The sequence below is a fragment of the Protopterus annectens genome, chromosome 3.part0 (assembly GCF_019279795.1).
Source record: "Protopterus annectens isolate FY-2018-M chromosome 3.part0, PAN1.0, whole genome shotgun sequence".
Lineage (NCBI taxonomy): Eukaryota > Metazoa > Chordata > Ceratodontiformes > Protopteridae > Protopterus > Protopterus annectens.
Genome location: NC_056731.1, coordinates 153,801,863 through 153,873,951, shown reverse-complemented (window position 1 = coordinate 153,873,951; position 72,089 = coordinate 153,801,863).

Here is a 72,089-nt window from a genome sequence, read left to right as displayed (position 1 = left end):
CAATTATGTTGTATAATGTGTCTAACCTCTGTAAATTGCTGGTTGTATCTAAAAATTCCGGCTTTATTGAAAGCTTTCGGTACTGTACCCCCCCCCCACTTAGTTGATCAACTGCAGTACCATTACCTAATAATGGAAAAAAATAACCATTATTTCTCTTAAGAATTACTTCCTGCAGTATATTTTCTACAAACCCCAAAGGGTAACCTCTTTTAACTAGCATATCAGTAAGGATGTTAATTTGATCCAAAAATTCACAATTATTTGATATCATCCTAGCCAGTCTTACCCCTTGTTCTTTTATTAATGCTTTCTTTTGATGTAAAGGATGAAAGCTTTCAAAATGCAACAAAGTATTAGAGTAAGTAGGTTTTCTATATATGGTCGTCTCAAAACATTTATCCAAATTATTTTTGCTAATGGAAATATCTAAATAATGTATTATGTCAGATGAAGTAGTACATGAAAATTCTAAAAAAATCAGTGCTTTCCTTAATAAACACCAAAAATTGTGTAAGCATATCTTCACTATTATTCCATAAAATAATAATATCATCTAGGTAACGACCGTAATAGGTCCAATAATTTACAAAGGGACTCTTAAATATATATTCCTCTTCCCAAAATGCTAAAACAATATTAGCAAAAATAGGGGCACATATGGCCCCCATAGCTACTCCCTTACACTGTTTGAAAAACTGTTCTTCAAATACTATTACATTAGTTTCCAAAATTAACTCCATCAAGCTTCTAATAGTTAGGATACGATCATGTGAAAACCTAGTATGATGGCACAAAAATGTATAAAACCATTCAATGCCAATGTTGTGTGGAATTACTGAAAACAAATCCTTCACATCTATTGTCACAAAAATCAGTGTTTCATCATACATGTTCCTGTTAATTTTTCTTAATATGTCCCAAGAGTCTTTCACAATCCAATTACAATCTAAAAGAGTATTTTTGAGTTGTGTATCTATGAATTTGGCAATAAAATATGTCGTTGATGCTTTAGCATCGACAATGGGTCTAAGAGGGGGATTTTCTAAGTCTTTATGAATTTTTGGAATTCCAAAAATTGTAGGTATTTTCGGATGTTTCACATCCATAAATGAATACTCCTCTAAGGATATTTGTCTATTCATAAGAAGTTCTTCCAGTAAAATATCTACTTTTCTATATAGAATATTTTTCTCATTAATACTAATTTGACGGTATGTCTCAGAATGTAAAATACCTAATATTTTGTCAATGTATGAGTTCTTATTCATAATGACCAACCCACCCTCTTTATCTGGTTTTAAAATTCTTAAACCATGATTGTTACACAACTTATCTATTAACTCTCTCTCCTTTATATTCAAGTTTTTTATTGCTTTATCATGAGCATATATATACATTTTGCCTTGTGAGTTTAAATATCTCCCTAATGTCGTATTCACATAGTTTTTCAAAAATCTGTATAATAGGACAAAGGAGAGGGTTAAATACACTTGGCCTTTTATTAAGGTGTATGTTACTACTTTCTAATGGACTGTCTTTAAAGCAGAATTGAAAATTCAATTTTCTTGTATAAAGCTTTAAATCAATTAAAATATCATCCAAGGAAGCTCTATTATTTGGAACAAAAGATAAACCTTTGTCAAACACATCTGCAACATCATTGTGAAGTATAGTATCACTATAATTGTATATTTTAAAGTCATTGCTTTTGTTACATACAATTTGCACTGAACTGTTTTCAAAATTAAAGTCATTTAACACATCAAACTCATCAAATACATCCATTAATATATTCTCCCCCTCCCCCTGTAATTGTTGTTGTAATAATTCATACCCCCTCTCTGGTTCCTTAGTCACTCTGACCTCCTCAGAGGGGGGAATTCTAAAGGGTCAGGGTTAATCTGCCCATCATCATTAAATTCAAAATCATTATTTTCACTGTTATCATAATAGTATTTGCCCTTAAATTGACTTCTAGGTGGGGGCGGGTACGCTCTGTGTTGTGCATACTCCTTTTCATCTCTTTTTAGTTTACCTTCTTTCTTATGTTTTAAATCAGCAATATAAGAATCAATACTTTTGAAAATGTTATCAAACTGCAACTTTTTAACATCAAACAATAAGTCTGCTTTAATACTGTTGTTAATACTTTTAATTTTGTCAAATAAAGTTGCCATTTTCCTGTCATTATCTTTGATAAGCCATTCCAAAAATTCACAACCATGGCGATTAAACATTTGAATAAGTTCCAAAAAAAGGTCAGAGTCCTTGTCAATTCCTGTGGGATAACGCCATAATCGAAGCCCTTTAGCTAAAGATACAGTATACTTCACTTGCATTCTGATCTACAGAAATCTTATCCCTCCCCTCCAAAATACTTGAAACATTTTTATTTATTTATTTATTTATTTATTTATTTATTTTATTCTAAAACCAATTGTTAAACTGTCTCTTGCTGGAAGATCTCCTAACCTTTACACAACACGGCTTCCATCCTTCTCATAGTACTAACACTGCACTTCTTACCTTTATAGATACTTTCAATAAAGCTAGAGATAAGGGCAAACTAGGCTCCTTATTGTAGACTTGTCTAAAGCCTTCAACACAGCTTTGTCTCAGCAAACCTCTACATCAAATGTGCTCATTAGGTCTAGCTCAGCCCACTCTTCTAGAGTTCAAAAGCTACTTACCAAATAGGTATTAGTCAGTAAAATGGCATTTCACCCTATCTCCAAACCTCCCAGTCATCACAGGTGTACCACAAGGCTGTATACTTGGTCCCCTCCTCTTTAATATTCAAACCAACACCCTCCACACATCCACACAAAAGGCCTCCCTTAATACAATATGCAGATGATGCCACGCATGTGCATTTCAGACAACCTGACTAATCTCAAAAAAAGTATTCAGAAAGCTTTAACAGTCACTGAAATGTGGCTTTGTAATTCACAACTCATGTTCAACCAAAAAAACTACTTTTTTTCTCCCCAAAATCCCTCTCTCATGAAAAAAAATTTAAAACATTCTCTCTTAATAGCAAAACCACTGAAGTCACTTCACAAAGCAAATTACTAGAGATAACAGTGGATAATCTTAAATATACCCTGCATACACAAAATTACATAGAAAGAACAAAACAAAACTAGGGATGCTTTATAGAGCCAAAAATTGTCACACCAGCACAACTAAAACTATACTTTCTATTATTTACCTCCTCCCATTGCTACTTTATGGTGCTTCCATTCTTATTAAACTTTAGGCATCACAAAAAAGTGAAACTTGAACAATACTATAATAAAGTGGCTAAATTTGCAGTAAATAACACTTTCAAATCAGAACCCACTACTGTATAGAACTAAAAGTTTAAATTATTTAGAACTACCCCAAAAACTAACATATACACAGCTTATTACTACATATAAAATTATTCAGCATCCATCTGCTTGTCTAGCATGAAATATCATTCTATACAACTATGTTCTTACTAATTCAGCAACCAAAAGTGTCCCTCTGTCCACAAACCTATCAAATCTGCTGTTCAAGGTTTGTACTCATACCATTGCTAAGGCCTCCTTATCTGTTGCCACCATCCAGTCATTAACACTACTCTGAAAGACTTCCTAGTTAAAATCTGTCTCTGGTTTTGCTTATCCCCAGAATAAACTATAATCCTAAATATAAACAAATACCTATTCACACCTTATATCTCCTTAATCCTCCTCCTTCACTCATTTCACTTCAATCAGTTTCTCTCCCCTCACTCTTTATTTAAACATACCACAACCCTGTTTTTTCTCTCACCTCACACTTCATATTGCAATTCATATTCATATTATACTAACCTACCTTTAATTTCTCTTCATGGGCTAAAATGTATTAAATCATTGTCATACAACTTGCATCTGTTTTTAACCAGTGCTGCCACATTACATCTAATTTAACATAATTAAGTAAACTGTAGATGTTTTTGTATTATTTTTAAAGACTATAAAATTATTATTCTTAAAATGTTTTTGTAATACTTGAGCTTTTCTACCTGAGCCTCTACTGAAAATAGGCACCTACCCAGTTATACTTTCCTAGTAATACAATGTCAGTAAATAAATAAATGTGCACTACCTTCCATCTTTTCCCTTGTGTCTCAGTTGCCATACAGTTACCTTTGCAAATTACCTCTTTACTGTAACCATTCACATTCATTATTGACTATTTCTGTATTTTTACTATCTGTAGAGACATGCTTTTTTTTTCCCACAATGCAGATTTTCTGAAGAGGAATGTTTTCAAATCTGAACTTTATAGTGTCTAACTTACAACTCACCTTTCTTAATTATGACTTGCATTTAATATAAACTCTATGTCCTGTTATCTAAGCAGTGCTTCTCTGGGGCATACATGCAAAACCCAGATTAAGTTTAATTAACTGATTTATCATTCTTAATTTGTCATTCTGCAAAATGCCTATGCTATGATCTTGGTGGGCCACACCCACAGTCCCATCCCAAATTTCTTATCATTTTGCTGTCCTGCTATGAATCAATACTATATTTGTATATTTACTATGCCAATCTGTTTACTTAGTAGTTATTTCTGTTAGCATTGATCCCATGAAATTCCCCCTCCTTTCAAACTAAAATGGTAATTTCATTCTTTTTCCATATTCTTGCTTTCATAAATTGGGATCACAGCTGTCCTTTTGCAACTTATAAGTACTAGGTGATTGTGTGGTTAAGGTTCCCACATCAAAGATTCAATATACAGAGTTCAAGTCTTGATTTATCACTACTGTCATTGTGAAGCTTGCATGTTGTCCTTGTAAGCGCATGGTATATATTCAATATCCTCTTATATATAGGGCAATTACACAGTCCACTGATGCTTTCTCATGTATAACAACAGTTCTGCTATACATATTACCTGTTCTGTACCTTCAATTCCACACATACAGAATTGTATTGTGTTTTGATGTCAGACCATGATTAGTGTAGTTTAACTTAAATAATGTTATTGTATATGTGGAAAGCTGCTTAGATGTATAAAAACATGCAAAGCAATTTTTTTATTTGTTCAGCAAAATGATTTTCAAAAAACATTCATTTGTTCATTTATGTATTTATTTATTATTTGATTGATTGATTTTTCATTTGTTAACTGTGTGTGTGCAAAATAGTCTTAGGCAAGTTTCAGATACTATTCTTAAAATAGCAGGAAGGTGGGTAATATTCTTCGGAGCCAACAGTTGTAACTCTACTGTGCAGCTTATTGGAGTAAATCTTATTTGGGTGAGGCACATGTTGGCTGTTACATAAGATAGCAGTCGACATCGTTTACAGTATGCTATTAAGGTCAACCACCAGCTGCATCTTATTTGACAGTGATGATGTGGCTAATAAGGCCAGAGGCCCTACACATTATATATAATTTGATGTTAGCAATGTGGACTTACAGCCTGTATCATAACACTGACCATTGCAGCATCCTGCTGATGACTTTTGTTGTTTTGTGAATTTGCTCACTTATATTTATTATTGTCATTTTTACATAGAGATTGCTGGGGATATATGACAGAACATGTATGTACTGATTCTGTGTTGTTTAAGCTTGTTTATGCTTATTGTTTGTGGGATGGAATTAAATGATTTGGTAAAATTCAGGTAAGTACTATTTACTGAAAAATCCTTTGTCTATAGCAGGTGTGACTTCCTTAAAGAAGGTGATCAGGTTTTGTTGACATGATCTAACCTTAATAAACTAATGGTGATACATCACAGTAAATTACTAATATTTTTCTGAATTAGTGGGTCTATAGTACAACAAAGAAATCTCAATGTACTAAGCCTTGAAAGGTTACACATTTTTTCTGCAGTATACAGACTTAATGTTCCCTTTCCAATTTTTATATGTTGACTTTTTTAGATTCCTGTTAACATTAGGGAAGACCCATAAATGCACTTTTAACCCTGACGTAGAAATATCTTCTCTGCAGTAGCAAGGTTAAAAGCTACTGAAAGAAACACACATCAGTGCTTTATTAGCAATAAATATACTATTCAAAAGTTTGTACTTAAACATTATTATTACTATTATTATTATTATTATTATTAGTGTATTATAACTGCACTTTAACCAGTAATATATTATTTGTATAGCCTCAATTTACAGTAACACAAATGTCTAGCTATCAAATCAAGAGTGAACTGTACTGGAAATCTCATTTAGGCATACTTGCAGAACTGGTTTAAGACAGCTGAAAATAAAATCACATTGGGGATATTTGTCGGCATGTGTTGCATTGCTTCATAACTAGTCACCAGTTGGCTTTGGATATAAGATATAACCTAAACAGAGGACAGATATGCATTGACTGGTGATATGCTCATTAAGTAGTTTACCACTAGTGCTCTCACATGATATGATGCTTACAGTCTGTCGACACTGTTGTATTTTTTTCAGACTTCCTTCTATATAACCACCAAAGTGCAGCTGTGCCATCTTGTTACGTTTGTCTCACTAAATAGTATGTGATCAGTAATAACTAATGTCTCTAGTATAATCATAGCATCCTGATGAACAGCCCTTAGTGCATGTGTAAAAGTTCTTTTTTTTCTTTTTTTTTTTTTTTTTTTAATTTTGTGTACCAGTCTTCAAATATAATACTATGAATCCCGAAAACCCAGGGAATATTAGCATACACTTTTCACCCCGTCAGCATAATATTATTAGACATAGCTGCCTAGGTACACTATTAAACAATTGAAGCCATTCTGCTAATAGAACAGGAAGTGTCCAGCAGAGAGTGAGTGCTCCGTATGTACAAGGAAATCAATGAGCGCTTCTCATGCACATGAATACAAATGCTTTAGCAGTGATGTAGAACAGCAGGCCTTGAACCAGTAATATTAAAGCAGACTAATGAGAAAAGACAGTGGTAGTAAATTGAGGCAATATGCAAAGACAGGCTGGATAGACATACAATTCCCAGTGCTCAAAGCTAGGCTGACCTTATTAGAAAAAGTTTGAGCTGCAATATTAGTAATCTAAAGTCATGCCCAGCTATGTTAATTAAAGGAAAGGCCATTAAACAATGAAAGACATTAAGCAGGACTAGGAAATTCTCACAGTAAAGGGGAGCTTGGTCTGATTTGTTGAATGTGAGAGATTTTCTGTCATCTAATCAATGTCTCAGAAGAATTCTAATTGATGTTAGACAATAGTACACTTTGTATTTTCTGCAGTCTAATTTGGTTTCTGTGAAGATCTGTGTAACTTGAACCCATTCATTTGTTGTTCATTAGTTTGCACTGCTAAAATACTTAAATGAGCCATTCCCTAATATGCAGTGATCTTCTTAGCTTCTACGTGACAAGATAACCTACCATTACAGTCAGCAGACCAACATTTGCAGTCATTGACAATAGTAATGCATGCCGCATAGCATGGCAACATTTTCACATTTTTCATTCATTTAAGAAGAGTCCTACTAAGAAACAGTGATGCATGATTGCAATCAAATGTATCACTATTTAGTTTTATTCATTATTAGCCCTTTAAGGTTCTCTCTGAGCACAAATGCTTGTCCCAGGCCCACTCACTGTTGTTTGATTAAGTGACTTCCTCAGTCATGCAGTTTGCAAGTGGAGAGTAAAGGAATCGAACATGGGATTTCAGGTCATTGTCAATTTAGTACTACAAACCTGTTTGTTTGAAACTACCCTTCAATAACTATGCAGGTAACTAGTCATTATTATACAACGGCCCTCCATTAATATTCCAAAACGTGCACGCTGATTGGTCAGTGTGCACGTTGTAAATCAGAGTTATAGTAATGGAAAAAGGTCCGGTCGCTCAGACTATTTCCATTAGTATAACTCTTTTTTTTTTTTTTAAAGCAACGGAGAACGCAAGATCTCCGTTGCTTTTTACAACCTGTTTTGCTATGTTAAATGAGTTTAACATGAGAGACAGCTTTAAAAAAAGCAACGGAGCATCTCTGTTGTTTTTTTAAAGCTGCCTCACTATGTTAAACCCATTTAACATAGCAAGACATTTTAAAAAGCAATGGAGATCTTGCTTTCTCTGTTCCTTTTTTTCAAAACTATCTCGCTATGTTGAATGGGTTTAACATAGAGAGACAGCTTTAAAAAAAGCAATGGAGATTCACTGTTGCTTTTTTTTAAAGCTGTCTCACTATTTTAAACTCCTTTAACATAGCGAGACAGCTTGTAAGAAGCAACAGAGATCTTGCTTTTTCCGTTGCTTTTGCCCACAGCTCTGATGTACTGCATAAGTATACGCATGCGCAGTACATCAGAACTGCCGCAGAATACCAGACAGCTGCGGAAGGGCAGCAAGGAATCATTATACAATGCCCTTATTTAAGAAAAGTAATACTTTTTTTTCTTAAATAATGTTATTATATAATAGCAATTACCCACTTCTGGGTGTGGGTAATGCTGGATTTACCCACGGTTGTCTTTGTTTGGCCACTCGGGCTTTGACCTTGTGACCAAACCACACCAACCGTGGGTAAATCCAGCATTACCCACGCCTGGGTGTGGCTTATTGTTATAATATGCTACAGCTTGCAGTGTGTAATCAATTGTTCTGCAGCAGTCATAAATCAGAAGCGTGTCTAGCAAAATCTTACATGCCTATAAGAATCATCATCATCATCTCATATAATACCTCTTATATCCCAGCATGCTATTGATGGAAGAGGCCAAATGTTTGACTCACAAACAAAATAGCAATGTTACTATTGTTTATAGTTATTTTTTTATCAGTCATTTTAAACATATATATATATATATATATATATATATACTAACAGATGTCTTGAATGAATCAAAACTGAAACTTGATAAACTACTGTATATGAACTGGGAAGAGGTGTGTGTGTGTGTGTGTGTGTGTGTGTGTGTGTGTGTGTGTGTGTGTGTGTGTGTGTGTGTGTGTGTGTGTGTGTGTGTGTGTGTGTGTGTGTGTGTGTGTGTGTGTGTGTGTGTGTGTGTGTGTGTGTGTGTGTGTGTGTGTGTGTGTGTACATGATGCTTATACACTGAAGAGTGTGAATACTTGGAGAGAGGTTATTATAAAAGCATAACAGGGATCAGTCTATTAAGAGATTTGAAGCTAAGTAAACACTTTGGTTTCAAATACCACACAAATTAAAAGCTATTTTTAACAGAAAGCATGCTTCCATCCTATAGTATTAAGTTGAAAAGAAAGGATCACTACTGTTTTCTAAAAAAATGAGAGTATATTGTACAACAGTGAAAAATAAATTTTTAATTTTGTCAGTTGCTCACACAGAAAATGTTCATAGATCCCCACTGTCCTTTCTGTTTCTTCAGGGGAGACATGACATTATTTTCTGTTTTCCTAGCATAGAAAAGTAAAATGGACTTTAAGGGAGACAGGGTGTATAATACATTTCTTTTAGTTGTCTTTCTATCTATAATTTACCTCCAGTTAGCAGTGCTGTATACCTTTAGCCACTACTTTCTGTAGGACAACCAGCTCTGTTTTTCATCATTTTGTAAGGGAAGCAGCATAAAGCAGGAGCTGAAAGAAATAAGAGCCAGCATGTGGCATAGGAGAGAGAGTGTTTACATGGGGGGCTTATTTGTCAAGGGGGTAATGGAGAAAAGACAGAACAGCTCAGAAAAGCTAATATTGGGGTTCAATGTAGTAAGATATGAGAGGAGGTGACCTAGCTAATCATCAAGAGGCATGGGTGAACATACGCTGTGGTCATGTGGGTACTAAAGACTTGTCAGAGAAAAGTGCTATGGTGTCAACATGCATGACAAGGAGATAGATGTAAATGTGAAGATACAGGTTTAAAGGGGGAGGTCATGGCAGAGACACCAGCATTATAGCAAGGAGAGGCCCCACCTTAGCACATCAGGGACAGTGGTGCATAGAGACGACTTGGAAAGGTGCGGCATGGCTGGCTATATTACTTTGCAATGTAAGGAGTATGTGTAGGTAGGAAGAAGGTTGTGCCACAAGTGGGGACATAGGAGGTAAGGATAGCTAATGCTGTTATCAGAAAAGCTCTGACCAGGTGACAAGACAGGTTCAGACATGTAGGTGTTTGAATATTGATTCTTCAGGACTGACAAAAAAGGACTAACAGTGGTGAAGTAGCAGTCTACATAAAGGAGGATGTGAAATGTGAGGGCAAACAGGAGGAGCAGAGCTACATTAGAAAACAGAGAAAGGAGCAGGCAGGGTCAGAACCAAGGTTAGGAGCTCTGGCAATCAAGAAAGAGGAAGAAGGGATGGTGGGCAGATTGATTCAGTGTATCTTCCCTCAGACACTTCATGGGAGGAGTATGGGAGAATGAAGAAAAACATAAAAAACAGTCAGATGGAAGAAGGTAATACTAATGGGTGATCTGAAACTTCCAAGGGCACATGGAGAGACTCAGAGCTGCAGACTAGGGAAGAATTAAAAGCTGACTGTGGTGTTTAGTTAAATGGTGCAGAACAATACCAGTATAGATACAATTCTTGATGTGCCCTAACTGACATATACCTTAAGCCATTCGATTGATAAATATTTATTTTATTTATTTTACATTTATTTTATTTATTTTATATTTGTTGACCGGGCTAGTCTAACTGGATACATGTCCATTTTCAGTAGAGGCCCAGGGAGAAAAGCTCCAAGCATAAGAATAACAATATAACAAAAGCAAATAAGTAAAATAGAGTAATAAAGCAACAGTACCATAGTAACATAGGTAAAATGAGAAAAGCAAATGGGACTAACAAACAGTGACTAGAAAACATTTAGGCAAAAGCTAGACCAGACATAAACAAGCAAATGCACTAGACGGCACCAGGGCAATTGCAGAAAGAACAAAGTTCCCAAATCCTATCAAATTACTAAGAATAAAACAAGAGGAGAGAAATAAGTTTTGGAGGCAAGAGGGAGGGGTAGGGTTGAAATAGGAGTGAAATACAAGTTTCAGTCTGGGTTAGCACAAGGACAGAGCCACTTAGTTTTTAGATGTTCTTTTATTTGCTTTTTGAATTGAGAAGCAGATGCTAGGGTAGATAGTTCAGGAGGGAGCTGATTCCATTTTTTTCCTATAGTGTTTGAGAAAAGAAAGTCACCAGCTTTGTTGTTTGATTTAGTTAAGGAGACAAGTAGTTTATTTGCAGAACGTAGTGTAGCCAGGTTTTTATATGGGGAGATCAGATTAGAGAGGATGGGGGTATTGTTAGGGTGGTATAGGATCTTATGTGTCATAAGTAACTATTGACAGAGTATATGGTTCTGTAATTTTAACCATCCTAGTTGTTTAAGGTTAAGGCAGTGGTGGGTTTTAAAGGGAGAGCATGTGATGAATCTAGCAATACTATTGTAGCAGGTAGATAGTTTGGAGATGTTGTTTTTTGAAAGGTTGGTATATATAGCAGAGGCATAGAAAAGGGTAGAAATGAGGTGAGTTTGTGCGATAGTTTGCCTGGCTGAGGGTGTAAGGAAGGATTTGATTCTGTAGAGGGTACCAAGTTTTTTGTTAACAGTCTTTATGGTGGAGTTAATATGGTCATCAAGGTTAAGATGATTGTCGATTGTGACACCTAGTAGGCGGGTGGTAGTATCTGGTGCTATATTAGTAGCATTATTGGAGGTTATAGAGAAGAATGGAGTGGGTGACATGAGTTGGTGTAAAAAGTAGTAGTTTTGTTTTCTTTGGATTCAGGAGAAGACGATGTTGCATGAACCAGTTTTCTACTTTTTGGAATACAGTTTGGGTTAGGGATTGGAGTGAGGGTATATTATTGGTAGTACAGATTAAGGTAGAGTCATCTGCATATTGGATGCAAGTGGCGTGGGGTATGTTCAAGTGGAGATCGTTAATAAATATGGAAAAAGAAGTGGACCTAAGATCGAGCCTTGAGGGACTCCAATATTAACAGGAAGTAAGGAAGACAAATTGTTATCCCAGAGTACAGCTTGCTGTCTATTTTGAAGATAACATCTGAACCATTGTAATGCTTGTAGGTCGAGAGAAAGGTGCTTTAGTTTTTCAAGAAGTAGGGTATGATTAACCATATCAAAGGCTTTTGACAGGTCTAAAAATAGTGCAGAGGAAAAGGAGTTATTATTGCGGTTTTTGTTTATAGTGTCAGTGAAGGAGAGAAGAGCAGTAGTAGTACTATGAAATGGTCTAAAGCCATGTTGGCAGTTGGCTAGTAGGTTGTTTTGTAGAAGGTGGTTAAGTGAAATTTTGTTTGTGAATACATTTTTCCATTATTTTGGCTAATGGGGAGAGTAAGGCAATAGGTCGGTAGTTAGAGAGGTCAATTGAAGTTCCACCTTTGTGTAGAGGGATAATATGTGATATTTTCCATAAGGTAGGGATTTTGCCTTCAGTGATGGTTCTGTTAATCAAGATAGATATGGGGTAGTCAATGGCTTGTGCAGCAATTTGTAGGTGTTCAGATGGGAGATGGTCAGCGGATGGGGTACAAGGTTTTAGTTTAGTAAGAAGTTTGTAAATAAGAGATGTTGGAACAGGGTGTATATGAAAGGTTGGGGAAGAAGTATTAGAGGTATTCAATTGTGAAGCAGGTAAAGGTGGTAGAGAGTTTGCTAGAGATTGAATGGCTTCTGTAAAGTATTTATTAAAGGCATCAGGGATTAGGTTGGAATTATTTTGGTTGAAACCTACCAGGGTGGGAGTAGTAGTGTTTCCTGGCTGAAGAAGTTTATTAATTCCTGACCAAAATTTTTTTGGTGTATGTTGTGAAGTTTGTTGGAGGTTTAGGTAGAAGTCTTTTTTATCCCTAAGGGTATCTCTCTTGGTAGCATTTCTTAATTGTTTGAAGAGAATGTGATCAGATGGGCATTTGGTAGTTCTCCATTTAGCCCAAATTTTGTTTCTAAGTAGCATTTTCTGCCTAGTTTGTTTAGTTAGCCAAGGGGCAGATTTGGTTCTTATTCTAATGGAGCGGTATGGAGAATGGTGATTTAGTATTTGAATAAAGTTAGTATTAAAGTAGGTTACAGCCTCATTAAGTTCCAGATATGTTAGTAGTGACCAATTACATGCTTTTAGTTCGTTTATAAAACTGTCAGGATTAAAGTGTTTTTTTGAGCGTGAGGTTATAAGATTAGGAGTATTTGGAATGTGAACCTTTTGTCTGATAATGTAAGTAAGCATATGGTCACTGATATTATCAGGAAGGATTCCTGGAGTATAGTTGTTAGGATGGCTATTGATAAGGATCCAATCAAGGGTAGATTCTTTACTGTTAGGTTTGTGAATTCTAGTAGGAGTAGTTATTAATTGAGAGAAGCCAAAAAGATTTAAGTGGTTAATTGGGGTCAGAGAATTACAGGTGAGCCAGTCAATGTTAAAATCTCCTAGTACAATGGTCTCTTGGGGAAGTTGTGTAGATAGGTAACTAAGTAGGTGTTCAAGAGTACTAGTGTTGTTTCCAGGGGGAAGATATATACAAAATAGGTAGATAGATTTGGAGTTGTTTAATTGGAGAGTGACAGATAATATTTCGGCTTTGGTGTCAAGTAATGGGATAGTGTTAGACAGGGAAATCTGGAGATAAGTTTTATAAATAATAGCAATTCCTCCACCTTTTTTGGTTATGCGGTCATGTCTAAGGATGTTGTAACCTGGAGGGGTAATTTCTTGGTCTAGGGTGGATGGTTTTAGCCATGTTTCTGTGAGACATAAGATGTCAAAAGAGTGCAGGTGTACGAGAGCATGAAGGTGTGAGATTTTATTATTGATACTTCTAATGTTGAGATGAGCTATTAGGAGGGAGTTATGTGCTTTAGATAATGTGGAGTGCACAGGTAAAGTTATATTATCTAGGATATTGGAATTATGACCATTGGGGCCTGGGTTTGGATGAATATCACAATCTGAGAGGAGATGACAATGGTGAAGTAGTTTTATATTCAAGATTTTATTGATAAATAAATAAAATTCATCCACTGCCTTTCCCTCCAGCATTGTAGGTTGATTTATGTTTGGAGGGATGAAATGCACTCTTTGCACAAATGTGCTTTTTTGCACAATTATCTATTTATTTAGATTTGTATTTCATATTATTGATTATTGTTGTTCGTAGTTACTTCCTTGTTTGTGTTAATTGTTGATGTTTTCATGTTGATGGAGGATTTTCAGGATAAGAATTTCATTATACTGTATGATGTTGAATCTAGTACATATGACAATAAAGCTGAAATGAATTGAATTGAATTAAAGCAGGTCATGAGTGTCCAGACAAAGCTAACACTGACCAGCTATGATCATTTAAGATTTTTTCCTGTAAAACCACAATTGAAATTTCTCTAATATCTAGTTGCACACAGAACAATTAGTTTGCAATGACAAGCACTGTCTACATAGTTGCAAACCAGATACTCCTGACAGTGACTGATATTCTCACTCCAACAGTCTAATCAATAAAAAATGGTCTGCTGCCATGCATATGAACTGTCATACTGTCTCCGTTACCAGCTTGGTGGATATGGGCATCCTGAGGCAATGTAGAAATTGCCTCATGTTTACTGACAACCAGTGTATTCTCAAACAAACTGATATGGTATGTGAGAGATGTATTTACACAATGTTACTGGAGGCAAAGCTTTCATATAAAAGTACTCCTAATTGCAATAAGGTTGTCAGTAGTACACATACTGCACCTATCATGCACAATTCAAAGCAGACATATAGACCCACATATACTGAGGCACTTACATGTAACCTTTCTAAACCACAAGGACCCCCTAGACAAAGTACACATAAGAAACACCCTCAGCAGCCCCAAACACACTCTTTCAGAACAACACCCACATCAACATATAGAGCTACATCTCATGGAGCCTCTGCCTCTAAGCCCATAAGGCAAGTCACCGCACAATCCAACATTCTAGTCACTGGATACTCCATTGTCAGACAAACTGATGTCCCTCTCACCAGGCTGAGTAAGGAGAAAGTTACGGTCAGTTGCTTATCAGGGGCTAGGACCCACCATATGCATGTACTCAGGTCATTGGATCACAATTACCAGTATGACTCAGTCATAGTGCATGTGAGAGTAAATGACCTGAGATGTACCTCCTTAGACTTTATGAAGAGAGACATCATAGAGCTTTCAGAATATGTGTCTCAGGCTGGTATGAGCCTAGCATTGGGCAGCATTTTACCTTCTCCAAGGATGATGACACAATACGAACAAAAGATGATCGACACTAATAATTGGCTTAGTTTCTGGTGTAAGGGGATGCGATATTTGTCAGCATGGAAGGAGATGGTCAACAGACCATGCTGCTTTACCAGGGATGGTCTGCACCTCTACCCTCTAGGCTTTCAAATATTCGCTAAAACATTGTCTTCCCCCTTAGTGTCTTATTTAGGCAATGCCAAACTGAAAGTACTTCTGACATAGCAAATCAAAACCAGGAAAATTGAAAGGGATTACTGCTCAATGCTAGGAGCCTAAACAAAAAACTCCACTCCCAGGAAGCTCTCTTTACCCTAAAGAGTGCTGATGTTTGCGTGGTCTCAGAGACGTGGTTTAAAGCATCGGACAGCACACCAGCAGTGCAAGGTTATAATGCCTTCCAAACATTTAGACCAGACTTCACAGGCAGGGACTAAAGGTGGAGGTATCTCTATTTACATCAAAAATAAATATACTTCAAGGCTGGTCAAACAGGACAATGCACTTGAGCTGCTCCATGTTCAAATCACCACAGGTAAAATCCAATACCACCTCCTTACAAGCTATAGGTCCCCCAATGATCCAGGAAACCCATACCATGTATTTAAACTTATTAGAAACACTAACCATCCAACCTAATACCATATTTATGGGTGATTTTAATTACCCCACTATTAACTGGGAATCCTGTACAACTTCAAAGATGCATGCACAGAGATTCCTGGCTTTTGTATACAAAATGGTCTCCTTTGAAGTAAAAATAAAACATGGACCCCCAGTTAAGCCAGGAATATTCAGGAACTATACTAAGGCTAACCTCCTGCTATTAAGTGAGAACCTGGCAAAATTTCAAGCCCCTATAAATCCTGAGAACACTTTTGCCTATGCAGAACTGTTCACAATAACCCTGTACAAGCATGTTAATAGCTGTATAGAGGCAGCTGTACCCACCAGGAAGAAGTACAGAAATAACTAAAAAAAAGTCACCCTGGTGGAATCACAAAATCAATAATGGGAGTAAGGAAATCATGGCAAAAATTAGGAGGTGCAGCACCCAGCAGAATAAAAGCACTCTCATTAAACTAAACAAATAACTCAGGGGACAAATAAAGTCTACCAAAGCCAAATTTGAGGTAAGTATGGCCTCCCAGGCCAAGATCAACCACAAAGCATTCTATAGCTCTGTCCACAACCTCAAAGGCAATACACAATTGTGTGCAGAGCTCATTGTAAATGGAGCCACCTATACTGAGCCAGAAGATATAGCAAACCTCCTGGCTGATAAATTCAGCTCCAACTTTTCTCCTTCCTCCCCCTCAACCTTCCCTCAGGAAATATCATTAAATATAACTCCCCCTACTATCACTTGGGAACAGGTCCTTAATGCTTACTCTAAGACCAAGAACACTGCATAAATGGGCCCAGACAATATCCCAGGGTGCCTTCTAAATAGCATAAAACATGAGCTATCAAGGCATCTGGAATTGCTGTTTAGCTATATTCTCCAAACAGGCTTCATGCCTCATGAATGGAGAAAGGCAACAGTCATCCCTCTGCATAAAGGTGGGCCATCTGCAGACTCTGGAAACTACAGAGCAATAAGTCTCACTAGTCTTATATGTAAAGCCATGGAAAGAATTATCATGGAGATGATCAATAGAGGTATAGTAAACCTCCAGACACTGGACCCAACCCAGTTTGGTTTCGTAAAGGGCAGATCATTCCTACTTAACCTGGTGGGCTTCTTTGAGAAGGTCATTAAAGCAATGAATGAGGGCAAAATCATTCACACTGCGTACCTTAACCTGGCCAAGGCATTTGACACAATACCCCACTCAGGCATTGTTGACAAACTCAAGAGGTTAGGTACAAACCTGTATGTCACCCAGTGGATAGCCAAATGGCTCACAGACAGGACCCAGGAAGTTAGAACTGGGGAGACCATCTCTACAAAGAGGACAGTTACAAGTGTAGTCCCTCAGGGATCAGTTCTTGGACTGCTCCTTTTTGGCATTTAGTTCTCAGAAGTTAAGGCCAAAGTCAGTGGTCTCTGGCTGACTAAATTTGCAGTTGATTGCAAATTAGGAGCTGTCATTGAATCTCGCACTGACATAAATATTCTCCAGGAGGGGCTGACACAGGCAAACAACTGGTGTCAGAGTCATGGACAAAATCTAAATGCCAACAAATGCATAATAGTATCCTTTGAGAAGTCATCCATCCCTGGTAACCATCATATTGACAACACACCCCTTAGAGTTGCCCCAGTAGTTAGGGACTTAGGGACACACATAGATAGTAATCAAGCCTTTGATCATCACGTGTCTACAGTGGTGAGGAAATCATTCTATGCTCCGCAACTTATAAACAAAGGTATGGCATCTAAGTCCAAGGAAGTCATTGTTCCACTGTATATGGCATTCATCAGACCAATCATTGAGTACAATGCCCCTTTGGTATGTACCTAACCCGGCTTATCCAACAACTGGAATATCCACAGAGGTTCCACACTAAAAGAATACAGGGCATAAGTAATATGTCCTATGCAGACCACATCAAGGCCCTATCCCTGTATTCTGTTTCTTACAGGCTTTTGAGGGGAGATCTATGCCTGGCATACAGATCGTTATCAGACCCCACTCTGATGGACCTCCTGCATATCCACAAAACAAACAGTACCAGAATTATCCATTCTAAAGACATAAACCTTGCCTGTGATATAAATAAGACCTGCTGGAGAGATAGGTATGTATCACAGAGACTACCCAGTCTATTGAACAGGCTCCCCATCCACGTAAAGCAGAGTTCCTCCCTAATCCAATTCAAGTGCAACTTGGACAACTGGATGGGAAACTGGAAATTAATCCCTGGTTTGGCACCTACGTCTCTGATGCAAACAGGTAACCTGTAAATGGTTCATCTCTCAGGCCCATGCTTACACTTATCAAGGATTTCAAAAGTTGTCAAAGATTTGGGATGCATGGCTAGGCTTAAAAAGGCTCTTGTGTTCGTTAGCCTAGTAAACACCTATGAACCTATGAAACTATGAACCTATAGGATGTAGTAGGGATAAAATACAATTGCAAAGATTGTGGTGCAGGATTTTGTAGGAGTGGATTCTGATGAGGTATGGAAGAGGGTCAAAGATGAGCTTGGAAGCTGTGACAAAATAATCAAGGCTATAAATAAAGGCTCAAGAAACAGGAAAAAGGAAAATATGACTACATAAGAATGAGAAGATTGCAGTTAAGGTAAAATATGGGAAACAGAATATGTAAAAGGTAGAAGAAGCACAGTTCAAGAACTTTGACAGAAAGACTACAACATTGCTAAGGATAGCAAAGGAGCAAACTGAAAGAGAGTTTCCAAAAGGGACTGGAAAGGAAAACTTTTTAAAGGTATATAGCAGAAATGAGTAAAGGAGACAGGGTACAGACCTAGACAGAAAAAACAAAGGTGGGAGGGTAAAATTAGAAAAAAAATACAGAGGTACTGCATAAATACAGTTTGTGGGCAAACATATTTGTTCAAAGGCTCCTTGAGTTGCTGTAGAAGGGAGAAGGGGGTAAGAAGGGGATGGAATGTGGGGGGAGTGTGGGGAGTTTAGCTGAGCTCTGATGAGTAGCTGAGGATAGGGTTAAGCGTTTAGAGGAGGTTGGGGTGGATCTTAGGAAGTGATGTAGACATAAAGGGGTTAGGGGGTTGAGATATATATTCTTTGGAGGGCTAGGTCAGGCTTGTTTTTGTGGGGTTTGAAACATTCCTCACTCCCTCCCTCTCTTTGAGGTAAGAGACATTTTAGTAGTGCTGTGAGGTAGGTGACACAAGAGGGGTTCGCTTGAACACTTCTTCTGTCCCCCATCTCTTTTCTAGGTAATTAGACATTCAGATGTGAGCGATGTACATGGCTTCTGAGAATGGTGGTGTGTACAGAGTGAGTGGTAGGAATTAATGCTGCTGTTTTGACATAGAAGGTGAGTGGATTTATTCAGCTAACAATTATTTGTTTTGGATTGCTCTTTGCTAGGACATATTATGTATGCTGATGCATTGTTGGAATTTATTAATAAATGGTTGCTATGCAATTATGGTGTGTTTATTGAAGGAGTCTATTGACAAATAGTTTGTTTTGGCCTTCCCAAAGGCCAACAAAGGAAATGTGATCTGCTGGAAGAAGTAGGATGAGTACAGGAAGCAGTTGGTAGTAGCCAGAGAGATAGAACTAACTGCCCTTAGTAGGGAGAAACACATGGCTCTCAGATGGTAGTAGACAGAGAGACAGAACTAACTGCCCTTAGTAGGGAGAAATGCACGGATCTCAGTTGGCAGTAGACAGAAATACAGAACTAACTCCCCTTAGTAGAGAGAAATGCACGGATCACAGCTGGTAGCAGAGAAACAGAGAGAAATAACTGCCCTTAGTAGGGAGAAATGCACGGATTTCAGTTGGTAGTAGAGAGATTGACAGAACTAACTCCCTTTAGTAGGTAGAAATGCACGGCTCGCAGTTGGTAGTAGACAGAGAGAGAGAAAGAGAAAACTAACAGCCCTTAGTAAAGAGAAACACATGGATCAGATAAGCTAGCTGTCTTGCAGAGTCTTCAGAAATACTGTCAGTGTGTTAGCAAATCCTGTGAAAAAGATCTTCAACACATTATCGACCAGTGAAGAAGTGGCTGATAACTAAAGGACAGTAATTGTAAAAGCCTTTTGATATGTGGGGAAATGTTAGCTGCCCCACAAAACAGTTTTTTTTCATGCTTAGCACTGATAATGTTCACTGTGTTAAACCACTGTCTGATCAGTATGCTGCAGGCATAAAAAATGGAATAATCTATTCATACAATGAAAACTGGAAATATTTTGAATCAGAATTATTGCTACAACAAGTTATTTTTTTAAGTTATGCATGAGGCATTAACTTGCTAACAGCAAAGAGTTTAAATATTTTCATAAATGTCATTTAGTTTATTAATGATGGTGGGAACACAGTTATGGGGTAATAAAACAAGAATGAAAGGAGAGAGAGAGAGAGAGACAGAGGAAAAGACAAGCACGTGGAATTCAAATGATCCTCTAAGAAATGAGTTGAGACTCTCTTGTTTTGTGTGACTTGATACTTCTCGGTCTGTCTGTGTAAGTGTGTGCGTGTGTGCATGTGTGCGTGTGTGCGTGTGTGATATGGCTGCACATTTAACATCAGTGAATACAGCAATGTGTTTAACTGCCTTGTTTCACTGCTTTATTTTGAGGTGCTGTCTCCAGCTAAAACCTCTCAGATACCAATTCACTTCGCATGGAATTTAAGACAAACAAAAAAAAAATCACGTTTACCATCCAGACAATAGTTTCATATGTAAAAGGTATACTAACTATATAATAGAGAGCATTTTGCCCAATCATACTGACATTTTACTGGGTGAAAGCATTCAGAATCGCAAAAAAGTGCAAACACATTTACACTGCATTGTAAAAGGCTGCTGTTTGTCGTACAACTAAAGCATGTTTCTAGGAGAAAATTTCTAGCCACAGGAATCAATGCATTATATAGTGCTAACGTCTTCTATTACATCAAATATCAGGCTATTTAAGGAGTTCACTTCTTTTGTCTACGGTCAACCAAAATTAAGAGTTATGAAGCAAACATTTTATTTTAATGTGCAGAAATATGAAAAAGGAAGATTAATCTGCGCATGTGGTAATATTTTAGGGGATAAAGTACAGTGGTATTTTATGGTCTTAATCATTTTTTTTCCTTTTTTTTGTGGGCTTCAGAGGCAAAGTTATTATTTTACTTGGTTTAAACTCCAACAAATCTTCGAAGTATAAAAGCTTCTAGGTTTCTCTGAACCAGAAATATTGACTACCAAATGTTTTTTCCTTATCATTTTTTAACCTATAGCAGCAATCTATATAACAAGAACTGGCAGGTAAATATGACTGCAATGAGATAGTTAAGTTGGTAACAAGGAGTATAATTATGCCATGTAATATTCTGGTACATATTAACCATACAATATATCTCATCTATATGGTGCACACTTTAATCTGAAATCAAGTCAATCTGCCAAATTCATTTACTCTGAATGCCACTTGGTTGAAAACTAATTATTGAAAACCACTTTCAGTGATAAAGAAATACTTTTTTTTATATGCAGAGGCAAGCAACCCTTTACCACCATTTGAGGTGAGACCAGCGCATCCACTCAATATATATATATATATATATATATATATATATATATATATATATATATATATATATAATAACAACTCCATGGTCTCACAACAATGATGAAATGTGCAACTTCAATAATCACCAAAGGTGATTTTCGGCAATTAGTATTCAACCAAATGTCATTCAGAATAAATGTGTTCAGCAGACAAACTGACTGTCCCATAATCTTATGTAAGTACTTGTGAATAACATTAACTACAGGCAACTAAACATCACTGACTCAGTTAAAACCTGTTTAAAATACTTAAAGTATATAATTTCTCACCCTATCTAATTGCATTAATTTCTAAGTCATACAATAACTATTGTGCTTATGTTAAAATGGCTTCATTTCTTTCTAATTCCTTTAAATTACAAAAAGGCACAAAACAAGGCTGTCCATTATCACCTTTACATTTTGCATTAGCTATATAACCCTTTGCTAATAGTATAAGATCCCACAAGAACATTAATGGTATCAGAATAAAAGAAGATTTTGAACAAAAGATTCAACTCTTTGCTGATGATATTTTACTAACAATAAAAAATACAGAAAATTCATTAAAACATATAATTAGTTCTATGAGTCAGTTTGAACAAATCTCAAATAAGATTTAATCATAATAAAACAAGTACATTATTAATTAATAAAAAAAATAAAAAAATAATACAAAAAAATAACTTCAATTGGAATAGCAATCAAATGAAATACCTTGATATAACAATTATGTCTACTAGTAAAGAAATGATACAAACTTTCAATAGGTTGTGGATAAAATTTTAAGCTTAGTCACAAATTAGAAAAAATAATCTTTACCATGGATGAATGATTAATTCATATTAAGATGGTAATTCTCCCTAAAATATTGTTTGTCTTACAATCTTTAGTACCATCTTGGGCAAAAAATTTTGATGAAGAAAATAAATAATATTCACCTTTAATTTTTTGTCATCCTAATAAACCAATAATTCCCTTTAATTGGCACAGAAAAGGTTGGGATAATGGTGGAACAGGATTCCCTGATATTAAATTGTATGCTACTTCAACATTTGTAAAAGTTATAGCACTGTGGATAAATTCATCTTATGATTCAAAATGGAAAGAAATACATCAAGAAATATTTTAGCAAATAATAAAAATATCATAACCAGTCATAAAAACAGTACCTTATAGTTTTATCTGGTTATTAAAAGATTTTATGTAAAGTGTATTATTACACCCTCTTCTCAATTTCCCTATTTAAATAACATAATTTCCTCTTTCTAAACATTCACATATTCTGACCATTGTATTAAAGACTTAATATTTTCTATGTTTCCAATTCATATACAAATGACTGCTTAGAAACTCATAACTTCAACAAAATGCTAGTATTGAAACAACAAAGTATTTCAATTTATTGGCATCAATTCTTAAATTGTACTGATATATATATATATATATATATATATATATACTGTTGAAAATTTAAGGTTCAAATACAATCAAGATTCTGAGAATTGGTTAATATTACAAATATTTAGATACTTTGTGAACACAGATGTAAATAAAATATTTAACCTAGATAAGAAATTTTACCCCAAATTATTGGAATTCTTAATAAAGATCAATAATAATGCAATAAAACATATTTGTCACAAATGTATAAAAATCTTGTTAGATTTCACATATTTAAATAATTCCTATTGGAACTACTACTCAAAAATTAATAATGAAGACTTCTATGAAGAATACAAGAAATGAATATTAAAATGTACAGATAAAACTACTTCATTATATTTGAAATTTTTCACTTGGAACTTTTTGCACAGAGCTTTTGCCACTCCTAAGAAAGTTACAATAATATTTAAATCAAATAGAATTAAATGCTGGAGATGTGATTCTGAAATAATAGCTGATTGGATGTATATGATATATGAATGTTAAGTCATCTTCCTTTTTGGAAAGAAATTAATAACGTTATTCAAGTTCTATGGTCAGACAAATGTACTATTTCTAAATCTTTCGTTTTATTTAATGCTCCAATTTCTGAGATAATTCCAAAAATCCAAGTGCCTCTTCTTTGGTCTATCCTTGCTATAGACAGAAAAGTAATTGCTAAAAATTGGAAAAGTAATGTTACCCCTCTAGTGTTGAATTTATTAGTATGGCAAAAAACTGTTTGCAGTAGTGATTTGCATACTATACATATAAGAACTTGTATTACACATTCATATAATTCTTGGGTTAAATTAAAGACTTGCTTGAAAAATATTACTTGTTGTTGAAGGATAACTTTGATGTACAGATCAGCTGTTGACCTATGTAGTTTTTTTTGTTTTATAATTGATTTGTTCACTGATTTAAACCCAAATAAAAAATATAATAAAAACAAATCACTGAATAATCTACATACCATAATAAATGTGCAGCCTTCCTATTATTCAATACAATATTCTGAAGCAAATGAAACTTTTAATAACATCTCAGTCATAAAGTTAGATAGGATTTCTTTAGAGAATAAAAACATTTAACCACCATGATATGGAGTTCAAATAAAATGGATTGCATGTCATTTATTTAGATTGCCCTGACACGTCTTTTCCATACCTGTAGAGAAATACTTTAGTATGTTTTCTATAAGTTCATGATGGTAATTCCAATACTTTGCAGTAAGTTTTGTTACTGATGAAACATGATATATTCAGAGGTTTAGTGAGGCTAAGCAAATTAACAGTTTTTATTACATCCAATGAAACAATCCAAAATTTTTAAATATACTTCAAAGGCTTATTCAGAACAGAACTAGTCTGTTTACTGAATTCTAGCAAATTTTGGTAAATTTGTACCAGCTACTGGCAAGTTCAGCATTGCAATTAGTGAATGCTGCAACTTGACTAAACTTAAGTTATGCTCTCTTTTCCAATACCCATCTTGATCAACCAGTGCCCACACTTCTCAAAGCTTCAGTGTGTACTTCAGAAAGCATAACCGAGATAGAGTCTAGCTTTTGGGGGGTTATTTTTTGCGCTTTCTAGAAAGAGTAAATGATGAACAATCTGCTCTAAAAATCTTATCTAGTGTACATCACCAAACATAAAAAATATTGCCAGCAGGAAACTTTAATGTCTGATAGCTTGGTCCTCATAGAAATGGTAAACTCATATTATGCAAGAATGGTTGTATAGCTGAGTCACTCTTATGCAGAAGAAATCATAACTGGGATGACATTATTGCACACCTGATCTGCTCTAGTTTGTATTTAATATGGCTAGTGTGGTAGTGCTGTAAATATAATCCAGTCATCCCTTCCTTCTTAATTAAAAGAATATTTACTTCAAACATTAATTCAGGCAGCTTCACAAAAGAAATAAAGAAATGTTGTGCATTAACTAAAAGAAGGGGACTAAGTCACTCACAAAAATTTGAAACAAATTAGAGCACAAAGCTATTACAGTCAGGGGGTTTATTTTTTCTAATGCAATGTTTACATTTCTGACCTGCTATAAGAAACTGGTCTATATCACTTTGTCAAAAGTTCATATCCACTAACCTTCATTTATTGAACCAAATACAGCAAATTTTCACTTCAGAGAACATTCCCTTCAATGAATGACTTACTCAGGGAAAGGAATGAGTTGGCCATCATCAGAAATCTGCCCTTTTCCCCACTGTAGTGTGATCTCAGAGTGGGTATATATAGTTGGGTGGGTGCCCCCACCTGGGTGGGTTTGAAATACTGTGCTTTGTGTGACATTCTGAGTGCTGTACAACTCATCCCTTTCCTTGGGTAACTCATTCATTGTAGTGAACATTCGTTGAAGTGAACATTTGCTGTATTTACTTTAATGAATTAAGGTTTGCGGTAATGAATCTTTGACAAAGTGATATAGACCCATAAGAAACAGTGAACGAAATCCTGATTTTCAACTTTTAGGATGTCTGCCTAGGCCAGTCATTAACCAAATCTCGATTATCAATCATTTTGGCACTCTAAATAGTGTGAAAATAATTAAAGAATGAGATAATTATAAAATTCGGACTGTTTGCAAGTTTACCTAATTCAGCCTTAATCTGGGTAGCATTATTGTGAAATATATTCTGCATGCATTTGGCTACGATAGTTTTCCTCATTTTTTCATGATGTAGAAAACGTTATCTTATTCTGTATCTATGCTTATACCTTCCTTTGTCCTTAGCCACTTTTTACTTCCCATCTTCTTAAATTTTCAGCTTGGTACACATTTTTCATAATTAACTTAGATGACAAACCCTTGACGGTTGTGTAATGATGGCCACCATGACTAGCTCTTGTTCTACAGAGAATGAATGTGCTGATTGATCACAGATGGCTGTTGGTCAACAGGAAGATTAGGCAGTGCAAATGCATGCAAAAAAGAAGTTTACAGAACTCTTCTACTATCTATAACTTTCAGCCGGTCAGTCAAAAAATCCTTCTTTATGATAATGAAAATGTGTAAATATGTATGCAAAATGGTATTGAATGCAACACATTCAATGTTAGTGGAAACTAGAGTCTTAGCATAACTGCCCAATGTTCTAATTCATCATTTTATATTATTTTTTTATTGTTTCCAAGAAAAAAGTGAAGTTACAAAATAAAAATAAATTAAAATTGTGCATAAAGTAGAACTCAGCAGCTATTCAAGCCTCCTCATAACCAAAACCAGAAAGAAAGTATCCGACAGTGATACCAATATGCAAACAACAAGAACAGAATATACATTTCATCTCTTCTACAACCTTGCATTTAATGGGAAAAAGTACTCTGTAAAGCAAGTTTACTATTTTTAAATTCCCCTTCAGTCTTCCCAAAAATATGATAACATTCCCTCACCTTCTCCCAATTTCTCAATACTTTCATTTTCTCTTTTCTAGTTTCTTCAGTGGACAGTGCCCTATTGTATGTTCTGCTATTATTTACTTCCATCATCTCCTCTTTCCAAGAGAGATTTCCTTTCCAGGCTTTATCTATAAAACTTCTATTCTGACCACCTAACACAAGAATTGCTACTTTTACATCAGACTCCATCCTTTTGTTATCCCTCCTAAAACAAGAATACAAAATTCCTATGACCTAGGGACAGTTTTCCCAAAACGTTTCCCCCTCAGAAATTCTGTCTTTCCAACATCCATAAATGCCTCTACAATGCCAAAACATGTAAATGTTACCTGCTGATGGCTCCTCGCATTTCCAGCACTTCATTTCCCTAATCCAGTCCTTCACTGATTCACATTGGGGTTTGGAACCATCTGTAGAGCCATCTCATTGGTGCTCCCAAACCATAGGCAGGCCCTACAACTTGGCTGCCATTCAACCAATCAGACTGAGACAGATTCTTCTACTCCTCCCATTTCCTAAGCAGACTCTCCATTTGCCTTCCATACTTATTAAATACTAAGGTGCTATACAGATTGCCACATGTTTATTTCTCTCCTTTTACATTCTATCAAGAAGTTCCAGTTAAGTCCCTTAAAGTACTTACCACTGATGTTTCTTGACCTATACCTAATATCTTAATATAACCTAAACCAGCTTTGGGGTTGTATACAGTTTTCTTTAGTTATAAGAATGTTAAACAAAAATATAAGATGCCTGATAGAGCATGGCTGCACATGCACCATCAGGCATCTTAAATTTTTGTTTAAAGTTCTTCTAACTAAAGAAAACTGTATACCTCCATTGCACTGTGGTAAAGACTCAACATATACAAGTCCTTTATATCTCCATCTACTCTTTCCAAAACACTGGCTTGTCCAAAATCATTATATTGAGATTGTTAAATAGGCTTACATAAATTAACCCAGATTGTCTGCATGATTACCTTTTAAAATGCATTTCATCCTTGGTGTAAAAAGTAAATTCTTCATCCAAAAATCCAGGTCAGGAGATTACCTTCTTTTTTAAGGATCTCAGTGGATAAACTTCATTTTGAAAATTCATTCTCATAGATGATGATCATAATATGAAAAAAGCATAAATGTTGGATCAACAGATAGCATCCAACTAACTTGAAGGTAACCCAAAATATGTTCATTTCTAATACACAATTTGTAATTATGTAAATCATTAGAATACATCTTTCCATAAGGAATTCATCAGGACTCTTATCATGCAAATAATCTGCTGAGAATTTATATATAGGCTCACAGGTTCATAGATGATTACTAGGCAAATGGTACAAGACCCTTTACAAGCCTAGCCAATAACACCCAGAGTATGGTAATATTATATCTTAATTCCCCACATAAGGGATGGGGTAGTATCAGGGTAGTGTGTCTTTGGGTGTTGGAGCCCTGAGTCATGTTACAGACTGCCTCTGTCCATAAGGGATGTAGGCAGTACCCCAGGAGTAAATTTATGGTTCCCCATCCATTTATCCAAATTCATTTTGAAGAGAGTAAGGGACGTGCTTTGTTTTATGAAGATGGGAAGTTTATTCCATAGATGAGGTAGCCTTTGAGATACAAATCTTTCTCTCCAGCAAGTTCTGTTAGGATCACAAATAAGCTTCAGATCCATGGAATGCCTTACTCTTGTATAATGTTTCTTGCAAATATGTAACATTCTCATCAGGGTTGGATCAGAGAATGCTTTGTAGGTCATACATAAGTCTCCACTCAATAAACAATATGAGATAGAGTAAAGGCATAGGGCCTTTAGTCAGTATGCATAAGACATATGTCTTACACTTTGTATTTTTCAGTGGGAAACCTTTGGGGCTGCTCCAGTTGGTGTAAGTACCTGGTTAGATACTTGCAGAAGGAAGCATTGTACTTGATTATAGGCCTGATGAGGGTTGAGTACAATGGCACTATGACTTCCTTTGACATTGAGGCCATGCCTTTACTTGTAAGTTGTGCCACTCAGAAGGATTTCCTCACTACTGTAGCTAACTGGGGTCAAAGTTTAGGGTACAACCTATCTGTGTTAGTAGTTCCCTCCCCACTGGGTCTGCATTTAGGGGTGTGCTATCAAAATTATAATTTGCATGGATATCTGAATTACCGAAGGGTATGATTATGCTTTTTTTTTTAGCATTTAGTCTCAGACAATGATTTTGGCACCAGTTGTTTGTCATTTTAAGGCCTGTTTGTAGGATGTAAACATAGTCTGGGGAATCAGTGATTGCTCCCAGCTAACAGTTGTCAGGGAACTTGGTGAGCCAGAGTCCTCCAACACTGGCATTCACTTCAGAGAAGTATATGCTAAACGGCATGGATCCCAACATTGAGCCTGTGGAACACTGCTAGTAACAGATTTCTTATCAGAATTGGACTCACCTATCCGGTCAACATGTGTCCTGTCAGTGAGCCAGGTGGCTATCCATCTGACGATGTAGGGATTTATGCCTAACTCAGTAAGAATTATGTCAAAAGCTTTGGCCAGGTATAGATAAGTGATGTGTACCATTTTATCCTCATCCATGGTCCTGGTAACTTTCTCAAAGAATTCTACCAGACTGAGCAGGCAAAGCCAAACTGGGTCTGGTCCAGTTTTTGGAGAGTTCTTGTCATTATTGATCAGGTCCATGATAATTCTCTCCATAGCCTTACAGATGAGACTGGTCAAGCTTATGGATCTATAGTTCCCTATAGTTCCCTGGTTCTGTTGTTGGGTCCCCCTTGTGCAGAGGGATGACTGCTGCAGTCCTCCATTCCTCTGGGACAAAGTTCATTCTGAGGCTGTGGTTAAAAAGGGTTTCTAGTGGCCCTGACAGATTCTGTTTTAAGCCATTTAAGAAGCATCCTGGAATGTTGTTGTAACCCATGCAGGCTGTGTTTTTGGCTTTAGTGAGTGCAGTAAGGGCCTGTTCCTTCATAATGACTGGCAGAGTGATGATTGCTGGTATTTCTTTGTGTGTAGTAAGAGGTAATGAGAGGGAGAAGTTTGACCTGAACTTAGCGGCCAGAAGATTTGCTATAGTTTCAGGCTGGGTGAAGGTGTTGCTACTCAGGATTAAGTTGGCACATTGTCGAACATTTCCGCAGAGGTTACGAACATAATTAAAAACAACCTTATGGTTATCTTTTTCCTGGGAGGCTATCTTCACCTCATAGTTTGCTTTGACAGATTTGACCAGCTCTCTAATATGATTTTTTGGACTGGTGAGTGTCTTTTTGTACTGATTTGTCTGCTCACTTTTGGCTTTGGAGAGGATTTTTTTCCTTTTCTTGAATAGCCTATTTATGCTAGGGGTCTACCAGGGTAGTTTATTTTTGCCAGTAATCATAGGTTTTATTTAGACAGGTGCTGCCTCCTTATGCAGCTATGAATGTGGTTGTATATTGCTTTTGTGTACAGTTCAGAGTAGGCCTCAGTGCCATCCAGGTTTGGAAGGGCTTGGAAGTTTAATAAACTGTCACTTAGTTTGAGGTATTTAGCCTTAGCAAAGTTCTTAACAGATTTAGCATTTGATGGGGGTTCTAGGTTAGTTTTAATACTAAAGGAGATTATTTTATGGTCAGAACTTATCAAGGAGAAGTTAATGCACTGGAGGGAGCAGCATCTCCCCATGTTCGTGAGTACTAGGCCTAAGATATTTGTTCCTCCAGTTGGGGAGCTAACTAGTTGCTCCAGGGTGTTTGCTTTGATAAAGTCCAAAAATCTCTGAGCAAGTGAATTATGGGTCATATTAGTCTCCCAGTTTATGGAGGAGTAGTTGAATTCACCCATAAGTATGGTGTTACACTGAATTCCAGGTACTTTCTATGGTTCTGAACCATGTTTCTGTGACTGCACATATACAAGTGTCCTTCAGAGTGAGGATTGCTTCAAGAGATTGCAGTTATTTTATTTAAGCTACTAGCATTGAACAGCACTACCTTTAAGCAGTTGTGAGTGATTTTTCTTATGTTGGAAGGTTTGACAATTTGCTACAGCCTGAAAAAGGTACTATGGGAATAGATAAAGTTTTTGCCAGTAACCAGAAGCCAAATGATGACAAGTGCAAACCATCTCTGGCAAAGCATGGTGGTTTGTCGATCATGTCTCCCCAGCCTAACAGATATTGGATCCCCTATTTCTGACACCAGAAACTAATCCACTTTTTGAGGTCAATCATTTTTTGCTGGTACTGTGGCATCATCATAGGTGAAGGTAAGATGTTACTCAAGGCTAGATTCATACCCACCTGGGACAGATATTCAGAGAGCGCCATCATATTTCTCTTCATATAGTCCAGTGAGGTATGTCTTAGTTCATTTATGCCCACATGGACTATGACTGTGTCATACTGGTACATGTAGTTTAAAGACCTAAGTGGATGCATAATCTGGTGGGTCCTAGCTCCAGACACACAGCTCACTGTGATCTTCTCCTAGTTTACCTGGTAAGTGGGGCATCAGTATGTCTTACAATGGAATCTCCAGTTACTAGAATGTTTGGCTGTGTGGTGTGTTGCCTTATGGGCTTGGAAGCGAGGCTACTATGATTTTCAAGGTTATGTCTTGTGTAAGGTGCTGTCTTTTTTGAATGTGCCTGGGGCCACTGAGAGATGCTTTGAGGAGAGCCCGGAGGTTTGGGTAGATTACAAGTGAGTTCCTCCACATATGTGTGTCTATGTGATTGTTCCTTAGTATTGGTAGTGAGTGTTTTGGGTGTAATGCTGACAACCTGTTTTACATTTTTCATGTGTTTATGTGAGAGCTTTGCCTCCAATGGCATGGTGTATCTACATATCTCACACACTGTTTTTGTCTGTTCTAAAATTAAATGGTTGTCAGTGAACATGAGGCAGGTACTACACTGTCTCAGGATGCCTATATACACCAGGGCAGAAACAAAGGTGACAGGAAAGCACCTGTCTATTATACCAGATCCTTAGTGGATGGGAATGAGTAGGGGAGAGTCACTTAAAGGTCAAAGTGAGAGTGTTCAATAGTATACTGTTAGATTACTTGCAGTGGTACTGTCCTCTGCACAAACTGGTAGCTCTTTCACCAGCTGTGAACAGTGAGAGACTATGGAGAATGTTTCCTATAGAGGATTTTAAACTGGGCAGGTTTGCTTATATACAAGACATAGGGAACCATGTTTGAGTGCTGCGCAAGCACAAGACTTTTTTACCAGCAGGATGAAATACTTTTATAGAGTTAAATTCTCAGGCCAATCAGATAAACACACAATAAGCTTTCTACCAGCAGTTTCCAACTTGGATGGGTAGAATTTAGCTCTCTGCTCCCACCAGAGTGCCAAAGAACCCACCTAACTGGTTTTGAGTTGAAGTGCAGCAAAAGTCAGAATTCCTTGGAAAAAAGTTCACTAACACTCAGAAATGTTCGCAAAATACAGAAAGAAAGTTTGGAACATAAGAGAACTTCAACAACACAGGAAAAACTTTGCAAAACTTAGAAATATTTTGGCAGACTCTGGAAAATTAACAGTGAACTATGTATGATAAGGTTAGAGATCATATTATAAATGTGAGATCTGCAAATAGGGGGAGAAAGAATGGACATTTCCATCTAAGAAATGTTACTCAGAAGAAGTAGCAAACAAAGCATTGGCATAGGTCTCAAAATGGGCATAGAGTGACCCCGCCACAACATAACTAGCAAGACATCTTTCAAACCTATGAATAACTCTAATGCCTCTATAAGTTGTATCAACTAGATGAGTTTAAGCACTTTTAACAATCAAAATAGCAATTTCAGAGAACTTGGTTCCATTATTGTGAACAGTAAGTTTTTATCTATTTATTCCTGTCTTTAGTGACCTTTATCTAATGGCCTTCTAAATGGGATTTCTGCAAAAAAAGAATATATTCTTTCCTTCTGATATAAGCAAAAATGTTAATCTGCTTAGAAAAAAACATACATATCATTCACTTTTAATTATGTTAAACTTGTTTACTCCATCCAACAGAGTCTGGTAGAAACATAGGTTCCAGAGCCATAGGGTATGGGGGTGAATGTCCCTTCACCCTCACTTTCAACAAAACCATCACATGTCTCTACATGTAAGACTAAGAAGGCTGAAAGGACTATAGTTCCCAGGGTTTGTGATGGGTCTGCCCTTACAGAGCGGTACTAACATAGTAGTGCACTAAGATTCAGAGACATAACCTGTAGCAAGGCTTAAGTTAGACAGTTTGAATAAGGGATCAATGGGTGCCTATTTAACACAGTTTATTACACAAGCTTGTATATTGTCAGGGCCCATGGAAGAAGTGTTCTTGGTCTTTGAGAGTACTTTAAGAGCACAATCCTTAGTGATACTTGTGCAGACTTGGGGAATATTTGTGAGGGGATGGCAGGTTCACTGGAGAAATTTGTTGCAAACATGATAGCCAGTATGTTTACAGTGTCTTTTGGGTTTGACGGGGAGGCTGCATTATGGAAAAGTATGTAGCAGTATTGAGAGTTTTTAATTAGTTTTCTGACAAAACTAAATGACTTGAAATTAAAAATTCATAGGTAAGTACTAGGATAACTGTCCTTGTGGGCCATTTCAGGTCTAGCCAATTTCCCTTTTTGTGCTCAAATTAACTTCTTCCATTTGGCTAGAGATTGACCTTACACATCCCATGGCCAAAAATTTTATTTTACCCCAATGAGAATAACTGGGATCATACAATAATAATTTGAGGGGGTCCAAGCATGGGATAAAGCATTTATAAGCTGCCTCTGTCCATTAGTTCATAGGTTTGTAGGAGGTTAGTAGGCTAATGACCCTAGGGCCTTTCCAAGCCTAGCTGTGTAATAACCCAAGTGCTCTTATTGACCATAGTTAGATGGTTGTTGTTAACAGAGCAATTATGTGATCAGCGCTGACTGTCCCTGTCCATGAGGGACATAGTTGTCACCCCCAGGGTGAATTTATGGCCATCTATCCAGTTGTTAAGGTTGTGCCTGAATAGGGCCATTGAAGAGGTCTGCTTCACGTAGAGTGGGAGCTTATTTCAGAGGTGCAGCAATCACTGGAAAATATATCTGTCTCTCCAGCATGTTCTGTTAATGTCACAGGCTGCGTTGAGATCCCTGGAGTCAGTTATTCTTGTCCCATTTTTTTTGCAAATGTGTAGCATTTCCATTACGGCAGGATCCAAGACTGCTCTGTAGGCCAGGCACAGGTTGCCTCTCAGCAGCCTGTATTGTACAGACTATAGTGACAGAGCTTTCAGTCTTTCCATCTATGTCATGTTTTGGAGGTTCTGGGTTTTCTTGGTTAGAAATGTCTGTGGTCTCTCCAGTTGCTGCAGGTGTCTGCTGAGGTACATACAGAAGGGAGCAGTGTACTCAATTAGTGATCTAATAAGGTACAGTGGAGCTATAACCTCCCTGGTCTTGGATGTGATGCCCTTATGTATGAGATGCACAATGTAGAATGCTTTTCTTACCACCACACATACATGGTGATCGAAGTTTTGACTGCTATCAACCTGTGTTCCCAAGTCTCACTTCACTGAGTTGGAGCTTAGAGAGGTGCTATCTATATCATAATTATCAGGGGCTACTTCTTTGCCAAAGAGGATAATGAGGCATTTTTTGCCTTAAATTTAGCCAGTGAGTTTGGCACCAATCAGTTGTCTCTGTCAGACCTTTCTGCAGTATGTTAAAATCATTTGAGGGGACTCTATGATTGTGCCCAGTTTACAGGCATCTGCAAACTTGGTAAGCCACAGGCCATCTACCTTCATCTGGACTTCAGACAAATAAATTCCAAACAGTGCAGGGCCCAGCACAGATCCCTGTGGTACCCCACTGGTAACTGGTCTACTAGTGGAGGTGGACTCCCCAACTCTGACAGTGTGCATTCTGTTGGGGAACCAGTTTGCTACCCATCTAGTAATGTATGGGTTAATCCCCAGCTGAGAGAGTTTCTCTGTGATACCTGAATGGGAGATTGTGTCAAAGGCCTTGGCTAAATCAAGATAGGCAGTCTGTACTATTTTGCCCTCATCCAGGGCTTTGGTGACATTCTCAAAGATTTACACTAAGTTTCATAAGCAAGACTGATCCCTTGACAAAACCAAAACTGGGTTGGGTCAAAGGTTTGAAGGTTGCCTATGTCATTGTGGTTAAGGTCCATGATGATTCTTTCCATGGCTTTGCAGATAAGGCTTTAGACTTATGGGTTGGTAGTTCCCAGATTCAGTTGATGAACCCCCTTTGAGCAAAGAGATTACTATTGCTGTTCTCCACTCTGCTGGGACAAAGTCAGTTCTCGGGGTATGTTTAAAGAGAGTGCCAGTATAAATCCCAGACATGTGCACTCCCTATTGCCATTTTGTAAGAACAGCCACAGTGAGAGCATGCATGATCGCAGTTGTTAGTTTGTATATGTTACTTAAGTTAAAGTCAGTAAACCTTTATAGTGATGTGTTTATATAGAATAAAGCTGCTTGAACAGAACCCATGAAGACTCCTCTGTTGTGTCCAAAAAAGGAGAATGACATGGTGCCAGAAGCTGGATCGAAGAGAGTAAAATCCAGAGCCATGAGGTGCAGAGATGATGGTGAAGGTAAAACCAAAAGAAATGAGCACAAAAAAGAGCCAGAAAAGAATCAAAGGTAAGGAGAAGTAGCACAAACTGTTTGATAAAAGAGATAAAATGGGGCATTACAAGGGTACAAACCACATTATTGAGCAAGTGGAGACATGAAAGTTTGTTGGCCAAAAGAATATTTAAAATAAAGGTATTTCTTGAAACCATTAACAGTAAAGCAAAATGAGTATGTTTAAAGTAAAACGGGTATGTTTAAAGTAAAACGAGTATGCTTAAAGTAAAGCGAGTATGTTTAAAGTAAAACGAGTATGTTTAAAGTAAAGCGAGTATGCTTAAAGTAAAATGAGTATGTTTAAAGTAAAGCAAGTATGTTTAAAGTAAAGCGAGTATGTTTAAAGTAAAACAAGTATGCTTAAAGTAAAGTGAGTATGTTTAAAGTAAAATGAGTATGTTTAAAGTAAAGCGAGTATGCTTAAAGTAAAATGAGTATGTTTAAAGTAAAGCAAGTATGTTTAAAGTAAAATGAGTATGTTTAAAGTAAAGCGAGTATGTTTAAAGTAAAATGAGTATGTTTAAAGTAAAGCGAGTATGTTTAAAGTAAAACAAGTATGTTTAAAGTAAAGCGAGTATGTTTAAAGTAAAGCGAGTGTGTTTAAAGTAAAGCGAGTATGTTTAAAGTAAAGCTAGTGTGTTTAAAGTAAAGCGAGTATGTTTAAAGTAAAGCGAGTATGTTTAAAGTAAAACAAGTATGTTTAAAGTAAAATGAGTATGTTTAAAGTAAAGCGAGTATGTTTAAAGTAAAATGAGTATGTTTAAAGTAAAGCGAGTGTGTTTAAAGTAAAGTGAGTATGTTTAAAGTAAAGAGACTATGTTCAAAGCAAAACATGTTTAGAGTAAAACGAGCACAAGAAAAGATAGCTGGGCATGAAAAGGGCTTAAACAAGCAAAACAAATATAATAAGGCAAAAGCAGAAATAAAGCAAGGCGACTGCATGCGTGTTGGCAAAGTGCTATGTTTTGGCATAATTATGACTTTGTATTGCATCAAGGGCATAACTAAAGTTATTCAAAGAATCTCAAAGTGTGTAAAACTGCTTACAGTGTGTGTTTATTACTGTGCACGTGTTTCAAAGAGTTTATTGTGTGCGGTGCAACTATCTCATGAGATACAGTCAAAGTATAAAAATAAAAAACACTGATGATACCAAGGTAAAACCACCAAGACTTTACTGAACTATAACATGTAACTGACTAAGCGCTTTCACCCATGTTGGGCATCTTCAAAGTCAGTTTTCTACATCTAATCACAACCTTTAAATACACATTTCAATTAACACTAAAATCAAAAGGCAATTGGTTACAATGAATCTATCCTTTGTACTTTTGAATTTTAACCCTTAACTGTCATTAGAGTAGTTTTTATATAATTTTATATGTGTACACCAAATATTCTATAAATACTAACGTGGCCAAAGTTGTTTCAATACCTAAACTCAAAACATACATTAATATATATAAAGAAATATGCAGAAAAAAATATATATGTAAAAAAACATATATATATGAAACATATGTGTGTATGTATGAATATATAAGTATATAAAAAATAATAAATACAAAAATATATCATATAAAAATATACATGTATGCATGTAAACCTCGTGCATCTGACTAAAAAGTTAAGAATACTCTTATTTCTGTCTATTAAATACAAGCTGCCTTGTGTTTCAATATACATGCTAGAGAAAGGGTGTCATTAATGCCAGGTGCACTGCTTGTGTCTAATCGTATTTGCCACAAGCATTCCCTGACTTCTAAAATGGTTTTATAGTCACCACCAAACTCCTTAGTGTATAATCTATCTATAACAAAAAATAAGAATTTCTTATAGTTAATACAATCTTTACTATGGTTGTATAATGAATTAGTTAATTTCTTGTTTTTGATATCCCTACTGTGTTCCATAATTCTTTGTCTCAACTTTCTTGTGGTCATACCAATATAGAAAGCTGGTCAAGGTAAACAAGTAGCCACATATATAACCATTTTGGTGTTACAGGTGCAATAACCAGGACTCCTCAAAGACCTCTTAAAATTGCCCACTAGAACATACGAGTAGTCATTAATGTATTTACATGCTTTACAGTTACCACATTTGGCCATCCTAGCAGGCCTTTGACTAGTAGACATAGGTGTTCTTTCCAAATGTTCTTTAGTGTTCAAACCCCTACTGTTGATAAAAAAGGGATACTTTCCTAGTGTGTCTTGCATGTCTATGGGGAGTACACTTTGCCATGTCCATTTGATGATGTTTTTAACTTCAATGGCTGTGGTGTTAGGTTGTAAAACCATACCTGTTTGAATATTCTTCAATTTATGTTTATGAATATTACTATTATCTACATCTCTTTGACTGTCTAACAGAATTGGCCTAAAATCTGTGGCCCTTCTTCCAATAATATCCTGTTTAACTGTGGTAAGTAAGTCCATAGGATAGCCCCATTGGACAAACAAGTCAATTAGTTCCTCCGGCAGCTTAGATGCAATGCCACCAACCCCCCAGGGCTTAATGAATCTATATCTATATCTAGCTATTTAAAATTAAAAGCAGAATTCCAAATGTAAATATGTATTCCAGCATGGGGAACACTGCTTATAATAGCTAAAGATGTCTTGACTTGTTTAAAGACACAAGAAGTTTAAGTGTGAGTGATGCAACACAATTTCAATAGAGTGGAATTGTGTATTTTCCTTTCTTCAGCATGCTTATTTTAATTAATGGTTGATTTTAATTGAATGTAATTAATTTAATTGATTTCAGTCACATGTAACAATGTGCGTATTTAAATATGTTTGAAATGAGTGTTCTCTGTTATTCGGAAAATCATAAGCCAACCGCTGCCAAAAGCGCTAATTGGATTTCACCCGAGTGCCGTATTGCTTTTCTTTTGGATTACTTGGTTTAATTGTGTGTCATAAGTGTCTACCTGTTATGGAAGTTGAATAAGGAGAGTAAATGGCAAGGGTGGAAACCAGCAACGGAGGTTCTTTACACGAGTTGAACAACTCTATTATGAACCTCACAGCACTTATTGAGGTGCTATTAAAACAGCAAGCTGAAGTAGCCAAGGGACCTTTTCCAGGTCCAACAACTTTTGTATCTTCCACCAATAACCTTTTTACAGCAACTAACATTTTAAGTGAGTCGCAGCAAAGTTTTTTACCTCCTGGGCAGGGAAACCTAGTAGCCACGGAGACGATGCAACCAGGGTCTACTATTGGAGCAGCCGCTGGAGGAGGCAGTTCCATTAATGTCAATCAACATAACGGGCAGCAGGGTGAATCACCCGAGTCATTTTCATTCTTGGAATGGATTCAAGAGAGCATGGACATTTTTTTCCAGACTTAATAGTGGTGAGAACTAGGGAACTTTAGATCAACAACTTGTTCATTTTGAACAAGAAATTTTGAAGTCACGTAAACTTCAAATAGAGAATGGCTACATGAAGGAATGTATACAGAGACAACAGATTCCTAAGGGCCTACATTTATGGAAGTTTCCGACAGGACTGGAGAATGGGTCTGAACTACACAAGGACTTACTTAACATGTTTAATAAACATGAACTTGAATTGCTGGATTTACTGGTGAGAGACAACAATAGAAAATTAAATGAGCTCAAAAAATATGTAGATGTTTTGAACAATAGAATTACTACTGATTTATGTTTTAACTTTAAAATTAACGAGTATAGAGCAATATTTGTGAACATTGACAAAGTGATTTTATCTATTAAAAACAAAACATAAAAAAAAACTTAATAGAGATAAAGGAGGATTATGAACGTGGTATGGCATATCCAGTACCAAGTCGCCATGAGGGCTCTAACATTAATACCATGGAAATGCTGAATATAATGAAGGTGAGATAGAAGAGGGGATGGGTAAAAATGCCACTGATGAACAAAATGCCCCTTTAGGGGAGCCCTTGAGACATTTAGAACATTTACAGAATCAGAGTCAACAAACGGAGGAGGGAGGAGAGAGACAGTGCAACTACAATATGAGGAGAATGGACCCCTACCCACGGGGGGGGGGATATCAATGGGGCAGGGGGAGGGAACAAATAAGGAGATAGGAAATACAAGCTCAGACACAAACAGAGAAGTAGACAGAGCTACTGATGACAACAAAATTATCAGTAACTCAAGGGGAGATTACAAAATTTACAACCTGAGTTCACCCTCTAGTCTATTACAAGAGAATGGGCTGATTTATTTCAAAGAGGACTGAACTTTGTTCTTATGAGAAATCCCAATGTAGAGAATGTATTACTTGAACTTAAATTATTTGTCTGAAAGCTTAATCTCAAGCTATATTTTAACAAGGACATACAATTTGGTCCTCATGAAATGTGGAAGAAGAGTAGCACATTTAACCCCCCCCCCCTACATCCAATATTACAGGTTTACGAAAAACTATACACTTTGCAGATTAGGGAAAGTATTTTAAGCAATAGCTCCATGAATAAATGTTATAACAACAACCTTACTCAGGAAGAGTGACAGCTATTAGATAATATTGTATGGGATAAAAATATCAGGCTAATGAATCCTGACAAGGGGGTGTGGTGGTTAGTAGCCATGGATCAAGAGTTTTACATACATAAGATGCTTACACACTTATATAGTGAAACTTATGAGGAAGTATCCTTGAATCAATTGAACATTGCTTATAGATACACTGATACAATACTTATTGATTTATTATTAAATAATCAAATAAGTTTAGCAGAGCATGATTACATGCAACAAGAACACCCATGTACACCAACAATTTTCAGCATACCTAAGATTCATAAATCCCATATGGACCCCCCCCCCCCTTGTGACCCATAGTCGATGCAAAAGCATCTAAGACTTATTTTTATTGATTTGAGTATTAAAATGTATTAAAACAATTTCCACATGTGTTGGTTGACTCATGGGATTGTCTCAGGAAAATTCAACATGAGTTATTTAGTGAACATCTTATATCTGCCACCATTGATGTTAACGATTTATTTTCCATAATACCACATGAAGAAGGGATTAACATGTTTTATGATTTTTTGTGTAAATATTCTGGTGTAACACATTTCAGAATATTAATGGTTCAAACATTAATGGAATTGGTACTTCAAAATAATTTCATACTTTTTGACGGGCAATATTTCAGACAGAAGTTTGGTGTAGCAATGGGGGCATCATGTGCGCCCCTATTTGCAAGCATTGTCCTTGTGGAATGGGAAACCACTGTGATTTTCAAGATGGAATTATTCAAGAAATGTCTATTTTATGGACGTTCTTTGGATGATATCCTTATCCTGTGGGATGGCACTCATGACATGCTGCAGGAATTTTTTGATTCATTAAACTCCAGTACACAATTTCTGGAGTTTATATTGGAAACAAATGATGATATGATTAATTTTTTAGATATTCCCATCTCGAAGGACAATCAGAACCACAGATTTCAATCTACTTTATACAGGAAACCAACCTACTCCAATACCCTTTTGCATTTTTCAAGTGCACATCCAGTGCACCAGAAAAGATCTTTGGTTAAGGGACAGGGAGTTAGGTTGGCTAGAATGGTAAGTGACAACGACCTTTTTCTGAAAGAAATTGAGACTTTAGAATACATGTTATTGGGACAAGGTTATCCTAAACATTTTATTGATCTCATTTTCCAGGAAATTATTACCAAGAGAAACAAAGGTCATTTTACACCATTATTGGGAAATTTATTAAGCAATGGGCGTACAAGATCTGAGGTTATGCCCATTAATAATAAAAGTGACTCGTTCCAGTATTCTATGATACTAATATTTAGTCCATTGTTTGGAAGAATTAAGGGTATATTAAGTAACAACTGGATATTGTTTGATATAGAACAACAGTTTAAAAATAAGTTAGGTGAATGCCCGACAGTGGTATACAAGAGGGACAAATCCCTAAAAAATCAAATAGAAACCAACACGCCTATTAAGAACAAAGGCAGGATGAGAAAATGTTGGCATTGTAACCAATGCCCTTATATTTTAGAGAATGAGTCCTTTTACATAAAGGGATTTGGGAAGGTACATTTGAAGCAAAGGCTCAATAGTACCAGTAAAAGCTCGGTATATATAGCTATTTGTCAATGCTGCCAAAAGTTTTATATAGGAAAGACTGTCAACAGCTTCAATAAACGCGTTTATCAACATTTATATGACATCAGAAAAAACAATGTCAGGAATGCATTATTTAAACACATCAAAGAGAACCCAGACCACTATTTTAGATTCAGTGATATTGAATAGGTTGGTAATAAAGACAGAGGGGGGGTCCATCTGAAATATATTTAGAATTTCGTGAACTTATGTGGCAGCTTAGATGCAATGCCACCAACCCCCGAGGGCTTAATGAATCTATATCTGTATCTAGCTATTTAAAATTAACAGCAGAATTCCATATGTAAATAGGTATTCCAGCATGGGGAACACTGCTTATAATAGCTAAAGATGTCTTAAATTGTTTAAAGATCCTTAGTAATGACACAAGAAGATTAAGTGTGAGTGATGCAACACAATTCCAATAGAGTGGAACTGTATATTTTCCTTGCTGCAGTGTACTTATTTTAATTAATGGTTGATTTTAATTGAAGGTGATTAATTTAATAGATTTCAGTCATGTAAACAATGTGGGTATTTAAATATGTTTGAAACGAGTGTTCTCTGTTATTCTGAAGTAGTCATAAGCCAACTGCTGACGAAAGCGCTAAATAAAGAGAATATTGGATTTCCTTCACTGGTATGTGTTAATATGGCAGATGGATTTCAAAACCCCCTACCACTTGTGTTTGATCAGAAAATTGCAGAAAACTGGATCATATTTGAGCAGGAGTGCAATATTTTTATGCAAGCAGCTTATGTAGATACAGATGCACGCACCAGGGCATTCGTTTTGTTAAACCTAGCTGGGTCAGACACCATAGAAAGAGAGCATTCATTTGTGTATGCACCTGCAGTATATGAAGGAGAAGGTGAAAATTGTCATATTGTTGTACAGGTTGAATCAAGGGAGGACCCAGAGTATTTGAAGCACAAGTTCAGAGAAATGTGAAACCCTCAAACAAATATTACATTAGAGAGGCATTTGTTTTACACAAGAGATCAGAAACCAGGGGAAACATTTGCAGCTTACATAACTGACCTGAGAAACAGAACTAAAACATGTCAGCTTGGTGACTTAAAAGATGAGCTGATAAAGGACAGGCTTGTGTGTGGTTTTAACAGTGCTGCTTTGAGGAAGATTTTACCTTGTGACAGTGATTTAACATTGAGTAAAGCCATTGAGATTTGTCAAATCCATGAGATGACAAAAAACACATGAGTATGCTTGCAAGTGAGAAGATCATGAGTACAGTTGGCACCAGAGCAAATGTATATAGTATGTAACATGTGGCAGACAAAGTAGGCCCAAGCACATGGCAGCTACGAGATTTCCAGGGAAGACACTTAGCTTTCCAGCAAGTTCTAAGAGAGGAGCACACTCCAGCTCAGTGCAGTACAAGCATGAATCAGCAAAACCCAAGTCCAGCTTTATTATTAACTGTCACAGTTGTGGTGCAAATCATGAGTCTAAAAGAGAGAAATACTTAGCATATGGTCAGCAATGCTACAAGTGTAAAAACTGGAACCACTTCCAAACATTTTGTAAATCAAGTAAGCCTCACACAGCTGTAAAGATAGGTTTCACAAAGAAGCAAGTTCAAAAGTAGAGCCGAAGCAGTCGGCTTTCTATGTGGATGGTGTATCAGTGCTTGATGAAAGAGGTGATGCACTAAATTTATTAACAAGAAGTGAGCTGTTTTATACTGTCTGGATTAATAGAAAATCCACAGTGCTCAAGGTAGACACTGGTCAAAGTGTAATGTTATATCAGCAGACACATTTGGTAAAGTGAGAACTAATGAATAACTCAACCTAACCAGTAGTGCGAGACTTGTTGCTTATGGAGGGGAAGAAATTCAAACCGAAGGTTCGATGATGTTTTCATGTTATTTGGCCAAGAAAGTCAGAAGACCAGTGCAATCTTTATTGGGTCTCAAAGACAGAATTAATCTGCTTTCTTTTGCTAAAGAAGTTCATCATATAAGTGCATTTCTGAGGTTTTTTTTCTAAAGCCATTTTCTCAGAGTATGCTGATGCTTTCGATGACAAGTTAGGCAAACTTCCAGTTGTGTATTCCATAAAGTTAGATCTAGAGGTCACTCCTGTAGTCAGACCAGCAAGAAGAGTCCAGATAACTATGCAGTATAAAGTTAAAACTCAGTTTGATAAAATGGTACAGCAAGGTGTGATTTGTCCAGTCACAGAACCAAATGAATGGGTATTGTCTATGTTAGCAGCTCACAAAAAAGGCTCAGATGAAATCAGAATATGGATTGACCCAAGAGATCTGAACAAAGCATTAAAGAGACCATATCATCCAATATGCACAATCAAAGAGATCGTAGTCTTAATACCAAATGCCACTGTTTTCTCTGTACTGGATGCAAAGAGTTCATTTTGACAAGTGATGCTTGATTGCAAATCCTCATTTCTAACTACTTTTGGTACTCTGTTTGGCAGATACAAATTCCTAAGAATGACATTTGGAATAAATTCTGCAAATGAAGTCTTTCAGAGTGCAATGGAGCAAATTGTTTCAGGTTAACCTTATGCCATAATAGTAGATGATTGATTGGCTGGAGGCAATAGTGAAGCAGAGCATGACAGAAACCTCAAGAAAGTTCTAGATAGAGCACTTGAAGTAAACTTGAAGCTCAAACCTCTGAAGTGCAAATTCAAACTTCCAGAAGTTACATAAGTAGGTCATTTGTTCACAAGTATGGGCTTGAGACCAGACCCAACCAAGCAAGCAGCTATTCTTGAGATGTCAGCACCAGATAATGTACAAGCTCTACGATGTTTTCTAGGCATGATCAGTCATCTGGTCCCATAGAGGCCATGTTTTTGGCCTTAGAGAGTGCTTGTATGACATCTTCTTTGGCGATACTCGGTAAAGGGCTGGTGTCAGGAATGCTTTGGGGTATGTCTGATGGGGACAGGGGGGTGAAGTTATTGCCAAATCTATCCGCTAGCTGGTTGATAATTTCCTGAAGTGTGAGTGGTACTATCCACTACAAGTTCGGCATACAGCTTGGCATTCCCTTTTAGGTTTCAGATGTAGCTAAAGAATGCCTTATGATTGTCTTTAGGTAGGGAATACTAACTTAGACTTGTAGCTAGCCTCAGCTGAATTAACAAGATATCTGATTTGCTTGTTCAAGCTCTGGAGAGTATTCTTTCTTTGTTGAGTAATTTACCTCCTGTTCTTAGATATCAGTTTTTCTTCTTTTGTTGTATAGCTAATTTATACTTCAAATCCACCAGAGTGGCTTGTTTTTTCCAGAAGACCTGTTTTTTTTCCTGTTGGGTACAACTGAGTCAATGCATTTGTTTCAGTGGCTGTATAGGGCATTTGTGTATTCCTCTGCATAGTAGTCATTGTTGGCTATGTTGGCATGGACTTTGAAACTTGTTATACCATTACTTGGTAGGCAATAGCTTGCTTTGGAAAAAGTTTTTTACTCCTGTAGAGGTGTCAAGGTTTTATCTTTACTTCAAATGAGACAGATTTATGGTATGACCTTAATAGGGAGGACAACACACAGGTGGTTGTGCAGTGGCCCCCATGTTGGTGAGCTCTTAGGTCCAGGACATTTGATCCCCTTGTGGGGGTGTGGACCAAATGCTCCAGGGCATTTGAACTAATGAAGTCCAGGAACCTCATAGTGATCGTGTTTGTGCTCATGCAAGTCACCCAATTGAGTTTGGCTGTATACTGAGCAACTCTAGCAAATCCAAGTGGCGGTGTACTTCTCCTGGTTCAGGGCAGGGGACTTGTAGCTAATGATGGTGTGTGTGTGTGTGGGGGGGGGGTGTATTTTGCCTATAGTTAATTAGACCTGGAAAAGCTCAAGACAGTCATACTGTTTCACCAGTCTCGAGGTGTATTTGGATTTAATGAAGATGGATACAGCTCCACTTCTGGTTCTTTTATGCTCATTTTAGGGTCAGAACATATGAAAGTCATTGTAGCCTTGTACGCCCAGGGTGCTCTCAGCAGCCTTGAACCAAGTCTCAGTGACTGCACAAACTTTAGCATCCTCCAAGGTGAAGAGTGCTTCCAGAGAGTGCAGTTTACTGTTTAAGCTTCTAGCATTAAGCAGCATGACCTTGAATTTGTCTTTAGTGGATTTCTTTACATCTGAAGTTTTGTTGTTTAGTTATTGCCTAAAAAAGGCACTATGAGGGAGGCAAGTATTTTTGTCAGTATCTGAAAGGTATCTGAAAGGCTTGAGGAGACAGATGAAGGCCATCTCTGCAAAGTAGCATGTCTGTCAACCATATCTTCCCAGGCAGACAAATACTGATCCCCCTGGAGTGACACCAGAAGCTAAGCCAATTATTAAAATCAATCATTTTTTGTTGTATTGTGGCATCGTTAAGTGAAGGTAGAATGTGGCTTAGGGCTAGGGACATACATGTCTGGGACAAATAATCTGATAGTTTAGTCAGGTCTCTCTTCATATAGTGCAGAGAGGTACATCTCATGTCTTCACAACAACATATACTATTACAGAGTCATAATGGCACTTGTTGCTGAGCGACTTGAGTGCATGTGTGATTTGATGGCTCCTGGCACCTGACAGGCAGCTGACCGTGAACCTCTCCTTGTTCAACTTGGTGAGGGGGACATCTGTCTCACTATTGAGTGACCTATGACCAGAACATTAGATTTTGAGGTGTTTTGCCTTAGTGGCTTAATAGTTGGGACACTGATATCTATGTTTTTATATGTAGTGGTGGATTCTGTTCATGTACCAGCATGTGTATGTCATTTCCACCAGATCCAGAGCCAGCACTAGGTGACATAGGCAGTTGCTTGCTGCAAAAAAGGGTTGCTCTGGGGGACACCAATCTATTACCCTGCTTAGGGCCACATTTGATCATGATCCAGCTCTGGTTTGCACTTGGGAGGTCTCTGGTCTTTTGGTAGGCTCTTGGTGAGTACCTCCACTTATGTGGGCTTATGTGTCTTGACCTTATCTTGTGTGAAAGTGGAGTTGTGTGTGCATATCTTGTAAATTGTTATGTGAGAGGATTGATTCTAATGTTATGGTATAGTTGCATCTCTCACATGCTGTTTGTTTGCTTTAGGAGCAAGTGGTTGTCAGTATACATGAGGCAAATACTAGATTGCCTCAGGATGCCCACGTCAATCAGTTTGGCTGGAGAAATAGTGGGAAACTGTCCATCTATATTGCAGGTATATATTGTAGTAACCTGTGGGGATGGGCTAGATGGACCAGGGTTTGCTTATGAGGCTAAAAAAGGCAGCTATTCTGTGGAGGGCTAGGGGCGGAAGACTGCGTCAATATCTCAGAATGCTCAACTGAGTTGCTCGCTAGGTCCCAATGTGCAACTTCATTGCACACAGGGAGGCAGTGGAATTAAGGAGGGTTCTCTAGCAGATATCAAGGGAAAATTATGTTTCTAAGGGTTTGCTTCTTTACACTGCAGTGCTAAACCCCACAGCATGGAGTGAAGATACACACAAATACGGGGCTTAAACACAAGTGAACTTAAACAGTTTGAACACAAATTAACCAATAAGAACGCCCAAAACTGAGCCTTTTTCCAGCAATCTCCGACTCATATGGGTCCAAGGCTACACACTTCCGCCACAAGAGTGCAGGAGGGCCTTCTTAATGTAGGATGGATGATTTTAGTGGTCAAGCAATGTAAAACAGACTAGATTCAGCAAATCTGAGTCTAGCCTATGCAATGAAATACAGAAGTACTAGAAATTCAAAGTGCAGAAAAAAACAGTCACAGCACAGCAAAAATGAAGTAGCAATTAAGCAAAATGCAGTTAAGTGTAATGCAAGCTTAAAATATACTTATTTTTTGTTGAACACAGTGAATGCCTTTTTTATTTTAATTCAGATTCACTCCAGTTCTCTGGCTAAAATACAAGCAGGGGCAGTCCTGAGTTAAATTGTGTTTCCTATCCATAGATCTAAGTTGTACTTGAATATGTAGAGATAAACTTTGTTTTATGCAGATAGGAAGTCTATTCCACAGCAGTGGTATCCTCTGCAAGATATGCCCTTCCCTCCAAACCATTCTGTTGATGTAGTAGAAGACGTTTAGATCCCTAGACCAAGTATCTCTGATGTAAACTCATCAGTACTGGGTTGGAGGATGCATTCTATGTCATGCACAGGTTACCTCTTAGCAGTCTGTAGGATATCAAGTATAGTGACAGGGCTTTGAGTTGGTCGATAAAGGATGTTGTTTAGACCTTGTATCCTTTTAGTAAGATACTTCTGTGGGTGTTCTATTTGTCGCATGTGTCTGGAAAGATACATGCAAAAAGTGGCATTATATTCAATGACTGGCCTAATGAGGGCTAAGTAAAGGAAGACAGTGTTGTCCCTAGATCTAGACACAATCCCTTTGTTTATAGGCTATGCAATATAGAAGGACTTTCTTACACCAATGGACACATGTTGGTCAAGAGTTGAGTCACTGTGCACATAAGTTCCCAAATCCAGAACAATTAGGTCTAATCTTAGGGATGTGCTGTCAGTGTGGTAGTTCCCTGGGGTAGATGACTTCCCAAAGGATATTTCCTAGACTTATTTGTGTGATGCTTTAGTGGTTTTCATAGTTGCCTCCAGTTTCCTAGTAAGGTTATTGGTACAATTCTGATGATGTGGAGTTCTGTTCCTACAAGGCAGTGTAAGGAATCCCTTTCTTGCCTTTAGTTTCTGAAGGAGGCTGTTAATACACATCTGCTGCTTTGATGTTCTGGCCCTACAAGGCAGTTTAATGAGTTCACTGCTTTGGTTAAACTGTTTGCTTATTTTTCAGATCACCTGAATTGTGCTAAAGAGTTTATAAGCATTGTTAGCACAACAGGTAGCACACTTGCTTTTGACGCAGAAGGCTGTAGGCTCTACTCCCACAGCATGTAGATGGATTGCTGATTCTGTGTTGCTCTTTAAGGGAGATGGGGTGCTGCAGTCCTGAGTATGTCCTCCTTTGGATGAGATCTCTAGTAACTGTGAACCTGTTGTCAGTTTGACATCCATTCTCTATGGCAATATTACCAGCTTACCAGTTTTTAATGTCACATAGGTAATTTATTCTTCAAGGGCCGCAGGCACCAAATTTATAGATGAAACACAGAAATATAAAGTTGTTTGCAGCAATCTCTTCATTAGTTACAGATCTCTAATGTGGAATTATCCAGATGATTTTTACTTCTGCAGAGATTACACATATTGATTGATATTGGTGGATTGTAATGACAGAAGTTTGAGTAGACTTTTATGGTTGAAAGGTTTCTGAAATTGGCAGTTTTGTCATTATTGATTCATACATTCTGTTTTATGGCTTACCAGAAAAATGTTCAAAACTATAAACTTAAAATACTTCTGACAAGTGGTGCTGTATGATACAAGAATATAATCTAATACAGTCAGGAAGGTGAATTAAAGAATGTATGCATGCATGTTTGCATGGTCTGAAAAATGTATACAAGGAGCACATTTACTGGGAAAGTCCGACTTGATAATACCCATTTCAGAGGAGGCCTGGGGAGAAAAGCTGTTTTTGAACAAGATTAGAAATAGTTTCTATGAAGTGTTTGTTAAATGTGTCTGGTATATTTGTGATTTCACTAGTGGAGATTGGAGCTGGGGTGGAGGGTCTGCCAGGGTGGAGTAACTTATTTATTCCTGCCCAGCATTTCTTGGGGTTGTTGTGATGCTTATTTTGTAGCTGTAGGAAATAACTATTTTTATCTAGGAGAACTGCTTTTTTTGTTTCATTTCTAAATTTTCGGAATAGTTCCTTAGCTGCTGGGGTTTTTGTGGCTCTCCAGTGATACCAGGCTTTGTTCCTTTCTGAACTTCTATTTTTAGTCTCTCTGGTAACCCAGGGGGCTGTTTTCATTTTGAGTTTAGTGATCCGGGCTGGAGCATGGGCATTTAGGATTTCTAGAAAAGTGTTATTGAAATGGATTACAGCTTCTTCTAGAGGTAGTACTTTTAGTATGCTCCAGTTATGGTGCTTTAGCTCGAGTTTGAATTTGTTCGGGTCAAAGTTTTTTGACTAGTCTAGACTTGTCTAGATCTAGACACAATCCCTTTGTTTATAGGCTATGCAATATAGAAGGACTTTCTTACACCAATGGACACATGTTGGTCAAGAGTTGAGTCACTGTGCACATAAGTTCCCAAATCCAGAACAATTAGGTCTAATCTTAGGGATGTGCTGTCAGTGTGGTAGTTCCCTGGGGTAGATGACTTCCCAAAGGATATTTCCTAGACTTATTTGTGTGATGCTTTAGTGGTTTTCATAGTTGCCTCCAGTTTCCTAGTAAGGTTATTGGTACAATTCTGATGATGTGGAGTTCTGTTCCTACAAGGCAGTGTAAGGAATCCCTTTCTTGCCTTTAGTTTCTGAAGGAGGCTGTTAATACACATCTGCTGCTTTGATGTTCTGGCCCTACAAGGCAGTTTAATGAGTTCACTGCTTTGGTTAAACTGTTTGCTTATTTTTCAGATCACCTGAATTGTGCTAAAGAGTTTATAAGCATTGTTAGCACAACAGGTAGCACACTTGCTTTTGACGCAGAAGGCTGTAGGCTCTACTCCCACAGCATGTAGATGGATTGCTGATTCTGTGTTGCTCTTTAAGGGAGATGGGGTGCTGCAGTCCTGAGTATGTCCTCCTTTGGATGAGATCTCTAGTAACTGTGAACCTGTTGTCAGTTTGACATCCATTCTCTATGGCAATATTACCAGCTTACCAGTTTTTAATGTCACATAGGTAATTTATTCTTCAAGGGCCGCAGGCACCAAATTTATAGATGAAACACAGAAATATAAAGTTGTTTGCAGCAATCTCTTCATTAGTTACAGATCTCTAATGTGGAATTATCCAGATGATTTTTACTTCTGCAGAGATTACACATATTGATTGATATTGGTGGATTGTAATGACAGAAGTTTGAGTAGACTTTTATGGTTGAAAGGTTTCTGAAATTGGCAGTTTTGTCATTATTGATTCATACATTCTGTTTTATGGCTTACCAGAAAAATGTTCAAAACTATAAACTTAAAATACTTCTGACAAGTGGTGCTGTATTATACAAGAATATAATCTAATACAGTCAGGAAGGTGAATTAAAGAATGTATGCATGCATGTTTGCATGGTCTGAAAAATGTATACAAGGAGCACATTTACTGGGAAAGTCCGACTTGATAATACCCATTTCAGAGGAGGCCTGGGGAGAAAAGCTGTTTTTGAACAAGATTAGAAATAGTTTCTATGAAGTATTTGTTAAATGTGTCTGGTATATTTGTGATTTCACTAGTGGAGATTGGAGCTGGGGTGGAGGGTCTGCCAGGGTGGAGTAACTTATTTATTCCTGCCCAGCATTTCTTGGGGTTGTTGTGATGCTTATTTTGTAGCTGTAGGAAATAACTATTTTTATCTAGGAGAACTGCTTTTTTTGTTTCATTTCTAAATTTTCGGAATAGTCCAGTGATACCAGGCTTTGTTCCTTTCTGAACTTCTATTTTTAGTCTCTCTGGTAACCCAGGGGGCTGTTTTCATTTTGAGTTTAGTGATCCGGGCTGGAGCATGGGCATTTAGGATTTCTAGAAAAGTGTTATTGAAATGGATTACAGCTTCTTCTAGAGGTAGTACTTTTAGTATGTTCCAGTTATGGTGCTTTAGCTCGAGTAGTTTGAATTTGTTCGGGTCAAAGTTTTTTGTGTTATGGGTTGTGTGTAATATGGGGGTAAGATTGGCCTGGGTTTTGAATTTTAGTAGGAAGGTGGTTTGATGGTCACTTAGGGAGTCTGGGAGGATGCCTGCTTGGTAAGAGGTGTTGGTCTTATTTATTAAGATCCAGTCTAGAAGGCTCTCTTTGATTTTTGCATTTCCTAGTTTAGTGCTTGATTGGACGACTTGTGTGAATCTCCAGAGGTTGATATGGTTTATGGGGTTAATAGCTGAACATGTGTTCCAATCTATATTAAAGTCACTGAAGACAGTTTCCTGGGGCAGGTTTTGATTTGTCCATTATAGGAAGACTTCTAGGTTAGTGATGTTGTTACCTGGGGGAATATAGCATGTGATAATGTTGATTGACTTTTTGTCTCTAAGCTTGAGTTTACCTAGGAGGAGTTCAGAGTTATTGAAGGAAGGGATTTGTGGATTAATAGTGGTGGTATTTAGGGTGTTCTTATAGAGTAATGCTACCCCTCCCCCTTTTTTAGAAAGTCTATTGTGGTGTAGTACATTGTATCCAGTAGGAAGGAACTCTTTGTCTGCTGTAGTGGGCTTTAGCCAAGATTCAGTCACACATAATTTATCAGGGGAATAAGTGGATAGTAGTGCATACCATGAGTGTACCTTATTGTTAATACTTCAAATATTTAAGCTCAGATTTAGTAGGCTGTTCTTTGGTCTAGTAGTGGGTAGATGGCTAGAGGAAAAGGTTGAATTAGCTATGGTAGTTTGCATAGGGTTAGACCCTGGATTTGGGTGTATGTCTCCTGCTAAGATTAGTTGGTAGTTTATATGGTTTAAGAATTTGGAAATTTTAGTTAGGATGGCTATATAATTGTTTGTTGTTGGTAAGCTAGAAGTGATTGGGAGTAAAATGAGCAAGTTAGATGCTATTGTAGTGTGATGATATAGGCTTGGGGATATGTGTTGGCTGTAGTGAGGAGTATGAGGAATATAAATGGAGGTATGTTTTGTTGGGATAACATAGGTAGCATTTAGTGCAGTTTGGTAGGAGGTGAGGTAGAGGCTTGGTGTTAGGATAAATAAGATAGTAAGATTGCATGAAAGGACGGTGGCTATTATATGATTATGTGATGGGTTCATTATTGTAGGTGGGGATATGGAGGAGGATGTAATTTGGTATAGGTTAATGGAGGTTAGTGAAAGGGAGTGCCTAATCTGTGATTGGTTGGAGTTTGGTGGGTGAAGATGGTTAGATATAAGGCATGGGGTAGTGGGGGCAGGTGGGAAATGGGGGCAGGGTAGGGGAACGGAGTGAACTCAAGCGTTAGCAAGGGCGGGGCAGGACCATGGTATGCAGGTAAGGATCTTCAAATAAAACTATCAGTATGCTTAACGAGAGTATGATACACTGATACAATCTCTATTTATTGAAATATGACTACTGAGAAGCCAATTGTAAGATATAACATTAGCTTAATGTGGGGACTAGCAAGGAGCAGAGGTAAGCTTTCAAATAAGGGAAGGGACTAAGACACTGTTAGGTACTAAACTTAATGTTACAGCAGTGCCAGGACACTGGCTCCTGTAGCTTATAAAAGCTAGGTTAGGCTGTAATAGGTCTTGTGGGGGAGGGGGAGGACAGAATAGACCAGAAAAAGTGGTGTATAACCAAATAACAATAGTATAATGAAAAAGGCTGGCCCTGATTAGGTTGCAATTGTTCTTGTGGGGAGGGGGAGACTAGACCAGAAAAGTGGTGGATAGCCAATAGTATGATGAAAAGGGCTGGCCCTGATTTCACAGATATGCAAGTCTACAGGAACAATAAGAAAAGGTAGTAGGTACTCCGACTGCTTGTTTTGCATACCTCTCTTACTGAAATAAAATAAACCAATTTTACCAAGGAGTTATGTCAAAATTAGGAAGTCAAGAATTTATAAGAGAAAAGGTTTAGTAGAAGTAGAAAAACAGCAGAGCAAACAAATAGTTAAAACAGCATATAAAGACAGATGGCAGTTAGAAGTACAGAATGGGGGGGGGCAGCTAATGTTCTGAAACAATCAGGAAAAATAGTAGGTGCTTTGGACTTATTTGTTTTGCATGCCTTTCTTTTGAAATAAAATAAAAAAAACTCTTGTAACCAGGAGTATGTGGGATTTAGAAAGACCACAATTTATAGGAGAAAGGGTTTACTAATACTAGAAAAACAGCAGGGTTTTCAAATAGTTGAAACATCATGCAAAGAGAGACTGCTGTTAGGAAGTACAGTATGGGGAGGGGGCAAGCTAACATCCGTTATGGAGTGCTTTACTTAAAAATAGAAATTAAATAAGGGCTAGCAATTAATTTTGTCCAGAGGATAAAATGTACTTTCTGTATATTTTGAAAATAACACGCATCCCAAGGTTGCCCGGTTCTGTTAAAGGGCACTGCAGGCCAATAGATTGAACTTGGCTTGGCAGGGATCCAGGGAAAGTAGATTAAAAGCAGAAGCTGGGAAGAAAAATAAGCAACATTAACACAAAATACTGCAATTGTTGTTAAGAAAAAATGCAAAAGGTACAAAGGTGCTAACAGAGGAGTGGAAAGAAAAAAAAAAAAACTAGGTAATCTATACACAGATAAATGCCTCAGTTTCTGATAATGTGAAAATTAAGACAAGTTTTGTCAGTTATCCCATTCAACATGTTAATGCAGTTGCAAATATATATCAGAAGGTGAAAATAGAAGATAACATTTACAGAACTAACACACATTAGTCAGTACAATACTGTACATGTTACAAGCAGAGAAGTGCAATATGGACTGCTAAGATTTTAAGAACAGATGTAGGAATACTGATACAAATTAAGTGGTATAACACATTCTAAACCAATAGGTGAGGAAATGTACACACTAATAACTAGGCAATTTTTAAAAAATGCAATAATAAAGTGAGCAGCAAAGAAATAATATTCCAACAATAAATGGTTTACACAAGTAACAAAGCTCTAACAAGTCTATACTCTAGTAAGTACAGTATTTGCGCCACACCAATACTAAGTCTAGGTAAACAATTTCAAGCACACATAGAGGTACTGAAAATACTGTCTCCCACAAAAATACATGTCTAGCTTCATTACACTTTACAAAGGTGTAAATCAACATCAATACAGTTTACAAATGAAAAGAAACAAATATGAAAAATAACCTTAGGTACGAGAAGTCCATCTGACGAGACAAGCAGCTACACAAAGAGGATTTTAAAAATGGTACCTGTATCTTAAGAAATCTAGGTTAGGCTGTAATAGGTCTTGTGGAGGAGGGGGAGGACAGAATAGACCAGAAAAAGTGGTTGATAACGAATAGTATGATGAAAAGGGTTGGCCCTGATTTCACAGATATGCAAGTCTACAGAAAAAAATATGTTTGGCTTTGTATAGATTCCTTGCTATAAAAGGTTGAGAGGTATAGCCCAATGTGCTATGGAAATGTATATATGATGCTGACTGATTTCAGTCCATGTGTGAACACACACCCACAAGCATTACAACTCTGGAGTCTCAGTTTATTTTTTTCCACACACATATATCAATCACATGACAAAGTGTAATTTATAATGTTGTGTGCTCATTCATTGACAGTGCCACTTGGTAGTACTCACAGCCTTGCTCTTCTAAACTCAACATCCAAATATTCTCAATAATGATACTTGTACTGTTATACCCCCAATATCCTCCCCAATAACCGCATGCTTATAACTTCACTAGCTCAATTCAAAAATAGTCAAAAACTCCACTTTAAGTCACATTGGCTTTGTCCTTGCTCAAACCCAGACTAGCTCTTTGCCGTAAACTAAAACCAAAACCAAGCCCATACTAGTTTTTCGTATTATCCATACCCAAACAGAACAACCTAGCAAGGGTTATAAGAACTATGTATGTTGCCAAACTCTAAGGTATAATACGGCCTAACGACTCTGCTAGCATGTTATTAATGTATAATCTAATGATTAGTAGTATTTTGCATATGATAGAGCATGGTAGTTTTGTAATAGTATGTAAATAGTCTTTTTTCTTTTTTCTTTTTTCTCTCTTCCTCATTATTGTTCATCTTATATACTATTTTCTGTAACAATTTGTCATTGTAACTCTGTTGGAGCTTTTCTCCCCGGGCCTCCGCTGAAAATGGACATGTATCCAGTCGGACTATCCCGGTTAACAAATGTAAAATAAAAATAAATAAAATAAAATAAATATACAACTAGACTTCTAAGCAGCCTACTGCTATTAGGCTATTAGCCTCATATGACACTATGACTCTATGTGCCTATACAGGCCTCCCAAGCTGTTGTTCCTCACATGGCCTGCTGATGTTATCTACTATAAGTTCACCTGCACTCATGTGTAAGTCAGACTTATTCTGTGGCACATGTGTTAAATACTGTGTTCTGTAGTATGTGTACTTAGATGGGTAGGGGTTCTGTTCTCACTTCAGTTGACTGTGTGTGTGTCACTAGTCAGCAGAATAAAAGTGCTATCCTGCAGTTACATCTCCAATGGCATGGCTGACCCTTTTTTTGATAGCTGCTCATCCCTACACATTCATTCCATACCAGCTTCCAAGCTGTTTTCTCTCACAGGGCCTGCTGATGTCCTCTACTATAAGTTCACCTGCACAACTATATAAGTCAAACTTGTGTCATGGCACATGAGTTAAGTACTGTGTTCTGTAGTCTGTCTACTTAGGTAGGGGTTCTAATCTCACTTCTGTCAACTGGGTGTGTGACTCTAGGTAGCAGAGTATAAGTAGCATCCTACAGTTACCTCTCCAATGGCATGGCTTGCCAGTTTTTTTGATAGCTGCTAATCTTTACACATTCATTCCATACCAGCCTCCCAAGCTGTTGTCTCTCACAAGCCCTACTGATGTCATCTGCTAAGTTCACCTGCACAGCCGTATAAGTCAGACTTGTGTCATGGTGCGTATGTTAAGTACTATGTTCTGTATTCTGTTTATTTAGATAAGTAGGGGTTACAATCTCACTGCAGTCAAGTGTGTGTGTTTGTGTGTGTGTGTGTGTGTGTGTGTGTGTGTGTGTGTGTGTGTGTGTGTGTGTGTAGTGTAGTGTGTGTGTGTGTGTGTGTGTGTGTGTGTGTGTGTGTGTGGTGTGTAACTTGATATTATAGTGAGCATTTTACACCTGCAGGTGGGACACTGTTATTCCCATATGCTCAACAGACACTGCTGATGTCATCAGCTATATCAGAGTACTGTATATGCACGTATCTCACCAGTACATGATCAGACAGTGGCATGAATGTCAGGCAGACATTGCATCATGCGATACAAGACAGATTAAAGTGACATGCGTTTTAATCTGTAACATACATAATGGCATGGTTTGTACGTTTTGTGTTAGTTTGATGAGAAAGCCCTGTGGGATGTCCTGCAGATGCATGTTTCTGGTGAGCTACATGCAACAGAGACCATTATACTGTGGTGTTCTGATGAGATTATACTACAGTGCTGTCATGCAATCCAGAGATCTGAATGTGATGGCCTGACTTATGATGTGCACCATACGTTTGTACTCAATAATCATTAAAGAGAGCAGTTAGAAAGTAATGAGACACATTGCAGTTGTTGACTTCACAAGCCTTACAAGAGAATACACTATAAAGAAGTGAAATGATGATATTATCTACTGTACAACTTGGCAAGGCAAATATAATTCACAGGTACAATTATTGAAACAATGGAAATGTAGGTACACAAAGCTTTAGTTTCCCTGAAACCAAAAAAGAGAAATCAGGGATAAGGCACAGTTATCATCACTTTCACAGGGTGTTATGGTGAGGGAGATGCCTAGGCTGAAAACAAAGGTTGCTAAGTGTGTTTGAGTAAGTACAGTAAAGCAGGCAAGCTGAACCATATAACTGTTGTGTTGTGAGTCTGTAGGGGTCCTCCATGTGAAAGTGGTGTATAACAGTGTGCATGAACACAGCCAAGCTCAGTGCTAGCTCTGTGTCTTGGTATATTGGACAGGTGTAAGCTGTGTATGGTAGAGTTGTCAAATCACCGCTGTCACCCCCGTCCATGAGACCTGGCTCTGCCAGGAGATATACTGGCACCTCCATGCCCAAAGTCAGATGCAGTGCTACTACCTAAATCTGGCTGCTGTCTGCTAGACATGGTCGCTTCATGGGAATGCCCAGGACCATGACTCCATGGCCTACTACATTTGGGTGTGGACAGTACACTCCCTGATGTTGCAGCGGAAGTGCTGCCACTATGGGAGCATGATCAAGCATGGCCACATTGGCTAGCAGCAGATGGTGTGGCTGGCCTACTCCCACGTGGACGACCCCCCCCCCCCAGCAGATGTGTCATCATAGACACAGCATGGTCCATGATATAATCCTCTCGTTCCATCACAAACACTCCATGTTACAACATGTCATTCAATCAATCCATTGAATTGGCTACACAGTGGAGGCAGTCACAGATGTCAGACTGTGCCACATCTAGAACCCTGAGCATTTGTCTGAAGTGCCTTTCAGAATGTGCCTGTGTCTCCATGATGGCCCTAAACATCCACTGAGTGACACAGGAAGAGCCACCTGCACCAGGAGGAAGAGGGACAGCAGGCCTCCTCTGAGTACCCCTATCAACCCTCCTGCATGACACTTCATCAACACTTTGGCTAAGGACAGATTCAATAGGCACTGAAGCCACAGTAGCCACACTACCGTGTTCAATGTCCTCATCTTCAACCTGTCCAATATCTCTGATCTCAGTGGACTGGATAGGAGCAGGTCTATTAGCTGTATACAGGGAAAATGAAGGAGGTCACTGGATGTCAACCTCTGTGCCAGATTCAACCTTTGCAGCCCCCAACTGGGCCACAGTTTGGCCACCATCATCATCAGTGTCTGTTGAGACTCTGACATCAAGTATCAGAGTGCCCACACTCCCGGTGTCATGATCACCTGTGATAAAGAGGGAGAAACACAGGAATACATTAAGGCCTGCACTACTATGCTGCAATATATACTAAAAAGGTACACTGCCATCACTATTACAGACAGTACAGCAATACATATAACAGACCTGAGAGGACACATTATGAGATATCTTGAAATTTATCTACAGTACTGACATAAATGTATTAGGCTTACCATCTACAGGAGGCCTGCATCTCTGTATTCCTAACAGTTCTGAAATAAGTAAAGCAACATCATCACATTTAACAGTAAAACATGGGGTAATAAATATACAACTCAGTATCTGCAGTACCTCAAATATCAACAATAGTGTGACTGACAACTTCAAATTGAGCTTATAACTGTAGCAATCCTAAATTCACCCACCCAACAAACAAGTGGCACAGACATATACATTACTGAAGTTAGTGCTCTATGCCACAGTATTATAATTATCATCTAACAAAACATACCGGGAAGCTGTTCTTGGGATGCAGGAGTTGCGCCCACATCCAGAACATACTGTGTCATGGACTTCTGGGAACTGTCCTGGCTGGAAATGTTCACCAGGAATGCCTTAGTGGAGTGAGAGGGGGTTCTGCAGCAGGGCTTCTACCTGTGACTTGACAATCATGTGCCACTGCAGCTGCATGCCTTTGAGCAGCTTTAACCATGTCTGTTGCTGTGTGCCATATTTGCTCAAATGTGTGATTGTGTCACCAAATGGTATTAATGTTGGCCACTAATTCATCCCAGAGGGCTGTACGCTTATCCATATTGGCCTGACCCCTGGACAGCAGCACAGCAGCATGTTGCCTTAAGGCACCAATTATCAGATTATTCTCTGCATCTGTACGATGAAAAACATTTTGTATGCTGAAGACAAAAGAATGATAATACATATGAGGATCACATAAATACAAATTAACTGTTTACAGATAAAGCAATAAAGGAATGTTATCAGTATTCCCCCCCTGAATAAATATGAAAGAGTCTGCATATTTCAAAAAAATAACAAGACAGAGGATACAAAACAAGGAGACTAATGAGAAACATATCCCTGTTTGTGCTATAGCAGTAAGTAAAATATGCTCACCAACCCAAAATAACAGTTCAGTCTAGTCAGTGCCCTAGCACTAAATTATATTTGTCCCCCTTCTCCCAAACAAAATGAGAGGCTAAGGACCCACTCTGCTAAAAAAAAAATCTTTGAAATGCTAAAAGTGTTATCAAAGTACCTGTTCATGTAACATGTGTACATATTTATAGCACAGCATTCCCTTTTCAGGTATTCTCAGTGCTGTGTAACTGTGAAATGGCTTGACAACCAAGGCCATGCCATCATTACACTTCAACGTAATGTTTACAGATTAAAGTGTAAGAGCCATTACTTCGCATTTATTCTTAACTACATTCCAGCATATATTTTATGTAGGTAACAAAATAGGAACATACCTGGTGGAATGCAATACTCCTTTGCAGAGATATACTGTGAAGAAATACTGTTGTCTTAGTGATTTGAACAATACTATCTCTCTTCAACATCAGTTTGTCTAGCTACACGTTTGCCTTTTTATAATGGAGTACATTATTAATGGCTTGCATCTGTCTTAGTCTGTACTCCTGAGATGCTAATTCCTGCATAAGCAGGTGAATTGCATGCTAATCAGCCTATTCAACAAGATGTAAAGCATCCATGCAGACTCCATGCTGGTTTTTCTTAGGAATTTCACAAAGTGTGGAGTACAGACACAGCATTTACAAGGTAAGTCCTGAACATGTACTGTAATGCATAATGCTATTATGGTATGCACTTGTATTTCATCACATGGCACAGTAAGCAGGTAAAAGGTGGTAGATGTGCGCAGATAGTCAAGCAACATGTGGCAGCAGACTTATTTCACTTGTATGTGTCCATTAGAAAGTAGTAGCCTTCAGCCATGCAAGATTCACAGATTCATAACTCTTCAAGGTGCTGGAGATCAATGCATGGCCTCAGTTTAGCATCATATGTTTGTAATGGAATATCTTTACATAGAGAAGTTGTGCCATAACATGACCTCAGCTTGGCCTACCACCTCGAAAGAACAGTGTACATTGAATGTGCCATAACAGGAATTCACCTTTGCTCCCACCACCAAAAGAGTAGTGTATGCTCTTTTGCTTTTTTGTGCCATCCAACCTGGCCTTCATGTGCTGACAACTGCATATAATACTATTCCTAGTTAATAAATACACAAAATGTAAGGTAAATGAGTTAGACTGGCTTTCAGACTGCATATCTCTGAATACTGGTCAGATAACTGCTGAATGCCCAAGCAACACAGACTGGTATAATTTCCAGCAATAGTCCTAACAGGTTGTGATCACTAAGTGCAGTACATCGAAATCTATTTCATATAATACATGTATAAATAACAGCTAATTGCTTGATATAAGTTAAAATACATTGGGAAAGATTGTTGTGTGATGGATAACTTACAGCTGTTTGTTGCCAAGCTGTTTGTGTGGCAAACTGAGATAAGGCACCCATCCTGTTTTCTGAAGGTACATTGGAGTGAGATTTGAAATCCTGACCTCTGCAGACATACCTCCCGTGTAGTAACAAACTGTATTTCCCCATTTTTTCCTCCTTTTGTCTTACTTTAGTCGGTGATGGGGGTGCATTGTTTGAGCGATGCGCCACTTAGCACAAACAGGTTTGGCTATGCTAATCAGTTTTGCATGTAGAGTAGCATTGCACAAAATGGATGACTGGACCACCCAGGTAGCAGACAGGACCCAAACAGCTAAAAATTGAAATCAGATGCTTTCTATTAGTGTAATTGTGCATCTTGCAAACCCACTAAGGGCCATTGCACTGTGGTTAACAGTGAGAACTTAACAATGAATACTATCTTAGGGGATGTTATGTGGCAGCAGGTGTGAAGTCTAGATAGTCCTGGGATCAAATACAAGGTGTACAGTCTTTGTTTTACTGTTGTGACACTGCAGTATTTAGCAATGAACTGACACACAGAGAAGGGATTTCCCAATTTTCCTGTGGCAATAGCTGTCAATGCAGGACTAACATCCATATGGTCCATGGTTTGAATACAGTGTATACCATTCAATTTTAATGCTGTTCCAGTTCACATTATAGTCACTCTCACTTATACCAAGTGACCTAGTGTAGCTTGTATAATATTTATTTGAATTCGAACTGACACAGTAATACTGTGTCAGTTATGTAATTATTTATGAGTCTAAGTATTGTCTAGTTAATAGTAAAAGTATTACTGTGGGTATAATGCATACTATGTTCAGGCAAGTATATTCCTGCTATGTGGCTTGGCATGAACTTCCCATTGGACCAACACAGTTCAGAATTGCTTGTGTCTCAAATAACATAGAAATTGCATTAGTAACCAAACATCTGCATTGCTTACTATTGCGCATACAAATTGCACCCTTTGCACCCTGTTTGCACAATGGTAAGTGACATGCAGCTTTTCAAATGTTGCTAAATCAAAAAGTGTCCACTTTGAGTAAACACGATATGCGCAGTTGGCGGGAAAATATCATTCTACATTGGTCTTGCTCTGTGGCAGACATGGAAGGCATTTCTCTACAGGGTTTTGAGATTTGGGGTTCAAAAGTGGGGTTCCAGGAGTCCAAAGTGTTTGTTGGACTCCTAGTGAATGACCATGGGAACCAGCTCTTGCAGAGGCACTATAATGGCTCACAATCAAGGACAGATGCATGGAATAATCTGGCCTGGACTCTGGCCAGTGCTAATGTTATCCCCCACATTGGTGAACAGTGTAGGAACCACTACTGAGACCTCGGGATGAAAAGGAGGGATACCCTTGACTGTTTCATCGTGGAATGTCAGACTGTTGGCACCCCACAGATGTGTAAGTATGACTTTCAGACATTACTTGTAATAGTTTTAAGCTGCATGTAGTCAGCTGTGGTATTCATAATGGTATTCTCTTCTGTTGTGTTTTTTCCACAGGTGAGGTAGATGGTGATCTGAATGTTAGAGCCCATGATAGTCGATTGGCATGGATACAAGCAGCATGTGGTATGTATGCATCACAACAGTATTGTTATTGTAAAATTAAAAGTTAAAGACTGCTTCGTAATACCTCTCAATTGTATGGGTTTTGCAGAATGTTCAGATTGTTGCCTCATAATTTTGGTTTGCTTCTCATAAATTGTGTTTGTCTGGCAAATGTTAGCCAAAGCTTTGAGGACTGCGGTCAGATTTGTGTCTCATACTTCATACCTTTCAGAACATCTGTGCTACTGCAAAGCTTGTTATTGTATCACTTTTCTAGTTTTGTAGAAGAATATGTAAAATGCTTTGCTATTTGTGCATCTTTTTACCCCCAGCAGTTATTGCTTGGTCAGCATTTGTCTGTAAGAGGTTGTGAGCTTTGGGCTTAGTTGGTATGTAATCCAGTAAAACCTGTCAACTGTACACATTTCCACAGATTGTTCAGTCTTTGTATACTTACAGATATAACTATGGTTTTCAGTCACATAATTGCATAAGGGTTGAGGACTGATGACAATAAATAATGTCAGGCAGGTGAGATTCAGACCTTAGACACTTCAGAAAAATCATATAAGTGCAAAACCTGTTACTGTGTTACCGTAATAAGATTGTAAGAGCAAGTATTTAAGAGTCATCCCTATTTTTTTTTACTTTGGCCCCCTATTACATATGACTTTGTCCACATTTATTGCTGTAAGAGTTTGAGGCCTGTGAATAAACGGGTGTATATCACAAAATCGAGAGCTGACAAGTTCGAAGCTCAAAACTTCGAACTTGCAACTTCAAAAACAGAAAACATCGAAACGTAAAGCTGAGATCTCCATAGAGTGTGGGAAGAGAAGATTTCCCTTTACTGCACTGTAGTGCAATCTCAGAGTTGGTATATTTAAGTAGCGGGGGGTGTGGGGGGTGGAGGGGGGCTTGCCCCCTGCATAGAGTGTTTTTTGTGCTGTTTTGGGTGTTTAGTGTTTTTTTCTTCACGTTCGATGTTTTCCTTTTTCGAGGTTGTCAGTTCGAAGTTTTGAGCTTCGATATTGTCAGCTTTCGATCATATGATATAAACCTGAATAAAGTACTATAAAATAGAGCATACATCTCACAACTGTAAAAGGAAAGTATGCATGCAATATGCTGTGGGAACACCAAACACGGCAGTAGTAGAAAGTAGTCACCAGTTGTGGGTTCAAATACCACAATTAACAAATGAACAAGTACTGTTATGCTTTCATTATTGTTGCATTGTAACTGCAGACCTCTTTAGCAACGGCACAAATGGCTGCTGGAAAATGTAATTAGTAGAATTGGAGCCTACATATGGGCAATATATGTGCACAAGAAGGATTGCTGGCTGAAATCTGTACTATAGTGTACATCTGTTATCAATTGGGTATTCTAAAACATTATAAAAAATGTCTTTATAGTTTGTACTGTTTAAAGTAAAGGTAACATAATACAGTGCAGTAATTGTATCACTGCTTTGTATGTCACTTATGATGTTGCTAATGTTCTCCCTTTTTTTCTCTCTCCCCTCCCCTTATGTTATTTTTTTCTCCTTTTTTTCCTCAGCACAGTGAGGTAGGCCTGTCCTATGGCAGCCACCTGCTCCCACTCCACATGCTGACTCCCCCATTCTGAGGGGAGGGAGACTGCCTAACCTCACTGCAACAGCAGCAGCATTTATAGCTTGAAGAGCTCCACACTACAAGCAGTATACTCATTGCTTGGGAGAATGTGCATGTGCAGAAGTGCTTGTGCATTAATTGAAGGCAGCCATTGCAGAACTCACATGTCTGCAGCAAGGTGGTGGACATTAGGGCACACTTCCTGACAGCAGTATGATGCTGCACCAGTGTACTTCATCTCCTTGCCAGCTGTGTATGTGAGTTGGCGTAAGCCTGTGGAAGGGTAAGGTGGGTCAGGTAGGCCCATCGAATGAGAAAAGGAGCTGGCGGGATCTGATAATGTGCTGTAGGGGGGAGGAAAGGGAAAAATACTGCAATTATGTGACATCTATTCAGGGTTACAGACTTTTCAGAATTATTATAAGAAGAATTCTTCATATGTGCTATAATCTTGTAAATGGAATTTTGTAGGCCACATGTACCATGTTTCTGATATACACAAAATCCATATATTTTTCCTGGTTATTGTTTCAAAACCTATCAAATCCTTTTCTAGCACTGCTAGTTTTTTAACAGAGTTGAGTTTATGACTTGTGGAAGTCACATTTTGCAATTTTCAGCTGTACAACTTGTAGCTTAGAAGTATTGGCCATATATTTAGCAGTCAAATCATCCAGCTTCCCATTTATATTAGTAATGCCGGTGATGTATTGTTGCAGTGCATCTATTTTATCACACATGGGTTAGATTTAACTGACTATATCTTGTAGCAAATTAGTACTTAACTGCTCTCCTGACTGTTCCCATAATACTTTATTATCAGAAAAAAAGTCTTATTTTTTTAAAAAGAAGCAAAACTTACCTACCACTGATGGTTGACATCTTGGCAGAGCAATAAATCAAAAGGCTGATCCATATCTACCAAAATTAGTTGATTCTCGGGAACTATACTGCCTTTGCAGTAAACTTCAGGATGAGAAATCTCTCTCTCTAGTGAACTGTAAAGTACTTGTGGGTATTACTTCTTATCAGCCAGCTTTGCAGCTAGCTTATTCAGAATTTCACTAGAAGTTTATTTACTTTCTTGTCAAGACACTAGGCTCAATGAATACATTAGTAACAGTGGTTCTATACAAACATCAGAATTATTATATCCATCCCTTAACTTAGTTCCTAGGCTGAACTCCAGACAAAGTTATGGAACGTGACATAGTGGGCCTGTCTACTAAAACACAAAATAACAACCCACTGTAAAATGGAGCTGACAGATAACATTTAATAAATGCCGTGAGCGTTTTCATCTCTTTGTTTAGTATAGAGACTTCTTCAGAGTAAACAATAACGTTAAACACAATGCCTTAAACAGTGTAAATAATCAAGTAATCAAATAGCCACATCAATCAAAAGGAAAAATAAAATTCATTGAGATATTAAAATGATGCTGGCAGATTAAAATGAATGTGTAATGGATACATCAATCAAAATAAAAATAAATTTCATTGAGATATTAAAATGATGTAGACAGATTAAAATGAATGTATACATATTTAAAGAACTTATAAAAAAATATGATTTTTAAAGACTTGAACAGCTTCTTAATGATATTTATCTGAGTGTAAAGCCATTTTTCATATAAAACACAAATATGTAAAAAATGTATCTATGTCTAAACATCAAACCTCATATAACTGAACTTCATTTCCGTGAGACGAAAATAGCAAAAGCTAAAATACCCAAATGGTCACATTTTTCCCAGGGTAAGTAAACACTTGCCTAACATGCCCTTATCTCTACTGTAGTGCGATCCTGGAGTTGGTATATATAGTTGGGGGGTGGGGTGCAGCCCCTGACACTAGGGCTGCGGAGGGTGTAGCCCCTCACCTAGGTGGGTTTAATACTTTGGTGTGTGTTTCGTGTAGGTTTGGGCAAGTGTTTATTTACCCTGGGAAAAGTTCGCTGTTCGGGTATTTCAGCTTTCACTATTTTCGTCTCACAGAAATGAAGTTTGGTTACATGAGGTTCGATGTTTAGAATAGATCCATAAAATATATATATATATATATATATATATATATATATTAATGCACGACTTGGATAGGTTCATAGGGAAGTACAAGGCTAGCTGCCTATGTGGGCCATTTTAATCATATCTAGTTTCCTTTTTTGTACTCAAACTAACCTACCCAATTTGGTTTTAGATTAGCCTTATCCATCGCATGTTCAATAATAATATATTACCCCTAATGGGAATAACTGGGATCATACCATAGATACTTTGATGGGTGCCATGCATAGGATAAAGGATTTTGGAGCTGCATCTGTCCATTAATAAAACAGGGGCAGTCCTGGGGTAAAGTTGCTGTTTCCCATCAATAGAACTAAGTTGCAGTTGAAAATTGACAAGTATGAACTTTGTTTTATGTGGAAGGGGAGTCTGTTCCATAGCTGCAGTATCCTCTGTGAAATAAACCTGTCCTTCCAAACTGTTCTGTTGATATTGTGGAAGAGATTTAGATCCCTAGACTGAGTATTTCTGATGTCATTTGACTTGCTGATGTGCAGTAAATCCATCAGTATTGGGCCAGAAGCTGCCTTGTTTGCCAGACACAGGTCATCTCTTAGCTGTCTGAAGGATACTGGCTATAGTGACAGGGCTTTGAGTCAGTCCATGTAGGACATGTATAGAAGCAAATGCCTGGAAACTTTAATTTTCCATACAGACCTTCCAGTAGAACCCCCAAGCTTCCTTGCTCAGCAAAGGCCAACTCAGTTGCACTCTAAGCAGTGTTCTCACACATCATCCACAGTCTACTATGCACCCAGTGCCTTTGCTACTCCAAGTCAAACTAGCCCACTAACTAAACCAAAGTCCTAAGTCCAGCTAGCCCACTTCCTTCCCAAATACCACATTCAGAAAAATCCTGCCACAATGGACAGGCAGTTTCCCATCATTTCTCCTGCCAGCTTGACTGATATGCACATCTTCAGGCAATGTAGCATGTGCATGATGTATACTGACAACTATTTACTCCTAAAGCAAACTAACACCCTATGTGAGAGATATAACTACACTGTGGAATTGGAGTCAGTCCTCTCATATAAAAACAAACTAGACATCAAACAGGTTGTCAGTACACATGCTTCACCTCTCATGCAAATATCACCTTTCACACAAAATAAGGTCACAACACATAAACTGACATAAGTGGAGGTACTCACTAAAAGCCTACCAAAAGAGCAGAGACCTCTCAAATGCACACCATCCACACTCACCACTAAACAAAAAGAAACCACTACACATATCAACACACACATCAGTGTCTCAACAAATAAGTCTCTAAGGGAAAATGCATCAAATGTCTTGGTCATAGGTGACTCCATAGTGAGACACACAGATATCCCCCTCACCAGACTGGATAAGGGGAAGGTTACAGTCAACTGCCTATCAGGTGCCATATCTGACAAATCACACGTGCACTCAAGTCACTCAGCAAGTACCGTTATGACTCTGTTATAGTCCATGTTGGAGTGAATGACTGTAGATGTATCTCCCTGGACTATATAAAGAGAGACATGAAAGAACTCTTTGATTATGTGTCCTGGACAGGTATGTCCCTAACCCTAAGCAATATCCTACCCTCAATCAGGATGATGCCACAGTATAAGCAAAAAATTATTAACTTCAACAATTGGCTTAACTTCTGGTGTTAGTCCAGGGGAATCCAGTATCTGTCAGCCTGGGAGGATATGGTAGATAGACCTCACACTTTTGCTAGAAGTGGTCTGCACCTGTCCCCCCTAGGATTTCAGATACTGGCAAAGGCCCTTGCCTCCCCCATAGTGCCTTTTTTAGGCAAAGTCAAAACAACAAATTTTCCAATGTAACACAATCTAATTGAGACAAGCTTAGGGTCGTGCTGCTTAATGCTAGGAGTTTAACATGAAATTGCACTCCCTGGAAGCACTCGTCACATTAAAGGATGCTGATGTCTGTGCAGTTACTGCAGCATGGTTCAAAGCCTCTGAGAGCACCCCGGCTGTGCAAGGTTGCAATGTCTTCCACACGTTCAAACCTCTAAATGATCATGAAGGAACCAATGGTGGAGGTGTATCCATCTTCATTAAAACCAAAAACACTTAGAGACTGGTCAGATAGCATGACTCTCTCTCGAGCTACTCCATGTCCAGTTAACTATTGGGAAAGTACCATACCACATCATTGCTAGCTATACATCCCCCACCATGAACCAGCATAAGCACACCACCTACCTCATTTTAGTGGAATCCCTCACAATACAGCCCAACACCTTAGTTATGGGAGATTTCAACTATTCATCCATAGACTGGGGTACATACATACATGCTTGCCTATAGGTTCCTGGACTTTATTAATGCAAATGATCTGGAACAGATAGTCTGCATCCCACTAGGGGCTCTAATGTTCTGAACACAGTACTCACCAACATGGGGGTCACTGTACTTCTCCATGCATGATGCCCTCCCTGGTTAGGTCAAACCACAGACCAGTCTTGTTTGAAGTAACTAACGGAAGAACTGCCACTTAACACGAGCTGCTTAAAAACCAAAACCTTTTTAAGCGGCTCATGTTAAGTGGCAGTTCTTCCGTTATCGCTTTTGTTTGTTTTCTAAGGTTTGAGTTCTTGTTTTTGCGTTGTTTGAAGTAACTACTGGAACTGACACCTTCGCAGAAACAAAAATTATAAAAAAAACTTCACCAAAGCTAACTGCAGCCTTCTGAGCAATGGTATAAGAAGATTCACACTCCCCACAATCACAGACATCAACTATCACTATGCAGAAGTGTACACAAATGCCTTGTACAAAACTTAAGCAACTGCATAAACTCTGCTGTACATGACTGAATCAAAACCAGGTCTTCCCATAAAAACAAGCCACCATGTTGGACTTCAAGTATAAACAGATTACATATCAAAAGGAAGAAACTGCTGTCCAGAGCAAGAGGGATATCACCCTGCAGATGAAGAGTTCCCTCCTAAGCCCAAACAAGAAAATCAGAAATGTGGTAGTCTTCTAAAGCAAATTATGAAATTAAAATTGCATTCCTAGCCAAGGATTATCATAAGGCATTCTTTAACTACATCCGAAGTCTAAAAGGGAATGACCAGCTATGTGCCAAACTGGTAGCAAATGCGATCACTCATACTACATCAGACGATACTGCCAACCTGCAGGGTGACAGATTCAGTGCAAACTTCACCCCCCCCCCCATCCCCACCCACCATATACCAGAGCATACTTGACACCAGCCCTCTGTCTAGTATCTCTAGAGAACAGGTTATCTCTGTGCTCACCAAGGCCAAAAACACGGCCTCAATGGGACCAGATAATATCCCAGATTGTTTCTTAAACAATCTAAAACAAGACCTAGTGGACCCACTTGGAATTCTCTTTAATCATAGCTTGAGAACTGGCTATGTTCCTGCAGAATGGAGAACAGCAACATTAATACCCATGCATAAAGGGGGGGGGGGGGGGCATCAACTGACCCTGGGAACTACATACGCATAAGTCTAACCAGCTTCATCTGCAAGGCCATGGAATGAATTATCATGGACCTTATCAACAAGGACATACGTGACCTCCAAATGCTGGACTCAACCCAGTTTGGCTTCATTGAGGGTAGATCATACTTAATCAACCTGGCAGACTTCTTTGAGAAAGTCACTAAAGCCATGGATGAAGGTAAGACAGTGCACACTGCCTATATCGACCTTGCCAAGGCTTTCAATGCAATTCTACACTATGGAATCATTGAGAATCTCCCAGCTAGGGACTGACCCTCACATTACTAGATGGGTAGCCAATTGGCTCACCGACAGAAGACACTCTGTCAAAATTGGTGACTCAACCTCCACCAGTAGACCCATCGCCAGTGGAGTACCACAGGGATCTGTACTCAGCCCCTTACTGTTTGGCATCTATTTCTCAGAATTCCAGGCCAACATAGATGGCCTCTGGCTCACCAAGCTCCCTGATGATTGCAAACTCGTAGTAATCACTGAGTCCCCCAACAATGTGAACATATTACAAGAAGGGCTAACACAAACAACACAAACAAGTGATTGGTGCCAAAGCCATGGTCTAAAACTAAATGCAAAAAATGCATTATTATTCCCTTTGGCAAAAGTGTTGACCAAGCACACTGCCTAGGTTCTACCTGCAATGACTTGTGAGCAAATTATTTCCATTACAAACAAGCTGACTGTATAATGAATGTCACTGTTTACCATTTGAAGTGAGTCTGTCCTTGTGAGCTAGCATGTGCTTTGATGACAATATGGCTTCTGTCTGTTTCATGTAGCAAATTTGGTAGTTTTGTATTATCATGGAGCCTTTGCTTTGAGTTATACTAGTGCTGTACCCAAGTCAGAAAACCTGGTGCATTCTGTAGAATGTGGATGTGGGTAAGATAAACAGCATATCTGCAAGGGCAGTTTGAATATTCACGTGAGTTAAATATTGAGAGATACAGCCACTTTGCACTCTATGGAGAGTGGGTTGCCAAAACAAAATTGTCATTTTGTATTCTGTGCAGACTGATTGGCCAGAAAGAAATAGTGTCTTTGCACTATGTGAAGACAATGAGGCCTCACCTCATCCTCTAGCCACCATAATATCCTCCAATGACCACTAATATTATAGACAGTGATTCTGTCAACCATATATCCCTTTCTAATGGGTGTTGTACAATCATCAATGCCTAATGCATGAAAGCCCATTCAGGTGAGCCAGGAAGGCTGAAATAGCAAATCAGCAAAAGCAATGCAAATTATCCCAAGGTCTGGTGACTACAGACATAGCTATATAAGTTGGGGAAGCAATGTGCATTCATCTCCCATGTATTAAAACTATTGGTGGTTTGTTCACTCTTCTAGAACATGAGTGTACATACTCTGAAAAACCTGGCTTAGACAGACTAAATATTTTCTAACACCTCCAAAACTGGCATCACCAGATAACTTTGCCTGTTTCAAAATAATATTTCTCTGTGTAGTTTTTCCTGTTCTTTGCAGAAATTTACAAAAGGTGGGAGTGCTCTCAGATGGTCATTCAAGTAACAGTAACTTTTTAATTATAACCTTTTTTTCCCTCAGTATGACAAAATTTCCAACAAAGTCTTATACTTAAATAATTGCCTTTTGACCTGTCTTTGAATCACATTTTATTGCCTTTAACATATAATCCTGCTTCCTTGTGCCTGCACTCACACATCCAGTGTAACTGCCTTTTGCTGTACCAGTAAGAAAGATGTACTTCATATTTGTCAATCTTGTAGCTGTACAATGGACTTAACATATGTTTAACTGATTTATGAATCCCAGACTTTATGTGCAGCATATGGTTGTAGAACAAGCTGTCGCAGATGATCTCAAGTGAAGTCACATCAGTGAAGTGAAAGACCTAACAGACAATCTTGCAAAGTTTTTTCTTATTTGTTTTTTAATAGCACACTTTGGTGCCACAGACCCTCATGTGGAGCAATGCCCCTTTAACCATGTAATTCTTTATTCCTAAATGGCACCCAAATGTTTGGTAAGTCATAAATCCTTCAGTGAGTTAATGGTTTGGTCTTTACATCTTGGCTAAATGTGTTTTAATGAACTGATCTTAGACAGACAGCACTATTATCACAGTGGGGAATCTATATACGAATAATGATAACTTTACTGAATATGAGACAGTCTTCTTAGCAAAACTGAAAGCAGAGTTTTCCTCAGTGTTGGACGATATATAAACAGCCATTATTGAGCTAACAATAACAGTATCAGCAATAGAAATTAAGAATTGCAAACGTAGTATTTTATTTTGTAATATGCAGAAGTTATAAGTCATTTGAAATCTGATAATATTAAAAAAGCAAGAAGCATCTCTATGTCCATGTAAACATTTAGGCATAGTCAACAACCACAACTGCATAAAATAAGCAAATGCTCCACAGGACTTAGAGAAAGGATTACAGAAACTGAGTTTTAGCACAAAATTAAAATGTTAGCTGAAAAACATATCTACAAAAAAATCAATATAATATGATGTAGTAATTTTTCTCTGCCTAAGTTAACTGCTTCTTTGACAACTCTTAAAAGTAAATATGTGTTTTTGTTTTATTTCAGTCATGGGAAATGTAACTAGAAATTATTTTTTTCTCTGAGAGTTATTGAATAGCTAAATAAATAATACAACATTATGACTAAGTAAAGAATAGATGCCAGAGGGTTTTTCTTCTGCCTGTTGATGCTAGGAAGTGTAATACAACTTGTAAGGCATTAGAAGATTTTTCACCAGTTTAAGATTAGGGGTGATATTCATAGTCCTGGGTTCCACACTTATGTAGCGGATATCTGAGAAAAGGGCCACTACATCTATATGCAAATACAGTAAGCACAAGTTATTTGCAATGACTGAGTAAATGTAAAGGTGTTTTAAGAACGATGCCCACGTATGGCAAAAACGTATAGTACCTGAAGTTGATCGTTAAGTATATGTGAAGGACTGTGCGAAAGTATTAGGCTTCGTATAATTTTGTATATACTCAGATATCACAGAAAACATGGCTATGAGTGGTCACATGACTTCACAGTTTTTATTATTAATATTTTAAACAAATAAAGAGGTTTAACATGTTTTATA